This window comes from Salvia miltiorrhiza, chromosome 7, assembly GCF_028751815.1.
Source record: "Salvia miltiorrhiza cultivar Shanhuang (shh) chromosome 7, IMPLAD_Smil_shh, whole genome shotgun sequence".
Lineage (NCBI taxonomy): Eukaryota > Viridiplantae > Streptophyta > Magnoliopsida > Lamiales > Lamiaceae > Salvia > Salvia miltiorrhiza.
Window position 1 is genome coordinate 44,241,182 of NC_080393.1, and position 72,089 is coordinate 44,313,270.

Consider the following 72,089-nt stretch of genomic DNA (forward strand, 5'->3'; position numbering starts at 1 on the left):
CTCAGAAAACGTGTTTGTAAGTCTTCAAATGAATGAACAGAGTTTGGGCCAAGCGTCCCAAACCACAACTGGGCAGGTCCAGTTAGCGTCGTGGAGAATATCCGACACTTGATGCCCTCAGTGTACATGTGGAGTGTGACTAATCCCTCAAACCGGTTGAGGTGTACCTCTGGGTCGGTGGTACCATCATAATCCAGAGAAATAGGCTTGTAGCTTCGTGGTAGAGTATTGGCCAGAATATCAGCCGAGAAAGGACTTCGGCTGTTAGTAGGGTGGACCCTTGACGTCCTGGCCCTTTTATCTTCCTTGTGCTCTTGCCTTCTTTCTTTCGGTGCATCATGGGTATGATGATGTTTGTGGGCCCTGTACTCTTGCCTCCCCGAGGAGTACTCCTGGTCCCGTCCCTCTGACCCTCGAGTCTGACGCGACTTCTCTGACCAGTGCGATTTCTCTGCCCGGTATGACTACTCTGACCTCTGTACCCTATCATCCCTCTGAGATTTCTCCTTCAGACTGTCCTCCAGATCCCTAAGTTGATGTTTCAGCTGTGATACCTGATTCTTCAGTTTTGCGGTCTCCCTTGGTCTTTCCTCCTCAAACATAGGAGTGATAGAGTGGCTATCGAGTTCATCCACCCCCTCCCTTCTGACAATGCTTCCTAGACGGGCGCGGCTCCCTTCTGGGCGTCTCTCCAGTTCCCTCTCAGCGGGGAATCTCTGTGTTTCCTTAGGTGGCAGGGCTTGCTTAGCAGCGAGTTGATTGTTCGTTTCCAGAGCAGCGGTAGGCGAGGCTTTAGTGCCCTGTGGGTTGAGCCCTCCCAGTAGGGGACTAGTGGCGGGGACGGTGGACAACAGAGGAGTTCCCATCGCCTGTCGCACAGCGGCGTAGTTGAGCAGAGCCATCATCTGCTCTGTTAGCATAAAATTCAGCGGTACACCACCAGATGTGGGAACCAAGCTCGGCATGTCGGAGCCCGGGGTCACCAGAGCAGATCTCTGGGTGTTAGTGTTCAGACCCGTCAGCGGGGTGGCAGAGATGGTGTGAAAGCCCGGTGGTGCAGTGAAGACGGTGCTGGCTGGCAGACCGTTAATCAGTGAAGCGGGAACCTCAGTGGTGTGGGCAGCAGAGCTGAGCCCTGCGTTGTCAAACTCCTTCTCAAGAGTACGGCGAGCATCGGAAGAGTCCATAGTACCTACACAAGGAAAATGTGAGAAAATATTTCGAGTAAAGAACAGATCAGACCGTCCGCTATCAGAGAACTACGAAATGTAGAACATCCCGCACAATGGCACGACAGCTATTAAGAGAACCCAAGAGAAAACACCCCCGTGCACTGGGAATAAACCCAGGACACGGTTTAAAATGTGAGCAAAGAGAACGATGGATATTTCCCATAGATTCAGAGTTAAACTCGTGAGAGAGAACGTATTATCCGGCAAAATAACCGTGAAAATTCAAAAAACACCAAAACAGAACACCAATCAATAGATTGTTAGCGTAATACGTTAGATTCGTAAGAAAAATGTAAATTATGCGAGAAAACATTACAACAACACACAATTATCATGATTACGTAAAAATAAACACAGATTAACACCCGATTCTCCGCGCCTATCACCTTCCCAACATGCACATGCAGGGAAAAACGTAAAAAGTCACAGATCTCAAAGGCTCATAGCTAGATTAGCAGAAACAACATGAGTTTTGGTCCAGATTCGCTTGGGTAATTAGATCATCGGTTCAATCAGTGCCTGCGCACGCAGATCCGACCGTAATTACGGATCTGCATATGCCGGCGATCAAAACTCACGTCCTAGCCCAGAGTTCCCACAGACGGCGCCAGCTGGTGAATTATAATTGAACGTATATAGATTTAGTCGGTGGTTTGTTATCGGATTATGACTTATACCCAGTGTTATTTGGAAAAGCGAGAGAGAAAAGTATAGTTGAGAGCACGAGAATTCGATTGCTGTAGTATTGCAAGTGAAGTAAACATCCCAATACAAGGTACAAACTCATGGCTATTTATAGATTATACGTTAAGGGTAAAATGGTAATTTCATTGCTGGAGCATGCGTCTTGCATGGTCGGGGGCAGAATAGTAAATTTGCCCTCAAGCGGGAGACTTTCCCGCTCTTTTGGTGATTCCTCTGGCGAAGACCATTTCTCTGGCGAGAACGGCTTCTCTGGTGCAGACCGTTTCTCTGACAAGGCTCATCCCTCTGACTTCTCTGCGAAAGCCCGTTTCTCTGATGAAGCCCGCTCCTCTGGCTTATACCACTTCTCTGCTCTGCACATATTACTCCTCATCAGTTGCCTTGCTGCAAAGTATTGAATTGTACAAAAATATTGCGAGCGAAATCAATAGAAAGGAAATTCTCACGCAATCTTGCCTTCATCTTCTTCCAAGAAGTGATCTTGGGTTTTCCTTTTCGTAATCTCATATCCTGCATTTTATCCCACCAAAGTGATGCGTAACCCCAAAGCCGAGTGGCAACGAGTTTAACTTTGTGGTCCTCCGAGGTGTCTTGTTACTTAAAGAATTTTTTGACAGCACTAAGCCAATCAAAAAATTCATCCGGTCGAAGACGACCATGAAACTCCGATATGTCCATCTTCACAAAATTTGCAGATCGGTTGAACTTTGTAAAGAAATTATCAGTTTCTTTGTTGGCAAAAGGATTCTCATACTCCGAGTCATCACTAGAATAGCCATGGCCTGAACCACGTTCTCTTTTGGCTTCTTGACGCTCAAGACGTATGGTAAGCTCCTCAACTTGTCTCCGAAGTGCCTGAATTTCAGCATCTCATTCATCGCCGGCAAACTCCATGTTTCCTCTACCACGTCCACCTCTTCATCTTCTCGCTGCCATGAGAGATAGATGGAAAATACCAAGAGCGTAGCCTGGCTATGATACCAAATGATGAGGATGGAAATACAAGAAAAGGGACGAAAATATATCAATGCCTAATTCTACTTCTAAGTTGAAAAGAACAAGAAATTGAGAATTCTATTCTCAAACTTTAAATCATCAAATTATCATAAACTCAAGTCTACATTTCTCTCCGTAAGATAGGTTATTTATAGGCCATAATTCAAAGAAATCTTAATGCAAGACATAAATAAAGAATTCTCTTGAAATCACCAACATTAAAGAAAAGACTTTTCAGTTTTTGGTGCTTATTGAAACATCCATAACTCTTCGGATACTTGGAATCTGAAGCTCCAGAATATCTTGATGGAAAGATATTTGAACTGCCTTTCCAATGAAATTGGCCGTTCATTATTTGGACTTAAATTGAAGAAGCTATGATCGAAACACTGAAGGGTGGTCAAGCTGACAGTTTCCACACATCACAAGCATGTCACAAAGATCATGAACTGTAACACTGCAAAGGAGACGTGGGATATTCTCAAAAGGCTATGCATCGGATTAGAGAAAATCAAGGAGAACAAGCTATCCATAGCTTGTCAAAAATTTGATAATTTCCTGATGCTCAATAACGAATTAGTCGAAGAAATGGAGTCCAGATTCAATCTAATACTGGGCGAAGTTCAGTCCATCTCGAAGAACAAATATACACAACAAGAAATTAACTTAAAGATTCTTTTAGCACTTCCACGAGGCGATTGGAAAATTTATGCAGTCGCTCATCGGACTAAGCTCGGATTCAACATGCTTCCCACTGATAAGCTATTCTCAAACTTAAAGGCAAAAGAATTCGACATCTGTAGAAATAGAGAGACCAAGAAGGCTAGTGGATCAGATGAAGACGCTCCATCAGGATCGAAAGGAGCTGCACTGAAGGTTTCATCAAAGGAAAGTGTCACACCCCAATTCTTGAAAGAATAAACTATAATCGAGGTGTGACTAAAATCATAGAAATGAACAAGGAAAGAGCCTTCTGAAATTCAAATAATAGGATAAAGTCTGGCAACGCCCTTTGAGTGAAGAAAGATAGAAATCAAGTGATACTAATCAATCAACAACATTCTAAGTCTTAGGATCACAAGTTTTGTTTCATGCTTCTGATAACCAACGTTAAATAACATAGAGCTAGAAGTTGAGAGTCTAAGCTCGATAAGAAACATAATTCAGAATTTAACATAAAAGTCTTAAGTTGGAGAAACAAAAGACAAATAAGAGCTAGTGCAACAGCGGAAGACAAAATACGGAGTTGAACCCTAGCCTCAGCTCTGCCCCGTCAGCACCGACCAATCAACCTGAAAACATTTGAAAGTAATTTTGGGCTAAGTACTAATGTACTTAGTGGGCTAGCATTTTTATAAACATTTCATAATCATAAGAGCAGTTTATCCAATTATACTTGACATGACTTAGAAGGTTTTAAATTGAAATAACTTCTAAGCATGTTAAAACATTTTATTATATTGCGCGCAATTGTCACACTCCCTTTCCGTTACTCGCTATGATCCCGAACCTTTTAGCCACCGACGGATCCATTACTCCTACTTTACTTTAACTGAGGGCGTAACCCAGCCAAGTTCCCATTTGGGACCCAATGCTCCGGAACACATCCCGTCGAGCACCCTTATAACGCCTCATACATGATTAGTGCCCGAATGGAGATCAACCCACCGAGTCAGCTAATAGGTGTACACAATTCTCAAATAACGTGTTAGGTCAAGAGAGAACCTCGATCGATTAACTTATGCGAGCCTTAAACAGAGCAGAGTGCACAAAATATTTTATCGGATAAACAGTTTTCATTTCATTGAAACATTTAAGCTCAATAGCTAAACCATACATTTGGAAAATAAGCCCACCTGTATAGGCAATGCATGTCGTTTATTCTTAACTCTGAATCGGTATAGCAGTGCTAGTCCTCACGATCCACAAAGCCTACAAGAAATCTATAATCTTAATAGGTCTCCTGAATCTAATCTTAAGTCATGGTGTAGTGCTTATCATCCTATGATTCACTTAGCCGGGTTTTCAAAATTTAAATAAATAAATAATTGAAAACTAAAATTTTGAGCTAAGAACACCAACAATATCCTTGCTCGATTTTCTTAAATAATTGAACTTATAAGTAAAACTAATTTAATCAAAATGATTTTATTTGCAAAATGGTTGATGCAAAATTAATTCATGCTTTAACTCACATAATTAAATAATTACACTTAATACATATACACATAATAATAATATTATGAAACTCAATCTTTAAAAATAATCAAAATAAATCAGTTTTGTCTAATTAAATCATCAATCAAATATGTAAGGCAATTCAATTAATAAAATTGTAGCCCATTTCGAAAATTTAAAAGGCCCAGCTTCTTTAAAAACAATCAGCCCAAACCAAGCCCCAAATAAGTAAACCCCTATTCTTCATTAACACAACTCACGCACACACACCTCACACACACGCACACACTCGGAACACACCTCATCGCCCTCTCCCTTCTCTTCCAGCGGCAGTAGCCGCCGCCGGCCACGCCGCCGCCTCCCTCATCTCTCTCGACTACCCTCTGTTTCCCATTCCAGTCGCCTCCTGGACTCCCCCTAGCTTCATCTCTCCCCCTCTCCACTCGGCCCTAAATCCCCAAATACCAGATGTCACCCCCTCAATTCCGGTGACTGCACAGCCATAGGCTGCCGCCGCCGAGCTTCAGATCCACGTCTCTGTCTCACTCTCTCCTCTACTCACTCCAGCCGGCGACAACAGTGGCGCCGAGCCACCGCCGACCGCCGCCTGCTCTCTCTCATTTTTGCCTCCCTTCTCCTCCCTCTTAACGGATCGACGACCGAGCCGTCGCTTCCGAGCCCTAATCCTCCAAATCCAGGCGCCACCCTTTCGATTCCGGCGAGCAGCAAGAGCCGCCGTCGCCTTCCCAGCACCCCCCTATTCTCCCTCTCGCCCTTCATTCTCTCTCCACCACCTCCTTCTTTCCCCATTCAGACTCGACAGACGGCAACCATCCAACAAAACCACCGACTCAAGCTAGATTCAGTTCAAGACTCGACTCTCACAGCAAACATACACTCAACATTCAACAGCCGAAACCAAGATTCAAGTCCAGTTCATATAAATTCTTCACTTATGTTTCGTTTAACCTTTTCATCTATGTTACCAAATGTAGGAACAATATTCAGTATCTCTTTGTTTTATCTATAGTTGGTTTTATTCGTACTATGATGTTGAGCATGAATGAATAAGTAGAGGGATTGAAAGGTGAAACCTTTTTGTATGAATTCTGTTCGGTGGTTTCTGTAAAAATGGCAGATATTTGATGGTTTTCTCTGCATATGAAAGAAATCTGCTGATATTAGAAAATGAATGAGAAGATTGAGACTTGAATAAACAAGAAGAATTCTTTACCGTAGAAGTTGTGTTGTTGTGGTAAAGAAAAGAAGATGAATGAGGAGGATATTTTATAGGAGCAATGATGAATAATAGAAAGTACATGGTGCATAGTTGAAGGTATGGAGTGAAAAGATTGGATGAGACATGGCAGTCGAAGCATGGGTGAAGGAGTGAATGAGGGTGAGACGTGAAAGGAGCAGTTGAGGCATGGCCATGAGGTGAGCTGCGTATCTGTAGCTGCTGTACTTGCGTTGGGAGGGAGAATTGTCATAAAGAGAAATGGAGTTGGGTTTGGGCTACCAATTAACCTTAACTAAAAGGCCCAAATAAAAATTATCAAGCCCAACACAATTAAATAATTAAAGTCTAATATAAACTTAAACTAAATCATGTACAAATAAATACTTAATCATAGAGATAAATCACATATGATCACTTTAAATAATATGAAATGCATAATGATTTAAATGGATGAATTTTTCAAAAGATTTTGTAAATCATTTTGTTGGCATTAAAAATAAATCTATTTTATTTCTCCGGCGTAAATCGTTTAATCTAAGCTTAAAATAAATTCTAAACTTAATATAAATGGGCGGGGTGTTACATCCCTCCCTCCTTATAAAAATTTCGTCCTCGAAATTGTATTGGATACTAGACATTCATTCCATTCAACTCTTATGCGGCATATAATCATACGTCGCCTTAACTTTCTAATAACGCAACATCGTTCCTCGAACTAGAAAATTTTCCTCAAAATCTGGTACGTCGTTATGTCGTGGAAACTTGTCTCGTCCTTTCCTGAAGATTGAAGAGGGACCTTTCTCTTGTTAAAAAAAAGTATCGTGGCGCTGACTTGAGTAAGTCAACCAATTCGAGGATTGCGTCAAATTCTATCATAAGAATATCATGTAAGTATGTCTAAATGTTTCGGCGCCTATATCGAGCTCTGAGTTCACAGTGACGTCCTTAGTAGCAGTCTTTCATCATCAGTTGTACTAACTTCTAACGTTGTTACGGACGATTATAGCGTAAATTCTAATATCTTACAAGCAGCGTATGAAAAAAAGAATAGGATACTCCAGTATTGAACAAAACTATAAACGACACGTCGAAAACATAATGGTACCTGCCAGGTTTCCATGGTCTCTTGCTGCTTGATGTTGGTTAAGGGCATAGGCCCTAGCATATCGTGGTTGCCCCTGATTTTCTCTGGGACCTTGGTTCTGTCGCTGTTGGTTCCCGGGATTTTGTTGTTGGGGTGCTCCTCCTCCCTTCTTTGGGCAAGTCGAGACATAATGCCCGGTCTCTCCGCAGTTATAGCAGACGTTCATTCCTTTCAGACATTCTCCCGGATGGAGTTTTTGACATTTTGGGCAAGGAGTTTGAACCATTGCTTGAGGTTGTGGATTCTGATGTTGGTTCTGATTTTGATTTGCCACCCATGGTTTCTTCCCATTTCCAATGTTTCCACCAGTTCCTTCATTCCATTTTCGCTTTCCCTTACTACCATCTTGAGATGGTACAAATCCAGATTGTTCGGGGGATTTTCCTTTTTCCCTTGGCAACAATGACTCAATAGTGAGGGCTCTGCTCAATGTTTGCGCGTAGGTGAGACCTCCTTGACTTGCTAGGGAAATCACTATCTCGTGACACAGTCCGTTTCTGAACTTCTCTGCACGTTTCTGAACTTCTCGGAGCATATCTTGATAGCTGATTGAAGGCCCTGTCGTACTCAGTCACAGTTCCCGTTTTCTGTCTCAGATTCCAAAACTCGTTCTGTTTCTTTTGTCGGTAACATCCCGGTATATACTTCTCATACAATTCAGCCTTAAATTCTTCCCATGTGAAATTCTCCCACTGTTCGTCAGTCATTGTCCGCCTAACTGACTCCCACCAAAAGTCAGCTTCGTCCACCAACTGATAAGTTGCGCATGCCACTTTATCCTCATCATCGCAATGGATGTAGTTGAAGATCCGCTCTATTGCTCTAACCCATTTCTCAGCATCTGTGGGTTCGCCCAATCCATCAAACGTTGGGGGTTTTTCCTTACGAAACTTTTCCTCAGCTGTGCGATTTGGTGCTACTTGTGGAACAGGTTCTTCGGGGATGAATCCCCTACCGCGCCCACGGCCACGTCCGCGACCTCCACCGCGTCCTCTTGGTGCACCTTCCATTCTGATTGACGGACGAGAATCAGCAGACGAAGGGACTCATTCGGCATACATACATACATATATAGATACAAACGAGATATATCGCTTCTATGGTATAACCATGTGAAAGACTAGTTCTATGTGGAAACTAATCTTAACTTAAGTGGAATAACTTAAGTGAAACCTTAATCTCATGACATTTGTTCTACGTTGTAACATATCTATGTTAAACGTTGCTATTTTATCATTCCTAACTTAAATCGATCAAGCGGAGCTTTCACGACTAACATTTCTAAAGTATCCTTGGGTAGTACTCAAATGGTTTGTAAGAGGACTCATCATTCATATCGTACAGGCAGTGGACCTAACACGATAACATAAAACTTTTCATTCATTCAATCATTTGTTTCTTTTGAAACCTTAAAACATATGGACAATAAATGCCCCTTTCATGAAAACTTTTCTTTAGCCGAAAAGATTAATGGGATCTAACTCGACCATAAATTCATTGATTCGTTAAGGGCTCGGGTAGTCCCAAACACGACATACATACATACATTGGTTATATGAGTCAAATGCTCAAATAACAATATGAAAGCGATAAGCAATTCATATACCATCATTAATTGAAAGCGCGCACTTCTTAAAAACTTTGAAAGCATTTAAAATCATTGAAACTTTTAAGTCGTACCTTTTTGTTGCGGCAGTGTGACGGCGAGCTGAGGGTCAACAAATTTCTTAGAAGCCTAGAGGTACTATTCTAGACTCGATACTAGAAGCTTACGGTTATCAGAGACATGAAAGAAAACTTATGCTCTGATACCACTCTGTCACACCCCAATTCTTGAAAGAATAAACTATAATCGAGGTGTGACTAAAATCATAGAAATGAACAAGGAAAGAGCCTTGTGAAATTCAAATAATAGGATAAAGTCTGCAACGCCCTTTGAGTGAAGAAAGATAGAAATCAAGTGATACTAATCAATCAACAACATTCTAAGTCTTAGGATCACAAGTTTTGTTTCATGCTTCTGATAACCAACGTTAAATAACATAGAGCTAGAAGTTGAGAGTCTAAGCTCGATAAGAAACATAATTCAGAATTTAACATAAAAGTCTTAAGTTGGAGAAACAAAAGACAAATAAGAGCTAGTGCAACAGCGGAAGACAAAATACGGAGTTGAACCCTAGCCTCAGCTCTGCCCCGTCAGCACCGACCAATCAACCTGAAAACATTTGAAAGTAATTTTGGGCTAAGTACTAATGTACTTAGTGGGCTAGCATTTTTATAAACATTTCATAATCATAAGAGCAGTTTATCCAATTATACTTGACATGACTTAGAAAGTTTTAAATTGAAATAACTTCTAAGCATGTTAAAACATTTTATTATATTGCGCGCAATTGTCACACTCCCTTTCCGTTACTCGCTATGATCCCGGACCTTTTAGCCACCGACGGATCCATTACTCCTGCTTTACTTGAACTGAGGGCGTAACCCAGCCAAGTTCCCATTTGGGACCCAATGCTCCGAAACACATCCCGTCGAGCATCCTTATAACGCCTCATACATGATTAGTGCCCGAATGGAGATCAACCCACTGAGTCAGCTAATAGGTGTACACAATTCTCAAATAACGTGTTAGGTCAAGAGAGAACCTCGATCGATTAACTTATGCGAGCCTTAAACAGAGCAGAGTGCACAAAATATTTTATCGGATAAACAATTTTCATTTCATTGAAACATTTAAGCTCAATAGCTAAACCATACATTTGGAAAATAAGCCCACCTGTATAGGCAATGCCTGTCGTTTATTCTTAACTCTGAATCGGTATAGCAGTGCTAGTCCTCACGATCCACAAAGCCTACAAGAAATCTATAATCTTAATAGGTCTCCTGAATCTAATCTTAAGTCATGGTGTAGTGCTTATCATCCTATGATTCACTTAGCCGGGTTTTCAAAATTTAAATAAATAAATAATTGAAAACTAAAATTTTGAGCTAAGAACACCAACAATATCCTTGCTCGATTTTCTTAAATAATTGAACTTATAAGTAAAACTAATTTAGTCAAAATGATTTTATTTGCAAAATGGTTGATGCAAAATTAATTCATGCTTTAACTCACATAATTAAATAATTACACTTAATACATATACACATAATAATAATATTTTGAAACTCAATCTTTAAAAATAATCAAAATAAATCAGTTTTGTCTAATTTAATCATCAATCAAATATGTAAGGCAATTCAATTAATAAAATTGTAGCCCATTTCGAAAATTTAAAAGGCCCAGCTTCTTTAAAAACAATCAGCCCAAACCAAGCCACAAATAAGTAAACCCCTCTTCTTCATTAACACAACTCACGCACACACACCTCACACACACGCACACACTCGGAACACACCTCATCGCCCTCTCCCTTCTCTTCCAGCGGCAGTAGCCGCCGCCGGCCACGCCGCCGCCTCCCTCATCTCTCTCGACTACCCTCTGTTTCCCATTCCAGTCGCCTCCTGGACTCCCCCTAGCTTCATCTCTCCCCCTCTCCACTCGGCCCTAAATCCCCAAATACCAGATGCCACCCCCTCGATTCCGGCGACTGCACAGCCCTAGGCTGCCGCCGCCGAGCTTCAGATCCACGTCTCTGTCTCACTCTCTCCTCTACTCACTCCAGCCGGCGACAACAGTGGCGCCGAGCCACCGCCGACCGCCGCCTACTCTCTCTCATTTGTGCCTCCCTTCTCCTCCCTCTTAACGGATCGACGACCGAGCCATCGCTTCCGAGCCCTAATCCTCCAAATCCAGGTGCCACCCTTTCGATTCCGGCGAGCAGCAAGAGCCGCCGTCGCCTTCCCAGCACCCCCCCTGTTCTCCCTCTCGCCCTTCATTCTCTCTCCACCACCTCCTTCTTCCCCCATTTAGACTCGACAGACGGCAACCATCCAACAAAACCACCGAATCAAGCAAGAATCAGTTCAAGACTCGACTCTCACAGCAAACACACACTCAACATTCAACAGCCGAAACCAAGATTCAAGTCCAGTTCATATAAATTCTTCACTTATGTTTCATTTAATCTTTTCATCTATGTTACCAAATGTAAGAACAATATTCAGTATCTCTTTGTTTTATCTACAGTTGGTTTTATTCGTACTATGATGTTGAGCATGAATGAATAAGTAGAGGGATTGAAAGGTGAAACCTTTTTGTATGAATTTTGTTCGGTGGTTTCTGTAAAAATGGCAGATATTTGATGGTTTTCTCTGCATATGAAAGAAATCTGCTGATATTAGAAAATGAATGAGAAGATTGAGACTTGAATAAACAAGAAGAATTCTTTACCGTAGAAGTTATGTTGTTGTGGTAAAGAAGAGAAGATGAATGAGGAGGATATTTTATAGGAGCAATGATGAATAATAGAAAGTACGTGGTGCATAGTTGAAGGTATGGAGTGAAAAGATTGGATGAGACATGGCAGTCGAAGCATGGGTGAAGGAGTGAATGAGGGTGAGACGTGAAATGAGCAGTTGAGGCATGGCCATGAGGTGAGCTGCGTAGCTGTAGCTGCTGTACTTGCGTTGGGAGGGAGAATTGTCATAAAGAGAAATGGAGTTGGGTTTGGGCTACCAATTAACCTTAACTAAAAGGCCCAAATAAAAATTATCAAGCCCAACACAATTAAATAATTAAAGTCTAATATAAACTTAAACTAAATCATGTACAAATAAATACTTAATCATAGAGATAAATCACATATGATCACTTTAAATAATATGAAATGCATAATGATTTAAATGGATGAATTTTTCAAAAGATTTTGTAAATCATTTTGTTGGCATTAAAAATAAATCTATTTTATTTCTCCGGCGTAAATCGTTTAATCTAAGCTTAAAATAAATTCTAAACTTAATATAAATGGGCGGGGTGTTACAGAAAGCAAGAAGCAGTCGAAGAAATCGACTGAACTGGAGCCAGATGACTTCTTCAGTCAATACGCTTTGTTGTCTGAAAGATTCAACAAGATGGAATTCAAGTTTCGCAGATACAAGAAGTTCCACAAGAGGAACTACAAAGGAAAGGAGAAAGAACACAAGTCCAGACACTCCACCGACAAAAGCAGAGAGAAGAAATCATCCACTACCGATCTAAAGGATGTGGAATGTTTTGAATACGGGAAGAAAGGGCACTACAGAACAGATTGCCTAGAACTATCACACGAAGTGTAACACCCCACATTTTCTTTATTACTGATATTTGAGATTCGCTATGGAGAACACTAATGGTGAAGCCTAACATTCAAACCTATCTAAACAAGCCGGAAAAGGAGATCGGAGTAACCTGTATCGCAGTATGAAAGGGAGCTTGCTTGAAAACTTGCAGATGAGAATTCTTAGAGTAAAATTGCGTGTTCTATATAATGAGTTACAAGGTATATTTATAGGATTACATTAGGGCGAAGGGTAAAAGGGTCTTTACACGTCATTCACGTACTCCACATGCGGCGTACGTGAACGATTCTCTTTCCTCTAACAAACTCTCTAACTACTTTGCAGCTTTTCGTTGAACACGTGCTCTTTCCAAGCTTTCACTATTGGTTGTTTCCATTCCTTTTCTGCGCTGAATCTTTCGGGCTTATTTCTTTCCCTGGGTCTTCTCCGGATGTTGCTTTAATGCTGCGCTGTCTTCTCTAGTCTGCGCAGACAATAGTCGGCGCCGCTATCTTTATTTTGTATGATATGACCTTGCTTCTTTCGAGCCAAGTGGGCCTGGAGTTTAAACCAGCTTCTTTCTTAGTCTGCGCCGACATTAGCCGGCGCCGCTATATTATTTCGACGATCGTGTGGTGTATCCATGCTTCTTAGGTCGCGTATGTTCAAGGCCCTAAGTCGGCGCCGCTGTCTTTGCTTAGGATAGGATGACTGATGGGATCTTCACTCCTCATCAGCTACTCCCCCCTAGTCTACGAAAAGAGAGTTTTGAATTTTCGTAGCTGTGTTTAGAATCAGGTTTCCTCTAGTCTAGTCTGCGCCGACTTGTATCGGTGCTGCTACTTTGCTTTGATCATTGTGTGACACGACTCTGCTCTTCCGAGTCAGGTGTGCTTAGAGTTTGGGCCAGTTTCTTTCTCAGCCTGTGATGCCTTAGATCTGCACCGCTTACTTGTCCGGTATGCTTTCTGAGCCGAGTGTGTTAAGGGCCCTGAGTCGGCGCCGCCGATCCATAAGATGGCTGATGGAATCCTAGTTCCTCATCAGCTACTCCCCCCTAGTCTACGAAAACAAAGTTTTTGAATTTTCGTGGCTGCACTAGCTCCTCAGATTTCCTCTAAACTGCGCAGGCGTTAGTCGGCGCAGCTTCCTTGGTATTTCTGGGGTGAGAAGTTTTGAATTTCTTTTTGTAATTGTACTGAGCATTTGGTTCTTTCTTGTCTTCGCAGGGTTTTTCCTCTGTCTATGACGTCTCGTCATTTAATGACTGACACCTTTGCTATTCCCCGTACGCGTCTTTTCGCAGCCCCAGATTCAATCTACACCCTCCCTTTTCAACCGCCATTTTGTGATTCAATCTGGACCCTTATTTTTTACTTAGGTTTTTAAGCCTAATGATTTCCCTCCTTCCCCGTCTTTTCGAATTCGCTCCCCTTATAAATGTCCATCCTCCCTTTCTTTCTTCTTTTCTTCCTTTACTTCCTTCACTCCTTTGCGTTCTATCTCTGTTTCAACTTCTCCTTCTTCCTTGCCGGTCGTTCCCCTTTCTTTTTCGCCCTCCCCGCCGCTAGGTTTAACCAGGTACCCTCTCTCTCCTTCCTCTGCTCTCTAATACTTTATTTTTCCTTTTGCCAGTTTCTTTGTCGTCCTTCCCTCCTCTTTCTCATTTCGTATTATCCTTCCGCTCGAAGCTTTGCACTGTCCATGGCTGCCATAGAATCTGAACTTCCCCAGTCCACTTTGCCGGCTCGGTCCCTAAAGGTGATAAGGGATGTTCTTCGTATCGAAACTGGTGATCCCGATTATAAAATCCGGATGCAGAATCCGGCCAACCCCGCTGCCGATATGCCTGATACTCGCCGGGGCATTAATCCCGATGTTATTCTGGTCTGGCTCGATCAAGTTGATGCGGGACTGCGGATCCCTCCTTCCCTTTTTTGATCGAACTATGTAATTTGTATGGTATTCCCTTTTTCCAACTTTCTCCTTCTTCTATTCGTCGAGCCCATGTGCTACATATAGTCTGCGCCGCCAATAATTATCCCTACAGCGCCGCCTTATTCCATAAGACCCATGTTCTGAAATGGACCGGGTCCCATTATAACTTTACCTCCAAGGCTGGGGGTTATATGGCCTTTATGAAAAAAATGACTTCTTTAGATAAAGATTTTCAAGATAAATACTTCTTTGTCCAAACCCGAAATGGCACTTGGCCAGACATTATCGGCGCCGACGCCCAACTTCAGTGGCATCGCACTAAGCATCTCTCCGCTTCCAGCTCTGAGCGTGTCACTGATCTTTGTTTACCTCATTTCTGAGTGTTCGTTTTGTATGTTTCAGCACTTTTTCGAGCATGCTCTGTGCCTTAAAGTATCTTCTTTTACTTGCTCGTTCATCTTTTGTGCTCTTGGGTGTTACTTGCAGGTTATCTGGTTCTCGGGCGAGTTTTAGAAGTTTTGGAGGCCGTTTTGAAGAGCATTGGAGCAGCCACCGCCGCCTCACGGCGGCCGCCGCCTCGGCGCCGCCCGCCGCCTGGCGGCGCCCGCCTGTTGCTGATTGGAGAAGAGCTGCGAAGGGGGTAGGCGGCGGCGCCGTAGGGCGGCGGCCGCCGCCTCCCAGGCGGCCGCCGCCCACGTTTTTCGGCAGTTACGTTTCAATGGGTTTAAAATCCATTTTTATGGTTTTTTTTGGCGAGTATTCTGATTCCAGCAGCCTCTAGGGCGATTTCCACACTTTCTCCTTGGTTTTTAGAGATTCAAACATTAACATATGCTTTTGGGGATTCATTGGATCACCGTTTATGTCAATCAACTTTCCATCAGATTAGTTTACTTGATCGCTACGTTTTGTAAGAACTCGCTTGATTCTCTTAAGTTTATTTTAATCTTTTGGTTGTCTCTTTATTCGCTTATGCTTTTGAAGAATGTGATGATCTTAGATTATTTTCATTGATGTGGTTGACTCTTGATAATTTATGAGCTTCGTTGGTTCGTTGTGTTTGCCTACAGATTTCTCTTAATTGTGAATGCTTAGAATCTCTCTTATGGTGATTAAAGCTATCTTTGAATTTGAATCTGATGCTTGCTTTAGTTTTCGTGCCTAGGAAGCAATTAATCGTTGTTATGAGTTTATGATCGTTTTGTTTAGAGTACTAGATTTAAACCCTAGTTGATAGGCTTAATGTTTAATCTCTATGTTCTTAGTTGTTACATGTCTACTGCATTAGTTAATTTTTGTTGCTTTCTTCCGTTTATGTCTTGGTGATAGAGTGTGAGATAGAGCCAGACCCAACTACCCGATTAGAGTGTTTAGGTTTCCTTTCCGTTTCTTGTGAGTAATACAATTAAAGCCCTGCTTAGCCTTCCTTGAGAGACGACTTGGGTGAGCTTATTACACTAGGACGACCTCGTACGATTGCGAGTCAATCTCTTAGGTGTTTTGGGTTGAGTCAAATTTTGGCGCCGTTGCCGGGGAAGGCTTTAGGCATTTGATTGTGTTGCATTATTTTTCGTGTTATTTTGTTTCTTTCTTTTGACTTGGTTATTTTCTCCCTCCGGTGCGTTTGATTTGGTTTGCTAGTGTTGTGTATGCAAGGTCGTCGTAGCTTGAAGAGAAAGCTAGTGCCTTACTTTGACAACATTCACCGACCTCGTGAGGTCCTTTCAAGCCTGGAGGAGGAGTCCGAGTCCAGTTCGAGAAACCTTGTGGAATCACAGAGAACTGCTTCCAACCCCATCCTGGAGGCCGTTGAAGATACGCTGTCCTTGCACTCTGAAGGAGAAGAAGAAGCTCGGCCCAATCCTGACCGAGAAGTCATGGCGGAACAGAATGTCCAGTACATGGGAGATTTTTCCAGGCCAATTATTGGGACTACTAGCACTTCAGCTATAGTGCTTCCCACGGCGGTCCGGAATTATAATCTGAAGCCCAACGATTCAAACCTGCTGCCGCTCTTTTATGGGATGCCGAGCGAGGACGCCCTACAGTTCGTCCGTGATTTCTGCACTCAAGTGCAGACCTTCCCTCTGTTGGACCTCACCGAAGATCAGTTGAGACTCAAGTGCCTACCCTATGCACTCAAGGACCGGGCGAGAACGTGGTTATTGTCCTTGCCGCCGAACTCCATCACTACATGGGGAGAGGCGTGCGAGAAGTTCATGCTCAAGTACTACCCCAACCACAAGACTCAGGAGATTAGGAGTCAGATAATGAACTTCCTGCAAGGAGCTGACGAGCCCCTCCACGAGGCTTGGGAGAGATTCCAAGAGCTCCTCCGCCAGTGCCCACAGCACCAGTTAGCACCCGTCATGTTGATGCAGTTCTTCTATGACGGATTGATTCAGACGGCACAGTTCATGGTGGACAGCACAGCAGGGGGCAACATTGCCCGAAAGACAGCTGATGAGCTCAAGGAGATCTTCAACACTCTTGCCGCGAGTTCTCAACAAAAATCAGTCAGAGGAAGGAGGGTCGAAGCCCATGCTGTAGCCCCAAACAATGAACTGCAGAAGCAAGTAGCGGACTTGATGAGGCAAGTTCAACATCTAAGAATGAACCAGGTGGAGCCTCCACCCGTTCAATCACCGCCAGTTCAAGCACCGCCAGCTCAGGCACCGTCAGCAGAAGGATGTGGCATATGTGGCGATTTTAGCCACGGAACCAACGAGTGCCACCGAATGGGGGAGTTCACACCTGAAGGGGAAGCAGAGGTCTATGCTGCCCAGGGATACCAGGGGAGACCTCAATTTGAACAGAGGCCCATGTTTAATCAAGGGCAACAGAATCCCAACTCGGGGTGGAGAACTCAGCAGAATTCTGGATGGAGGAACCAAGCGCCTGGCCAAGGGTCGGGACCAAATCAAGGCAATCAATTCCGCCGCCCTCCTCAGCAATTTGGGTATCAGAATCAGCAGCAGTTTTACCCACCTCAGCAGCAGTTCCCTTTTCCTCAGCAGCAGAACTACCCTCAAGCTTACCAGCAGCAGCCCCCGCAGTATCAGCAGTACCAACAACTCCCTATGCAGCAGGGGAATTTTCAGCAGCAGCAGCAGCAATTTCAGACTGCTCCCCAACAGTTTCAGAAGCAAGCCCAACCGCAGAAGCCGACTCTCGAGGACACCATGCAATCTTTTATGGAGATGACCAAGCAGAGCATGGAGTCCCAGTCGGCTACAATCAAGCGTCTCGAGACAACCGTTGGGCAGCTCTCCGGGACATTGAACCAGATGCAGCAGCAGCAACAACCAGGGAAGCTCCATGGACAAGGATTGCAGCCTCACCAAGCTCAAGCAGTGACTGTTTTACGCAGTGGGAAAGTGGTGAACAACAAGGTGGAAGCCCCCGTGGAAGAACCACCCAAGGAAGCCCGCATGGAAAAACAAGTAAAGGAGCCGCTGCAGCCAAGAGAGGAGGACAAGGAGAAAGAGAAGGAGCCCGAAGTGAAGCTCCACAAGGCTGTCAAGCCATATAAGCCACCGGTCCCCTACCCAAGCCGGTTGAAGAATGAAAAGCTGGACCAACAGTTCACCGATTTCTACAACATGTTGGCAAAGGTCAACGTGAACTTGCCATTGCTAGACGTGATCAGGAATGTCCCAGCTTACTTGAAGTTCTTTAAAGAGTTGGCCTCCAAGAAGAGGAGGTTCGAGGACAACGAGAAGATTTTGGTGTCCGAGGTTGCAAACTCCATAATGCAACAGCCCTTACCGACCAAGCAACGAGATCCAGGTAGCTTTGTGATTAATATTACTTTGGGGAATGGTAAGGAGGCCTCGGGGATGCTAGATTTGGGGGCTGGAATAAATCTAATGCCTTACTCTATTTTCAAGCAATTAGAGTTAGGAAATTTGAAACCCACTCGTATGTGCTTGCAATTAGCCGATAGGTCGGTAAGGTATCCTCATGGGGTAGTGGAGGATATCCTTGTTCGAGTGGGTGGGTTGATTGTACCTGTGGATTTTGTTGTCTTGGAAATAGGAGAGGTACACGAAAATGGCAAAGAACATACCCTTTTGCTAGGAAGACCATTCATGGCAACTACTAACACACTGATAGATGTTAAAAATGGCACAATTAAAATGACTGTGTTAGGAGAGTCAGTGTCTTTCTCTGTGCATCATAATCGTGCTATGCCATCTTCCTCGCTCACTAATGAATGTTCTTACATTGATGCTATTGATGGCTTGGCCGAGATGTTCTTTGTGCAGGAGCAAGAGGTTGTTGAGGTTTTTGCAGGGTCTGCGGACATGGAGGAGTTTGCCCGTGAGGATGAAGAAAGAGAGCGGGCCCGCAGAGCTAAGCTCCCCATTGATGAGGCCGTGGTGATGGACTATGCCACGAAGATGAAGTCAACCTTGGAGCTCAAGGAGCTCCCCAAGAATCTCAAGTATGTATACTTGGAAGGAGAGGCGGAGAAGCCCGTAATCATATCTGCCGAGCTTACGCATGAGCAAGAGTTGGCATTGATGGAGGTTTTGCGGAAGAACAAAGCAGCTTTCGGATGGGGCCTTGCTGATATCAAAGGCATTAGCCCTGCTACTTGCATGCACAGGATCCACCTTGAGGAAGGGGCGAGGCCCAAGAGAGATGGCCAAAGGAGATTGAATCCAGTCCTCATGGAGGTGGTTCGCAAGGAAATCCTTAAACTATTGGCGGAAGGGATCATCTACCCGATCGCCGATAGTGAGTGGGTTAGTCCGGTGCACGTGGTGCCGAAGAAAGGAGGGATCACTGTCATCCTTAACGACGATCAAGAGTTGGTGCCAACCCGCCCCGTGACGGGATGGCGCATGTGCATCGACTACAGGAAATTGAATGCAGCCACCAAAAAGGACCACTTTCCCCTCCCCTTTATTGATCAAATGCTTGATCATTTAGCGGGTCATAATTTTTATTGTTTTCTTGATGGACTTTCAGGGTATTACCAAATAGCCATTGCACCAGAGGACCAAGACAAGACGGCGTTTACCACTCCCTTCGGCACCTTTGCGTGGAAGAGGATGCCGTTCGGCTTGTGCAATGCACCGGGAACTTTCCAACGGTGCATGATGTCGATCTTCGCGGAAATGATAGGTGATTTTGTTGAGATCTTTATGGATGATTTTTCCGTGTTTGGTTGCTCTTTTAATGATTGCTTGGCGAAAATCGATTTGGTGTTGCAAAGGTGCATAATGAGTGGGTTGACTTTAAGTTGGGAGAAGAGTCACTTCATGGTGACTAGTGGCATTGTTCTTGGCCACGTCGTGTCTAAAAATGGCATAGAGGTTGATAAAGCCAAGGTAGAGGTCATTCAAAAGTTGCCTCCACCTATTGATGTAAAAGGGATTAGAAGTTTCCTAGGTCATGCCGGGTTTTACCGGCGTTTCATTAAGGATTTTTCTAAGATTAGTCAGCCTTTATGCCGTTTACTTGCCCAAGATGTGCCTTTTGATTTCAATGATTCTTGTATGCATGCTTTTGAGTTGCTAAAGTCCAAGTTGAGCACGGCTCCAGTCGTGGTTGCACCCGATTGGGCAATGCCTTTTGAAATCATGTGTGATGCTTCTAATTCCGCCGTGGGTGCGGTTCTTGGTCAACGTGTTGATAAGATGTTGCGTGTGATTTACTATGCTAGTTTGACTCTCAATAGTGCACAAGTGAATTACACCACCACTGAAAAAGAGTTGCTTGCTGTGGTTTTTGCTTTAGATAAGTTTCGTGCTTATATTATCGGGTCTAAAGTAATTGTACATAGTGATCATGCCGCTCTTAGATATTTGTTGACTAAATCCCAAGCTAAGCCACGTCTTATCTTGTTGTTGTTGAGCAAATGGCCCCCCCTACTATGATTCTTTTACTTGCTTTTGAGCGCACCTTTGTTTCTGGCAAGAGTCCCTTGTGATCTTGGTTTTGTGTTTGTTGGGTTGTTGTCCTTGTCCACTTTGATTGATTTATTCATGCATAGTGTCTTGTTGGATTAACGTTTTGGGTGCAACACCTTGATGAGCAATTTTTGATGTGATTTGTCCGGTAGATGCTAGGAGGAGTGCTTTCATTGTAATTGCCTAATATCTTATCTCTTTTGAAATTTGGTGAATTCGGGTTTGTTATTGAGTTCTTGATAGCTCTTGGTCTCTGCTCCGCTGATGTTTAGTCATGAGCAAGGGGAACCACGCGAGAACACTTTGGATCACCTCCAAATGTTGTAATCTCGTGAATTATGGCTTATCTGTCAAGAGCAAAAATAACGAATTCCAAAAAAAAAAAAAAAAAAAAAAAAAAAAAAGAGAAGAGAATGAATGTGATTTGATTGTAAAGGTGATTACATTAGGAAGCTCACTCCTAGCGGAGAACTGGGTCTGATCGGATTAAATTGTATTATCTTGTTGTTGCATGTTTAAGCGTTAACCTTGGACACTTTGTGGGAATGTTGAAATCTTGAGGGACATGGATTGGTTTGAGATTTGTTGGTGAGTAAGATCACAAGTGATTCTCGTTTGATGATTTGGGTGTTGCTTGAGGACAAGCAAATGATTAAGTGTGGGGGGGTTGTTTACCTCATTTCTGAGTGTTCGTTTTGTATGTTTCAGCATTTTTTCGAGCATGCTCTGTGCCTTAAAGTATCTTCTTTTACTTGCTCGTTCATCTTTTGTGCTCTTGGGTGTTACTTGCAGGTTATCTGGTTCTCGGGCGAGTTTTAGAAGTTTTGGAGGCCGTTTTGAAGAGCATTGGAGCAGCCACCGCCGCCTCACGGCGGCCGCCGCCTCAGCGCCGCCCGCCGCCTGGCGGCGCCCGCCTGTTGCTGATTGGAGAAGAGCTGCGAAGGGGGTAGGCGGCGGCGCCGTAGGGCGGCGGCCGCCGCCTGCGGCGGCCGCCGCCTCCCAGGCGGCCGCCGCCCACGTTTTTCGGCAGTTACGTTTCAATGGGTTTAAAATCCATTTTTATGGTTTTTTTGGCGAGTATTCTGATTCCAGCAGCCTCTAGGGCGATTTCCACACTTTCTCCTTGGTTTTTAGAGATTCAAACATTAACATATGCTTTTGGGGATTCATTGGATCACCGTTTATGTCAATCAACTTTCCATCAGATTAGTTTACTTGATCGCTACGTTTTGTAAGAACTCGCTTGATTCTCTTAAGTTTATTTTAATCTTTTGGTTGTCTCTTTATTCGCTTATGCTTTTGAAGAATGTGATGATCTTAGATTATTTTCATTGATGTGGTTGACTCTTGATAATTTATGAGCTTCGTTGGTTCGTTGTGTTTGCCTACAGATTTCTCTTAATTGTGAATGCTTAGAATCTCTCTTATGGTGATTAAAGCTATCTTTGAATTTGAATCTGATGCTTGCTTTAGTTTTCGTGCCTAGGAAGCAATTAATCGTTGTTATGAGTTTATGATCGTTTTGTTTAGAGTACTAGATTTAAACCCTAGTTGATAGGCTTAATGTTTAATCTCTATGTTCTTAGTTGTTACATGTCTACTGCATTAGTTAATTTTTGTTGCTTTCTTCCGTTTATGTCTTGGTGATAGAGTGTGAGATAGAGCCAGACCCAACTACCCGATTAGAGTGTTTAGGTTTCCTTTCCGTTTCTTGTGAGTAATACAATTAAAGCCCTGCTTAGCCTTCCTTGAGAGACGACTTGGGTGAGCTTATTACACTAGGACGACCTCGTACGATTGCGAGTCAATCTCTTAGGTGTTTTGGGTTGAGTCAATCTTGAACATAACCTTCTGATGCAATTGGCCGAGTCCCGGGACTCGGAAGTTTTGAATGTGAAGGTATTGGTGACTAAACCCTCTGTCTTGGCCGGTGCGGGCTTATTCTCCCGCTATCCCATACTTCGCGAGGGTATTGAATGTGCTTATTTTGCTGTTTTAACATTAATACTTGTCCTATTCTGCTTTTGTGTCCGCTTCTCTTAACTTGCGAATGTTTGCTTTGTTCTTTGGGTTGTGTTTCTGCCGTGTTTTTCATTTTGTTTACTTTGTGTTAGGTATGGATACGTGGAAAACACTGACGCATGGTGTCGTTGCTAGTTTCAACTTTTCTCAGGGGGGTGCTATTGAACCATCTCTAGTTGCGCAGACTGTAGGCAGCGCTGCGCGAGCCATTGCCGCGGGGTCTTCCAGCTCTCGGCGCCCCCTAGTTGATCCCTTCCAGCTTCGCGATGAGGATACCGAAAATATGGAAAAGAGCGATCCCCTGGTTCTGAAGAAGCGAAAAGGTGTTTCGACTAAGAAGCAATCTCAGCAGAAGAAAAAGAAAACCCCAACGCCTGTGGTGCAGCCGGAGACCGTCATTCTGAACTCAGAGGATGCCACCTCCTCTGCTCGGATACTTGTTTCTCCTCACCGTCCTTGCGATGTTGGGGTGTCCTTTGGAATGGGCATCGCCCCTCGTGCCCTTGGAGATCTGACCGATGAAGAATGTCGGTCTCAAATGATCGCCCAGATTGCTCCGGCTGATCTCCAAGCTCGGGAGTCCTTGAGCCGCCAGCAAATGGCAGATGGCCTTCTGATGACAATTGAGACGATGAGCTTATTTTTGTTCATTCTGTTTGCAACGATGCGTGTTGTTGTTTTTGTTTGTTTGTTCCTTTGTCTTCTAGATGAGTGTTCCCTCAGTTCCTTTGTTATATTGTCTGCGCAGGCTAGGGTTGAAAGTCTGGCCCTTGCTCGAAGACTCCTCGGTGCAGAGGGCGAGGTTCAGGCCAAAGATAAGGAGTTCCTAGCGGTGCTGGCCCGGTGTACTACTACTGAAGAGGAAACTCGCCGTTTGCGAGAGGAGAACGAGAGGCTGAAGGTTGAGAGGTTATCCGTTGATACAGAGCTGGCTCGGGTTCAGGGAGAGTTAACGCGTGTGAATCATGAGAAGGAGAAAGAGCTTGCGGCAGCTGCTCAGGATTGTTCGGAGAAGTTGGCTGCCCTCAGGCAGGAGATCGTGGCGAAAGAGAACTTGGCTTTCCAGAATGGCATCAAGCAACATTGGCTGAGCTATTTTCTTTCTTCAGAGGGTCACGCGTTCTTGCGTATCATGTTGCAAGAGACCATCATCGCATTCACCCGTACCCCCGAGTTGCTGACTGCTGCAGCCCCGGCGTTGCAATGTCTTGTCAAGGAGTCTACCTAGATTACCCTTAACTTGACTCAAGCTTCTCTTGAGCAGAGGGCCCTGTGCGGAAATGAGGCGGTGCTGAACGCCATCGATTCCAATGCTCTTGGAAAAATTTTGGGTATCCGTGCTGATTCGCCACCAACTCCGGAGTGGTGGTTCCCTGTCATAGACAAGGCCATTAACTTGTTTGTGATGGGACGCGGTGCTGACCCTCCGCCTACTCTGCCTACCCAGCCCTTTGTTAGGACGCCTTATCTGGACGCGATCCGTTCTCGTATCCGATCAGTTCGGGGTAACTACCTGGGGGGTGGAGTGTTCTATGAGCCAGCTCCCGTGGTTACGGCGGCGCCGCTCTCTCCAGCACATGAATCTCCACAGCGTGAACCCTCCGGTAGGGACAGTGGCGGTGACATGGACGAGGAGATGCAGATGGAGAAGCCCCTGACTCCGACTCCCAATCCTTAGATTCTGAAACGTTTCTATTGTTTGGTTTGTAAAAACTTTGAATATTTGTCTCTGATACTCGGACCTTTTTCATAACAAATTGGCATAGCTCGTTTGCTATTTATGTCTAGATGGATCTTCCTTATCTCTTTTCCTTATGTCTTTGATACTTAAGGATGAATTCTCTTGTATGCCGTCTATTATCTCCACGTTGTTTGTTGGTTGCTATTTCGCATTTCTTTTTGTTTTCGCTGTGACTGCAGTCAAACATGTTGAAACTGAACCTGTTAGGAATATGGTCAAATCCTCGCCAGAGGAGTCAAAGAAATCCTTGCCAGAGGACTCGGCAAAGTCCTTGCCAGAGGAATCGAGGTGCCAGAGGAATCGCAAGTGACCTTTATTATTATTTGTGGACCCATGGCTCCTCCATGGGGATCTCTGTCGATTACTTATGCCTTGTGCTTATCTGTGCAGACTTATAATGTTGGTCTGCGCCGATTGGAGACTTAGATTATCGTGATTTTAGGGATTGCAGTTAATGCCTTAGACTTTGCTATATACGTCCTGGATCGTGCGGTCAAAACCTTCGTCGTGCAATTTATGCCTTGAATTTGTGCAGCTACTACCTTGAATTTGTGCAATTAATGCCCTCGTCGTGCCATTTATACTTTGAACTTATGCAATCTATGCCTTGAATTGTGCAATTGATGCCTTGAATTTGTTCAATTTATACCTTCAATTTGTACAATTTATGCCTTGAATTGTGCAATTTATGCCTTGAATTGTGCAATTTATGCCTTGAACTGTGCAATTAATGCCCTCGTCGTGCAATTTATGCCTTGAACTTTGCAGTTAATGCCTTGAATTGTGCAATTAATGCCCTCGTCGTGCAATTTATGCCTTGAACTTTGCAATTAATGCCTTGAATTGTGCAATTAATGCCCTCGTCGTGCAATTTATGCCTTGAATTTGTGCAATTGATGCCTTGAATTGTGCAATTAATGCCCTCGTCGTGCAATTTATGCCTTGAACTTTGCAATTAATGCCTTGAATTGTGCAATTAATGCCCTCGTCGTGCAATTTATGCCTTGAATTTGTGCAATTAATGCCTTGAATTGTGCAATTAATGCCCTCGTCGTGCAATTTATGCCTTGAATTTGTGCAATTCAATTAATGCCTTGAACTTTGCAATTAATGCCTTGAATTTTGCTTGCGCCGTCTTCTTAACCTGTGTTGTAAATTATGTTGAGGAAAATATAAGAGGTGAATTTCCCCTAAAACCATAGATCTTTATTGATGACGACCATGGCCCCAGACCTCATTAAAACCCCTGTGGGGAAAAAGAGTATCTGGTCTACATAATGATGGGACATGTGTGAGGTTCACACATAGAATTTCTTGAGGTGGTTGATGTTCCACGGCCTCACGAGAGCTCTCCCCTCCTGATCAGACAAATGATAAGCTCCGCCTCTTAAGACTTCAGTGATAATATATGGGCCTTCCCAATTAGCTTCGAACTTCCCGGTGGCTTTTAGGGCATCCGCGCGCTTAAGTACTAGATCTCCCTTCTGGAATCGGCGCTGCTTGACCTTCTTATCGTATCCCGCTTTGATAATACTTTTGTACTTGGCAGCCTTGACCTAGGCTTCTTCTCTCTTTAGATCTATGAGGTCCAGCTCGAGTCTGCGCAGTTCCTCGTTCTGCGCCGGATCATATGTACAAATTCGATGTGATTCTAACCTCACTTCTGCTGGAATGACTGCATTTGAACCATAAACCAAAGTGAACGGGGCTTCTCCTATGGCTGTTTTGGGACTGGTACGTAGCGCCCACAGGACCGTGTCCAATTCCTCTGCCCATCGTCCTCTGCTTCTTTCCAATCTTTTCTTGATTCCCTCACAGATAGTGCGGTTAGCCAGCTCGACTTGACCATTGGCTTGGGGATGGGCTACTGAGACAAATCTTTGCTCGATGCCCATCCTTGAACAAAAAACCTCGATTTTTTGACTAGTGAACTGTGCTCCATTATCCGATATTAGAACTCTGGGCACCCCGTATCTGCAACAGATGTTTTTCCAGATGAACTTTTCGATGGTGGCCTCATCCACCCTTGTTACAGCCTCTGCTTCCACCCATTTCGAAAAATAGTCTACTGCCACTATCAAGAAACATTTTCCTCCCGGTGTCGTTGGCAGTTTACCCACGATATCAATTCCCCATTTGTCGAAAGGATATGCCGAGTACATTACCCCCATTTCTTCCCCTGGGACGTTAATTCTTGGCGCATGTCTTTGGCAAGATTCACTTTTCTTTACATAAGCTTTGGTATCCCTGTCGATGCCAGGCCAGTAAAAACCTGCTCTGATGATTTTTCTGGTCAAGTCTTTGTATCCTACGTGGTTTCCACAGCACCCCTAATGGATTTCCTTTAGAGCGAACTCTGCCTCTTCCGATGATAAACATTTGAGGAACGGATGTGTGAAAGATCTCTTATAAAGCTGGTCGCTGATCAAGCAAAAATTCTCATATCTAGCATACTTTGTTGTGTCTCCCTCCATTCTTTCCCCTGTGCGTAAGAAATGAATAATTGGGGCTCGCCAATCATTCCCCACTTCGATTGCGCAGATTTGGACCTCTGGGCTCTTCTTTGGCTCAAGTAAGAGCGTGATTTCATCGTTCCACGATTGTTCGACGGCGCTGGCCATCCTTGCTAGTAAATCAGCCCTTCGATTTTCTTCTCGGGGTACTTGTATTATTTCCAGTTCTTCAAATTTTTTCTTGAGTTGTTGCATCTGATCATAATAAGCTCTCATTCTGTCGTCGCGAACCTCACATTCACCTCTCAGCTGCTGGGCTACTAGTTGTGAATCGGTCTTGATTATTGCTGTGTCTGCTCTAAGCTCCTTCAAGATGTGGGCGGCCCTTATCACTGCCTCATATTCTGTCTCATTATTCGACAGCTTGTCCTCGAACTTGATCGCAAACTGGTAGGCTCTATCCTCTGGTGATTTAATGTATATTCCGACTCCGCACCCCTCCTTGGTGACGGAGCCGTCGACCTGCGTCGTCCATAGTCCTCGCAACGGCCATCTCGTGGTCTCTTGGATGAAGTCAGCCAAGGCCTGTGCTTTAATGGTTGTACGAGGTTCGAACGTCACATCATACTCGCCCAACTCAATGGCCCATTTCACCATTCTTCCTGCGAGGTCTGGCCTCCCCAGAATTTGTTGAAAAGGTAGCGCTGTTCTGACGATAACTTTGTGTGATAAAAAGTATGGGCGCAACTTTCTTGCTGTGATCATGATAGCGTAAGCTGTTTTCTCCGCTGCGGTGTATCTGATCTCCGCTCCTTGGATGATTTTTCTCACAAAGTAAACTGGCTTCTGCATACCCCCTTCCTCCCACACTAGCACAGCGCTCAAAGATTCTACCCCCACCGAAGTGTATAGATATAATGGTTCCCCCGGTATTGGCTTGGTCAGGACGGGTAGTCCTTTGAGATATTCCTTGAGGTCCTCAAAGGCTTGCTGGCACTCGTTACTCCACTCGAATCGACTTCTCTTTCTCACAATTTTGAAGAAAGGCAGACTTCTTTCTGCCGACCTTGATATGAACCGACTTAGTGCAGTTATTCGTCCGTTCAGTGTTTGTATTTCTTTGATGTTCCACGGCGCTGTCATGTCAATAATAGCTCGAACCTTGTCTGCATTCACTTCTATCCCCTCAGGTGTAACCTTGTATCCCAGGAATTTTCCCGACTGAACCCCGAAAGTACATTTGGCTGGATTGAGCATGAGCTTGTGTCTTCGTATAACCGAGAAGATTTCCTCCAAGTCGTCTGCATGTGTGCGTGCTTCAGCGCTGCGTACTAACATGTCATCTACATAGACCGACACATTCTCTTTCAATTGATCTTTGAAGATTCTGTCCATCATCCTCTGGTACGTAGCCCCCGCATTTTTTAGTCCAAACGGCATACTCACATATGCGAAGATCCCTGCGCAGACTGCGAATGCTGTTTTAATAACATCGTTCCTGTACATCTTAACTTGATGGTACCCTTGGTAAGCATCCATCATCGACAAAAGTTCACACCCTGATGTAGCATCTACTAACTGATCAATCCGTGGCAATGGATAACAATCCTTTGGGCAGGCTGCATTGAGGTCCCGGTAGTCCACACACATCCTCCAAGTCTTAGCTTTCTTTTCCACCATAACAGCGTTTGACACCCACTCCGGGTATTGCACTTCTACGATATGCCCAGCCTCTAACAACGCCTGTACCTGCTCTCGAATAGCAGCGTCTTTTTCAGCACCGAAGTGTCTTGTCTTTTGTTTTACTGGCTTGATCGTGGGGTCCACGTTCAGTCGATGCTCGGCTAGCTCTCTGTCAATTCCCTTTAGGTCCGCCGTAGTGAACGCGAATACGTCAGCGTTTCTGCACAGGCAAGCTATTACCTTTCTTTGCAGCTCTGGTTCCATATGTGCCCCGATTCTGGTAGTAAATCCCTCCTTATCCGTGAAAAGCTCAATAACCATGCACGTATCATTGGTGGTGACGAGGGGTATCTTATCATTTCCCCCTTGGAGCTCTGCGATCTCTCTCCGCTCGGGCTTTGAAGCTGTGATCGCTCCGGTTTTTCCCTTCTTGCTTGTCTCTATTTGGTGTACTGACCTTTCCCGTTTTTGTCCCGAGTATTGAGTTAATACTTGTACGTGACATTTCTTCGACACAGCCTGATCTTCCCACACTTCTCCAATTTTGCCTCCCTCCAAGGGGAACTTCATCTTCAAGTAGAGAGTAGAAATGATTGCTTTAAAAGAGTTCAGCGCCGGTCTCCCAAAGATCATGCTGTAAGAGGGTTTCTGTGCATCGATGACCAAGAATTTGACCATCCGAGTCTTTTTTTCCTTGGTTGCCCTATCGTCATTGGCAGTTCAATTGTTCCCACCGGTAGGACTGATTCCCCTGAAAACCCATAAAGATGAGCCACGACAGGCTCTAGCTTAGCCTCTAAACCCATTGCCTGCCAGCATTCCAGGTATAAGATGTTGACGGCGCTGCCTGAATCGACAAAGATGCGATGTATCAACACGTTAGCTACGTTGGCGGAAAATACCAAGGCGTCGTCATGAGGATAGAATAGAGGCCTAGCATCCTTTGGGCCAAAAGATATTGTCGGTTCATCAGACGCAGTGTTGACTGTCATGACAGATTGGTCGTAGTATCCAGATTTGACTGTGCGGGCTAATTGCTTTTTGGCCCTGTTAGAGGTTGGTATATCATTTTCTCCTGTGATCATGTGCACTTCTCTGTCATATTGAATATGATTTGCGGGGTTGTGTCTATCCTGACTGTCTGGTCTATGATCTCTTTTTTCTCTTCTCTCCTCATGTCTGTGTCCTCTCTCCATGTCCTCATGGCCGCGGCGGGTGTCGTCCCGCCGGCGCCGCTCATCATCCCTGTCTTGTCTATGCTCATTGTAGCGGTGTTCTCTGTATGCACCTCGTGGTCTTTCTATGTATCGGTCCAGGAACCCCTTCCTTACCAAGATTTCTAGCTGATTGACTCATCCTGAAACACCTAGCGGATGGACTCGAATTTATACGAGGTCGTCTTAGGGTGGTAAGGTGACTCAAGTCGTCTCACAAGGAAGACTTAGCAGGGCTCTAATCGTGTTGCTCACAAGAAACTGAAATGAAACCTAAACACTCTAATCGGGTAATTGGGTCTGTCACTATCTCGCTATCTAATCACCAAAGCATAAACAGACGGAGCAATAAACATTAACTATGCAGTAGAAAAGAACAACTTAAGAACACAAGGATTAAACAAGAAAACTATCAACTAGGGTTTCATTCTCGAACTCTAAACCAAACGATCGTAAACTCATAAACATCAATGAGTAAACACTAACTAGGCAAGAACTAAATCAAGCATAAGATTCGAATTCAAAGAAAGCTTTAATCTCCATAAAAGAAATCCCTAACATTCTCCAATGAAAGAAAACCGAGAGCAACAATAACGATCTAACGATTCTCATAAATTATAAAGATTCAACGATCATAATCTCAAATCATCACATTCATCAAAAGCAATAAACAAGAATTTAAATAAACCAAGGGATTCAAATTACTAAGGTAAATAAATGGGTTCTTACACAACGTAGCAATCCAAGGAAAACTAATCCGATGAGATGAGAGTTGGCATCACAAGCGATCCAACGAATCCAAAAGCGAAAGTAGAAGTTTAGAAACTCCAAAAACCATAGAAAATAGTCTAGAAATCGCCCTAGAGGCTGCTGAGTTCGAAAGTGTGAAATAAAACCCTAAAAAACGGTTTTTATATACTGAAACGTAACTGCCGGATTTGAACAGGGACGGCGGCCGCCGTGAGGGCCCTTCGCAGATTTCCTCCAAGTATTGCACAGCCCGCGCCGCAAGGCCGCGGCTGCCGTCTCGACGGCGGCCGCCGTGGCACGGCGGCGGCCGTGCGCCTGCCTTCAAAACTGCTCCAAACTAGCCAAAAAACGCTTGACAACTCACGAATCCTGCACACGACAATAGCACACCCAAAAAGATCATCGAGCACGTGAAAAATAGGGCAAAAAGTTATGGAACATGCTCGAATGCACAGCGGAAACATACGCAAAAACTACCCAAATACGAGGTAAACAACCCCCCCACACTTAAATCCTTGCTTGTCCTCAAGCAACAAACACAAAATCGAAAGAAAATCCACAAGCGATTCTTCTCACCAAGCAAACACAACCCAATCCAAGTCCTTCAAGAAATCAATGTCCTACAATCAAGTGTTCAAAGCTAAGATTTAAAAGTGCAACAACAAGGTGATACAACTCAATCCGATCAGACCCAATTCTCCGCTAAGGGTGAATTTCCTAATGCAATTTCCTTGACAATCATGTCTCATTCCTTTTTCATATTCTTTCACTTTTCACATCACACTTCTCTCTTTTTGGGGTCAAGTTATTTTCGCTCTTAATAGATGGGCCATAATTCACGAGATTGCACTTTTGGAGGTGATCCAAAATGTTCTCGTGTGGTTTCCCATGCTCATAATGAAATCATTAGAGGAGCAGAGACCCAGGCTATCAGAAACTCAACAACCAACCAAACAATTCAACACAGAGACAGATATTAGGAACTTGCACTGAAAACACTCCCCTTAGCATCTATCGGACAAATCACGTCAAGAGTTGCTCATCAGGGTGTTGCACCAAAACCTTAAACTAATTACACTTCTTTGGGGACAAATCAACCAAGATTAACAAGGACAACAAACCACACAGACACAATCCAGAATCGCCAGTGAATCACCATCAATCATGTGATGTACTTAAAAAAAAAAACAGGCAAGAAAACAAGCGGAGGGGACCATTCGCCCCAAGACAAGCAAACCGGGCACCACAACCAAGCATGCAACGTAGTGACAAAGCATCATAAATTCCGCATGCGGCACAATCAACAACACAACCAAGACAGGACCATAAGACCCCCACAACAAATAAATAACGCCCCTCCCCCACAGAGAAAGACTTGCACTGTCCTTAGGGCACAAAAAGAGAAAGTTTAAGAACATCCCTGAATAGGAGTGCAGCCAAAACGGCGACGGCGGTAGAGAGGGCGGCGACCACAACCTGTAAAACGAGCAACCACAAAAACCCACAAAAGAAAACAGCAAAAAAACAAGAAAGAAAAGAAAGCAAAGAAAATATGTACAAAAGTGGGTAAAAGGGACGCTCAGTTGGGGCCCCGAGGGGGGCCCGGGGGAGGGTGCCGGAATTGGACCTGGTTCTGCAAGGAGAAGGCGGCCCACTGCCTCTCGAGGTCGGCGATGTAGTAGTTGGTGTCGGTGAGGCCCTGGTTGGCGTCGGTGAGGCCCTGGTTGTAATGGGCAAACCGAGCATCATATGCCGACACTTGGTCATGCAAACGTGTGACGTCCTCACCGATGGTATTGACACGGCCATAGATGTCGCCCAACTGTTGCTGCATGGGCGTCACTTGGCCACCAAGGTGGTCCAAATGACCATAGATGTCGTCGATCCTGTTGTAGATGCCGCCCACCGAGTCCTGCACTGTATCGAACGGGAGTAGACCTCCTGGCGGAACTGGCCAAATGACTCGTCAAAGTGGGCCTGAAACTGCTGAAAGGCATTGGAAGGGCCGGCCTCAGGATCATAAACGAAAGCAGGTGGTGGCACGGGCTCCTCCTCCTCGGCATTATCGTCCTCATCATCGTCATCTAAAACATGGCGCGCCGAGGATGACGTACCCTCGCCCCGGTTAAATTGCTGCAAGATTGCACGAACCTTGGGGCGTTTGGCCTGTGGAATGATGGTGAAATCAGAGGCCACAAATGTTTTTAGCTCAGAGCGATCAATCGTCCTTATCTCAGAGGCGCGCAGGTGGGCGGGGACCTGGGTCGGCGGGAAGAGACGGAAATGGAGGGCCAGGGCGGTAGAGATTGGGGTCAGGGAGGACTTGAAACCCCCGTACCGGGCCATGTTGTGAAGCTGGTTCCAAATGATGGTGGTGGCGTCAATCGTCTTCTCGCGCTTTGCACACCATAGCATATAGAGTTCGGTCGCATTCACTTTGTTCGCCTGTTCCTTGCCCACAATGCAGAAGGACAAGAACTTGTGTAGCACGCCGATGTCGGCGTCTATGAGTTGATTGCCCGGGGCACCCTGGCCGGTCCAAGTGGGCAAACCCGTCAATTCTTTCCAAGCTTTAGCGGGCACCCACGTATCCGGGATTCCCTTCAAACGCTTCGGGTGAAGCCCAAAGACTTCATTCATGATCCGGTAGGTGACGACGCATGGCGTATTGAGCATGCGACAATAAAGCTCGGACTTGTCGGCGGTCATGTTGAGGGTGCAAAGGAATTCCAGATGTAAAGGGAGCAAACTCGGTGGCGTCGTTTGTGAGAACTTGAAGAGTCCCATATTCTTCAAATGTGTCTCGATGGCTTGGTCAAGCTTCAACCTTCGGAGCAATGGCCAATCGAGACAGCGAGGTTGGGTGACTTGCTTCCCTTTGAGTGCCTTCCACCGAGTGCCCTCCCAATCTTCAAAGATGGCGAACGGGGAATTGTAGACATGGCGGATGTCCTTTGGTGGCGTGGGAGGACGGGGGGGCGGATAGGCGAGGCCGGCGGGCGACTAGAAGAGGCCGGGGGGCTAGGTGGGGCCTCATCCTTGTCCTCGTCGACTATGAGGTGATGGTGGGTATGGGCTGGCGGTGGTGGCTAAGCGGCGGTGGGGATGGTGGCTGAGGAGTTTGGGAGGGAAAGGAGAGAGGCGTGGGAGAGAGAGGCGGGGGGTGGGTGTGAGGCAGCTAGGGTTTGGGTCTTTAAAAAGGGAGTGGGCCGGGCCGGGCTGGGCTGGGTTGGGTTAGGACTGGGTTGGGCTTGGGGGGCGACGGCGGCCGCTATGGCACGGCGCCGCCGTGACCCCCCTTCGGGGTTTGTGGGATATGGCAGCTTTAAAAGTGGCGGCGCCCGCCGTGAGGCGGCGGCGCCGTGGGCGGCGTCCGCCGTGAGACGGCGCCGCCGTCCCCCCCCCCCCTCCCCCCCTTCGGCGTTTTGTGAAGTGTTTGAAGGTTTTGGTGGTGCACAAGTGGCGGCGCCCGCCGTGAGGCGGCGGCGCCGTGGACGGCGCCCGCCGTCCCCCCCCCCCTTCGGCCTTTTGCTGATTTTTGCTATCCAGCAGCCAAAATCACATCCTTCAAGCTTGGGGACAGTCCGGTAAGCCTATTTCCTGTAACACCACTATAGAACACCAATGAGAACCCAACTAAAACCAGCAACAACAGGATACAACACCTCAAGGACTCACTCCACACAAAACAAAAAGGAAAAGAGAAGAGAAGAAACGTGGGTTGCCTCCCACGAAGCGCTCTAGTTAAGGTCGAGAGCTCGACGGTATTAAGCTTGTCAAAACGTTGGGTCGTGGAGTGCTTGGGACTCAACTACAACGGCAACCACTTCATGCTCCAAGTAGGGCTTCACCCTATGCCCGTTGACGGTAAACGTCTCTTCATTGTTCTCCTTGCTTAATATCACAGCGTCATGAGGGAGAATCTCCTTAAGAATGAAAGGGCCACTCCAACGAGACTTGAGCTTACCCAGGAAGAGTTTCAACCTTGAGTTGAACAAAAGAACCTTCATTCTGGGTTGGAGATTCTTTGGCACAATACGGCTATCATGCAACCTCTTGACTTTATCTTTGTAGATCCTTGCATTCTCGTACGCCTCGTTGCGTAATTCTTCGAGCTCTTCCATTTGCAATGCTCTGTGCTTCCCCGCAGTTGTAAGGTCGCAATTTGTGGCCTTGATTGCCCAATATGCTCGGTGCTCAACCTCCACCGGTAAGTGGCATACTTTACCGTAGACAAGGCGGTAGGGGCTCATTCCCAGGATTCCTTTGAAGGCTGTGCGATACGCCCACAAGGCATCATTGAGCTTAAGAGACCAATCCTTACGGGAGGGTTGGACCGTCTTTTCCAGTATGCCCTTGATTTGCCGATTATTTGTTTTGGCTTGCGCCGAGGTCTGGGGATGGTAGGGTGTGGCCACCTTGTGAGTGATGCCGTTTTTCCTCATAAGCTTCTCAAAAAGCTTGTTGCAGAAGTGTTTGCCTCCATCACTGATTATGGCCTTGGGGAATCCAAACCTACATAATATGTTCTCCTGCACAAACTTCAAGACGACATTAGCATCACATGTCCCTGTGGGGATGGCTTCAACCCACTTGGACACATAATCGACGGCAAGCAAGATATACTCAAAACCGTAAGACATAGGAAAGGGGCCCATGAAATCTATGCCCCACACATCAAAAATCTCCACAACAAGAATGCTCGTGAGGGGCATTTCATTCTTGCGCCCAATGTTCCCAACTCTTTGGCACCGATCACAAGCAAGATAAAAAGAATGAGCATCTTTGAAAAGAGTGGGCCAAAACAAACCGGATTGGAGGACCTTATGAGCCATCTTTTGTCCACCAAAATGCCCACCACAATGGGCTTCGTGGCAAAGCCTCAACACTTGTTGTTGTTCCACATCTGGGATGCATCTCCGAATCACCTCGTCCTTTTCTTCTCTTGGGATGTTAGATCGGGTCTTAATTCCCCACAAGCAAGGTAATTGACGATATCAGGAAACCAAGGCACAGAGGCAATTTCATAAGTATGTTCAAACGGGAAGGACTCATGTATGACATCTTGACTCGATTCAACCACATTATGCTCAAGTCTAGATAAGTGATCGGCAACCGAGTTTTCACTCCCCTTCCTATCCTTAATCTCAAGATCAAACTCTTGCAATAATAAAATCCAACGGATAAGGCGTGGCTTAGCTTGGGACTTGGTCAACAAATACCTTAGTGCCGCATGATCACTATGGACAATTACTTTAGAACCAATAATATAAGCACGAAACTTGTCTAAAGCAAAAACCACAGCAAGCAACTCTTTTTCAGTGGTGGTGTAATTCACTTGTGCACTATTCAAAGTCAAGCTAGCATAGTAAATTACACGCAACATTTTATCAACACGTTGACCAAGAACGGCTCCCACAGCGGAGTTTGATGCATCACACATAATCTCAAAAGGCAATGACCAATTAGGTGCAACAACAACAGGTGCAGTGCTCAACTTAAGCTTCAGCAATTCAAAAGCATGCATGCAAGTTTCATCAAAATCAAAATCCACATCTTAAGCAAGCAGACGACATAAAGGTTGGGTAATCTTGGAGAAATCCTTAATGAAACGCCGGTAAAACCCGGCATGACCTAGGAAACTCCTTATGCCTTTTACATCAATTGGTGGGGGTAATTTTTCAATCACCTCTACCTTAGCCCTATCAACCTCTATACCATCTTTTGACACAACGTGGCCAAGAACGATGCCACTAGTCACCATAAAGTGACTCTTTTCCCAGCTAAGAGTTAGCCCACTCTCTATACACCTTTTTAACACCAAATTAATTTTACCCAAGCAATCACTAAACGAATTACCGAACACGGAAAAATCATCCATGAAAATTTCAACAAAATCACCTATCATTTCCGCAAAGATCGACATCATGCACCGTTGGAAGGTCCCCGGTGCATTGCACAGCCCGAATGGCATCCTCTTCCACGCAAAGGTACCAAATGGGGTGGTGAACGCCGACTTGTCCTGGTCCTCCGACGCGATTGCTATTTGGTAATATCCTGACAAACCATCAAGGAAACAGTAAAAATCATGACCAGCTAAACGATCCAACATTTGATCAATGAAAGGAAGAGGAAAATGATCCTTCTTTGTGACGGCATTTAGCTTCCTGTAGTCAATACACATACGCCAACCCGTGACCGGGCGGGTCGGCACCAACTCCTTGTTGTCATTCAGGACAACTGTGATCCCTTCTTTCTTGGGCACCACGTGCACTGGGCTCACCCACTCACTATCGGCGATAGGGTAAATGATCCCTTCCGCCAATAGTTTGAGTATCTCCTTGCGTACTACCTCCATGAGGACGGGATTTAGTCTTCGTTGGCCATCCCTCTTAGGTGTTGCTCCATCATCGAGGTGAATCCGATGCATGCACGTGGCTGGGCTAATGCCACTAATGTCGGCAAGGCCCCACCCAAATGCCAACTTGTTGCTCCTTAGCACTTCCATCAACGCCATTTCTTGCTCATGCGTGAGCTCGGCGGATATTATCACGGGCTTCTCCTCTCCTTCTTCCAAGTATACGTATTTGAGGTGTTTGGGGAGATCCTTGAGTTCCAACTTGGGCTTTTTGCACTTCGTGGCATCTTCAAGCACCACAGGCTCATCAATGGGGAGTTTGTCTCTTCATTCTCTCTCTCTTTCCTCGGCTTCCCGAGCAAACTCCTCCATATCCGCCGATCCTGCAAAGACCTCCACTATCTCTTGTTCCTGCACATAAACCATCTCGGTGAGGCCATCAATAGCATCTATATAAGAGCATTCATTAGTAAATGAAGATGATGGCAAAGCGCGAGTATGATGCACAGAAAAAGACACGGACTCTCCTAACATGGTCATTTTTATTGTTCCATTTTTCACATCAATCAACGTGTTAGTGGTGGCCATGAATGGTCTTCCTAGCAGTAAAGTATGCTCCTTGCCATTCTCATGAACTTCTCCTATCTCAAGCACAACAAAATCGACAGGCACGATCAAACCTCCCACTCTAACTAGAACATCCTCAATGACCCCGCGAGGATACCTAACAGATCTATCTGCCAATTGCAGGCACATTCGAGTGGGTTTTAAATCGCCTAACTCTAGTTGTTTAAAAATAGAGTACGACATCAAATTAATCCCTGCCCCCAAATCAAGCATACCCGAGGCCTCCTTACCATTCCCCAAAGCAATATTGATAACAAAACTACCTGGATCTCGTTGCTTGGGTGGCAAGGGTTGTTGCATGATGGAATTGGCAACCTCGGACACAAGAATCTTCTCATTGTCAATAAACTTCCTCTTCTTGGATGCTAGCTCCTTAAAGAACTTCACATAGGCCGGTACATTTCTGATCACGTCCAGAAGTGGTAAGTTGACATTCACCTTTGCCAACATGTTGTAGAAGTCGGTGAATTGTTGATCTTGCTTCTCGTTCCTCAACCGACCTGGGTACGGAATCGGTGGTCTGTAGGGCTTGGTGGCCTTGTGAAGCGTCACTGAGGGCTCTCCTTGCTGCTCTTCTTCTCTCGGTGGGGGTAATTCTTTCACCATCTCCTCCTCACGAGTTTCTTTAGGGAGCTCGTCAGTGGGGGTCTCCACTTTGTTGTCCACTTTCTTCCCACTCTGTAAGACTGTAACAGCTTGAGCTTGATGAGGTTGCAATCCTTGTCCATGGAGTTTCACTGGCTGTTGCTGCTGTTGCATCTGGTTCAAGGTCCCTGAGAGTTGTCCAACGGTTGTCTCAAGACGCTTGATTGTAGCAGACTGTGATTCCATGTTCTGTTTGGTCATCTCCATAAAGGATTACATGGTGTCCTCGAGAGACGGCTTCTGCGGTTGAGCTGGCTTCTGAAACTGCTGGGGTGCATTCTGGTATTGCTGCTGCTGCTGAAAATTCCCTTGCTGCATAGGGAACTGTTGATACTGCTGATACTGCAGGGGCTGCTGCTGCTGCTGATAAGCTTGCGGGTAGTTCTGCTGCTGAGGAAAGGGGAACTGCTGTTGAGGTGGGTAAAACTGCTGCTAGTTCTGATACCCAAATTGCTGAGGAGGGCGGCGGAATTGATATCCCTGATTTGATCCCGACCCTTGGCCAGGAGCTTGGTTCCTCCATCCAGAATTCTGCTGAGCTCTCCAACCAGAGTTGGAATTCTGTTGCCCTTGATTAAACATGGGCCTCTGCTCAAACTGAGGCCTCCCTGGGTATCCCTGAGCAGCATAGACCTCTGCCTCCCCTTCGGGTGTGAACTCCCCCATTCGATGGCACTCGTTGGTTCCGTGGCCAAAATCGCCACATATGCCACATCCTTCTGCTGACGGTGCCTGAGCCGGAGGTGCTTGAGCTGGCGGTGCTTGAACGGGTTGAGGCTCCACCTGGTTCATTCTTAAATGCTGAACTTGCCTCATCAGGTCCGCTACTTGCTTCTGCAGCTCATTGTTTGGGGCTACAGCACTGGCTTCGACCCTCCTTCCTCTGACTGATTTTTGTTGAGAACTCGCGGCCAGTGTGTTGAAGATCTCTTGGAGCTCATCAGCTGTCTTCCGGGCAATGTTACCCCCTGCTGTACTGTCCACCATAAATTGTGCCGTCTGAATCAATCCGTCATAAAAGAACTGCATCAACATGACGAGAGCCAACTGGTGTTGCGGGCACTGGCGGAGGAGCTCTTGGAATCTCTCCCAAGCTTCGTGGAGGGGCTCGTCAGCTCCTTGCATGAAGTTCATTATCTGGCTCCTAATCTCCTGTGTCTTGTGATTAGGGTAGTATTTGAGCATGAACTTCTCACACGCCTCTCCCCATGTAGTGATGGAGTTCGGCGGCAAGGACAGTAACCACGTTCTCGCCCGGTCCTTGAGTGCATAAGGTAGGCATTTGAGTCTCAACTGATCTTCGGTGAGGTCCAACAGTGGGAAGGTCTGCACTTGAGTGCAGAAGTCACGGATGAACTGTAAGGCGTCCTCGCTGGGCATCCCATGAAAGAGCGGCAACATGTTTGAGTCGTTGGGCTTCAGATTGTAATTCCGGACTGCTGTGGGAAGCACTATCGCTGAGGTGCTAGTGTTCCCGATGACCGGCCTGGAGAAATCTCCCATGTACTGTACGTTCCGCTCCGCCATGGCTTCTTGGTGAGGATTGGGATGAACTTCTTCTTCTTCTTGCTCACGCCCTTCGCCGTTCTCCAACGGATCTTCTAAGTCAACTGAGCGTGAATCCTCAAAGTCTTCCAGAATGGGGTTGGAAGTGATTCTCTCTTCACAGTCTTCCTCTCGAAACTGTGATTCCACAAGGTTTCTCGAACTGGACTCGGACTCCTCCTCCAGGCTTGAAAGGATCTCACGGGGTCGATGTATGTTGTCGTAGTAAGGTGCAAGCTTCCTCTTCAAACTTCTACGTCCTTGCATACACAACACGAACAAACAAATCAAACGCACCGGAGGGAGAAAATAACCGAGTTAAAAGAAAGAAATAAAAATAAACACGGAAAACAATGCAACACAATCAAATGCCTAAAGCCTTCCCCGGCAACGGCGCCAAAATGTGACTCATCCTGAAACACCTAGCGGATGGACTCGAATTTATACGAGGTCGTCTTAGGGTGGTAAGGTGACTCAAGTCGTCTCACAAGGAAGACTTAGCAGGGCTCTAATCGTGTTGCTCACAAGAAACTGAAAGGAAACCTAAACACTCTAATCGGGTAATTGGGTCTGTCACTATCTCGCTCTCTAATCACCAAAGCATAAACAGACGGAGCAATAAACATTAACTATGCAGTAGAAAAGAACAACTTAAGAACACAAGGATTAAACAAGAAAACTATCAACTAGGGTTTCAATCTCGAACTCTAAACCAAACGATCGTAAACTCATAAACATCAATGAGTAAACACTAACTAGGCAAGAACTAAATCAAGCATAAGATTCGAATTCAAAGAAAGCTTTAATCTCCATAAAAGAAATCCCTAACATTCTCCAATGAAAGAAAACCGAGAGCAACAATAACGATCTAACGATTCTCGTAAATTATAAAGATTCAACGATCATAATCTCAAATCATCACATTCATCAAAAGCAATAAACAAGAATTTAAATAAACCAAGGGATTCAAATTACTAAGGTAAATAAATGGGTTCTTACACAACGTAGCAATCCAAGGAAAACTAATCCGATGAGATGAGAGTTGGCATCACAAGCGATCCAACGAATCCAAAAGCGAAAGTAGAAGTTTAGAAACTCCAAAAACCATAGAAAATAGTCTAGAAATCGCCCTAGAGGCTGCTGAGTTCGAAAGTGTGAAATAAAACCCTAAAAAATGGTTTTTATATGCTGAAATGTAACTGCTGGATTTGAACAGGGACGGCGGCCGCCGTGAGACGGCGGCGCCGTGGGATGGCGCCGCCGTAAGGGCCCTTTGCAGATTTCCTCTAAGTATTGCACGGCCCACGCCGCGAGGCCGCGGCCGCTGTCTCGACGGCGGCCGCCGTGGCACGGCGGCGGCCGTGCGCTTGCCTTCAAAACTGCTCCAAACTAGCCGAAAAACGCTTGACAACTCACGAATCCTGCACACGACAATAGCACACCCAAAAAGATCATCGAGCACGTGAAAAATAGGGCAAAAAGCTATGGAACATGCTCGAATGCACAGCGGAAACATACGCAAAAACTACCCAAATACGAGGTAAACACTGATGCTTCAAATGTCCACATTCGCGGGTGAGATGGCCATAACGATTGTGATATTCACATAACAGATTGTTCCTGCCTGGGGCTGGGGCTCCGGGTTGGTAATCTTTTGGGGCTCTGAAATAATTCTCTTCCTTGATCTGATGGAAAATCTCGTCTATGTGACGATTCCATTGAGTCGGATTTTGCAAATCATCTCGGTAACCACCACGCTCTTCCCTCTTCTCTGCCTGCACCGTGATTAATGAACCTGTTCCGGCCTCGATGGCCATTGTTGGGATTCTTGGAGGTAGACCTCGGTAGGGATTCCTCGAGATGTATTTTTCTCCAACGTCTGCGCTGTCCTGCTTCTTAGATTTGAGTTTATCGGCCTCTGCTTTCCTTGCCGTTTTAGCGTCTTCCAACTGAAGATATCCCGGTATTATTGTCATGATGTCTTCGAAACTGGTGGGCGGCTTGATCTGGAGTGCCTCGAAGAGTAGGCCTTGTTTTAACCCTCTAGCAAAAGCGTACCACTTAATCTGAGATTCTGCGTCTGGTATGTCTAACGCGATTGTGTTGAATCGTGCCACATATTCGCGAAGCATTTCTTGTGATTCCTGCCTGATGTCCATCAAGGAAATGGGCGTTTTCCCAACCCGTTTTGCGCTGGGAAACTGTCTCATAAACATGAGGTGAAGATCATCGTATGATTGTATGGAATCATTTCTCAGGTTGTGGAACCATCGCTGAGCCATGCCCGCCAGAGTTGTGGCGAATATCCTGCATTTGATTCCCTCCCCATATTGATGTAGCGCGGCCAGCCCCTCGAAGCGGGCTATATGCACCTCCGGATCGGTGGTGCCGTCATAATCCAGTGAGATAGGACGATAGTTTGCTGGTAGGGGCTCCAACAATATTTCCTCTGAGAAAGGGCTCTTGTGGGCAGATGTCGATATAGGAATGTCGGAGTGGTGTCCCTCCCGGTCTCTTGTAAATATGGTATCATTTGGCCTGCGCCAACTTCTTTTAAGGAGCTCCCTCCAGGGTTCTTCAAGTCTCGGCCCATGCTGGTCGGGGGATTTGTTCACCTCCGTGTTATGATCGTGCTCCCTGAGTTCTGTCTCCAGACTTTTCAACTAGTCTCGGAGGAAATATACTTTTTCCTTCAGCCTATCATTGTCCTTGTGTGCTCCCAAGCTGCGCTGCTGAGTAGTCCCGCTGGTTGAGTCAGTCACATCTTCGATCTGGACACTGTTCGTAATAAACTTCCGCTTGTTCTTTCTCCCTTCTTCTCCCCTGTCTATTCCTGTCTGAGCGGCCATCGCTGTCTCTCCCCCAGCCTGCGCAGGCGCAGTTGCTGCTTTTTGAGCAGTTATGATTCCCTCTGGTGAGGCAGCTGGCTGAGTAATGCCCATTAAAGAGCGCATAGTCGCGTAATTGAGCATGGCCAAAACTTGGTCAGTGATAGGGACATTGGCTGGCCCTGGTGCTGTAGCGATAGTAGCCGCGGCGGGCACAACTGTTCCCATATTAGATTGTACAGAACCAGGGATCATGTTGTTGATCGTAGTGAAGCCCGGCGGAGTAAGCCCAGTCAAGTCGATTCCCTTAGTCGATGTGTTGTCAGTAGGTTTGGTAGATGTGTTCCCTGCAGCGGCCTCGAAATCCTTGTTTAGATCCTTGCAGTGTTCATGAGTTGCCATTGTGAAGTACCTGTTCACTGTATCGCAGTAAAATAAGAAATAATGAGTTAAGGTTGGAGAAGTATACCGGCGCAGGCGGGCTGCGCAGATGTCGCTGTGTTATATTGGCGATAGGTGGGCCTATAAGCATTCCAATAATAAAGATAAGCCCCAGAAAAACCCACGAACTTCGGCCCATGGAACGATTCTCGATTAAATGTACGGAAATCCGTAGATAGAAAGGAATTTATAGAAATCCTCTTTGAAGTTCTTCTGAGATGAACATCCTCCTTTTCTGGGAAATAAACCCAGAAAAAGGTGAAACGAAGCTCCCATCGTTCATAATTAGGTAAAGGACATTTCCGTAACGGAAGGTCCTCTCCGGTGGAATATGCTCTCGGAAAAGCACAAAAGTTAGCCAAGATAAACAGCGAAATATCAAAAACACGGAAAGAAAAATACCTCTTTCGACCCGCAACGGGCACACGTCAAAATCAATCGAGTAAAATTAATGAACGGCATGGATAGAAAAAGTTCAAAAATTCAAAAATAGCACAGTTCCCAAAGAAAAATTCAAAAATGGCACAGTTCCCAAAAAACATTTGAATAAACCGTCTCCTTCCCCTGTTATTTTCCCTTTGTTCATGCAAGGTGGCAGAGGCCAACAAGATCCCGAAAATCCCAGTGGATTGCCGGTACAAACAGCAAATATGCATCTCATCAATTATAAACGTAAAATGAACCATGTTAAACATTTATGCACAAATCACTTGATTATTCCGTCCCCTTCCGCGTATAATCCTCAGATATGGTTACGAATAAAAACACAAACGCAGACTTGATAACGAGACCCCCCTTCTTCCCTTTGATTTATGCCAGAATGAACAGATCTAAACCAAGCACGGATAAAAACACCCAGACACCCTCCCAAAACTCACGCCTTAGCCCAGAGTTCCCACAGACGGTGCCAGTTGGTGAAGCTTAACATTCAAACCTATCTAAACAAGCCGAAAAAGGAGATCAGAGTAACCTGTATCGCAGTATGAAAAGGAGCTTGCTTGAAAACTTGCAGATGAGAATTCTTAGAGTAAAATTGCGTGTTCTATATAATGAGTTACAAGGTATATTTATAGGATTACATTAGGGCGAAGGGTAAAAGGGTCTTTATGTTGGATTTATATACTGAAAGCAAGAACTTTTATGCTTGTATATAATGATTCCTGTGTTCACTGTTTTCAATCTCCTATCTGATTGTGTTCATGATTGCATATGTATGTTCTTTATCTCTATATAAGTAGATTATACGGTTATACGGTGTATCACAGAAGATCGTATAATTGGAATAACCTTAAGAGATATAATATGATCACAGCCGAAATAACTCTAGGACAAGTTATTGGTTTAGGCTGCAGTATAGATTGAAGTAGTTTGTCTTGACTACTTGTCTGTACTGGTACGTCATTACGTATTGATAGGACCAACGGTGAGATGTATTCTTCTATCTGACTTAAGTGAAGAACAAAGATCTCGGTGACTTAACAGAATCTTAATACTAATAAGTATTCAGGTATATATATTAATTCGTATATCACTTTGACTTACTATGGGTGAAAGTTATATACTAACTCGAGTACTCTGTATCTTGGGTGATAGCGGTTAATATATGATATTTATTTATCTGTATTAGTATCCGTATCCAGTATAGGACAATGACATCCCCTTAAGGAGCTCAATAAGGTTTATTGCGTTAAACCCTGCAGGTTGATTAAGTTCAGGCGCAATAATAAGGTTTGAGTGGTACTGCTTAAGGATTATAAAGAGATTAATTAATTTAAGCTGTCAGAGCTCTAATTAATTAGTGGGCGCAATAATTAATACAAGCCCCCCGACTCATCACCGGCAATAAAGGGGTAAGTCAGTATCGGTTCTCTAGTGGAATGAACTGATATTTATAAATTAATTATGGTCTGGGCTGACCATAGATAAATTAATTTATTTGAGGCCCATCTTTATTCCTTGTATCTGGTCCCTGGACTGGCCCAAAGTCTCCTAGCCCTAGAAGGAGCAGAAGTCGTTCCCTACTTCTAATCTGGCGCCCCATACACGTATTTAATTATTTAAATACAGCTGTAAGCTCTCAGGAAAATACACTGATAAAAATTAGGGTTTTTGATAGAGCAGAGGGGCGCAAGAAACGTGTAGGAGCAATTCTGCCTTGGGAACTTCCATAGTTCATTGTCCATCCAACGTTGGGAGTTGAGCGGGATACAGTCGAGAAGATCAGAGCTGGGGTCTTTCGACACGATCATCAACGACCTGTGCATCCGCTTTACAAGTAAGTAATTCCTAACATCTATAAAATCCGTGGTTCGTTGATTCGTGGGATACGTCGTTCGACGTTGTAATCGTTTTTCACCACGAGAAAATCCGTGGTTAGATTAGGTTTTCAAATTGTATTTGTTATTCCGTTGTAAATCTATAAAATTGAGAACGAGACGAGGACGACGACGAATCAAGAACAATGAACGGAGTAAGCAGGAGACGCACGGGACCGGGCACGAGGGGCTGCGGGTGCAAGCACGCCGTGCGCAGCGCGCCCAGGCAGGCGCCGCGCGGCCGCTGCTGCTCTCGGTCCTGGATGTGCGCTGCAGGCGAGGCGAGGCGAGGCGAGCTGCTGCTGTGCGGGTCGGGCGAGGAAGAAGGCTGCAGCCGGCAGGGGCTGTGCGCGCCCGGGGCCGCGCCTGCGCGCTTTGCGCGCTGCGCGCCCAGCAGGCGGCGCACTGCCGCTGCTGCTGTCCATGCCGAGGGGCCTGCTGCCGCTGCTGTCGCCGTGCACCGAGGGCTGCTGCTGCTGCTGGTGGCGCCGAGCGCTGCCGACCAGGCGGCTGCTCACGCTGGAGGCCGGTGCCGGGCTGCTGCCGAGCGTGGGGGCGGCTGCTTTGGGAGGAGGCGGCGGCAGCTAGGGTTCCCCTAGCTGCGATTGTTTCTCAATCCTAGGGGGCCCAAACCTTATTTTCCAAAGACGGGCCTGTTTTGAAGTTTTGGGCCAAGTTTTCGTTTTTGGGCTTTCTTTTCTGTTTTAAATGTAATAGAATAGATGTTGGGATTCCACGAATGGGTCACGAAGAATTTTAATTTTTTTTATTATTGTTCTTTGCATGCCGTGGTGTTAATCTCTTATGCTCTTTATCTGCTTTTGTTCGTCTCTGCTTGTTAATATGTTTTATTAACTGCGCTTAGACAAACATGATAGTAGGTTTATCATTTTCTTAAGCATGTTTTAGAATTCTGTGAGCATGTTTTACGTGTTGCGTTCTAGAAGAGCATGTTTAGGATTATGTGCTTGAGCATGATCAAACCTTTTGAAAGAAAAAGACTAAACTGTTTTAATAATTTTTATAGTATTTTAAAATTATTTTAGACCTCCACATGCGGTCTCAAGACAAAGTAATTGAAAGTATGAGTAAACGTCCACACGATCGTGGCTTACTTCATATTGGATTTCACAAGTTTGTTAAGTTGAGGTTTCTATCAAAAATATTTAAATCCATTTAAGTAGTGGGAGTTATGCGGTAAACGTCCACACGATCGTGGCTTACTCGTATAATTTTCACAAGTACTTTAGAGGATGGATTCTAAATAAGATAACCAAGAGGTTAAATTGAAAGCGGTATGGTCCTAGTGAGTATGCTAATTTCGAGAATTTAATTTTCAAGGTTAAATTGTGGTCACTGTTTAGATATCATTTCAAGTACAATGTACAACTCCCCATCGGAGTCCCTTCTTGAATATGATATGGTCTAGTTAAGATCCAACTATTAATTTCCTTTGTCAAAAGGTTAAGTTGACATGGATGGAAATTAAATGACTAGGTAAAATAGTCTGGTTGAGGGGTTCATGTGTAAACGTCCACACGATCGTGGCTTACTCGTGAGATTCCTTGGGCAGTTGGAGGTTTCATTAATATTGTTTTATCAAAAGGTTACAATATTATTGTTACGAATTATGTGCTTCTTGTTCTTACATGTTTATTTGTTTACTTTCAGATATGGCTATGTCTCCAATTATTAACATTCTAGCAAACAATCCTCTCATCAGTCCAAATTACACCGAATGGAAATGCCATATTATGTATATTCTTGACGCTGATGAGCACAGTTTTGTGCTTACTACTCCACGTCCCGCGCCCTTAACTGATGAGTCCACTGATGCGGAACGAGAAACGCATAAAAGGTGGCACAAGTCAAATAATATGGTCAATTGCTATATTATGATGACTATGTCACAAACTTTGCAACTCCAGCATCAGGTCATGAATGACGCGGCTGAAATCATGTTAAACATCAAGGAGGTTTATAGGGAGTCCGAGAGGCCTGCTCGTTTTAACTTGATGAGAGAAATCTTATCTTGTAAAATGAGCGAGGGCAGCTCGGTGCACGATCATGTCATGCATATGACAAATTTGTTTGACAGGCTTGATCTGCTAGGAGGGGGTATCGAAGGCGAAGCCAAGGTCGATATCATCCTCAACACTCTCCCCAAAACCTATGAGAACTTCCGACTCAATGTCGTTATGAGCAAGGTCAACTACACTCTTAATGAGTTGTTGAATGCTCTAGTTGCAGCGGAGGGAGTTATGGGTCGTGGGAAAGAGGTCCTTGTCGCTGCCAAGGGATCTACTTCTTCGTCGAAAGGCGGGAAAAAGAAATGGAAAGGTCCAAAGGGCAAGAATGACATAGAGGCTAGTGGGAGTGGCAAGGCCAAAGTGGACGGCCCTACCGGCGGCGTGAAGAAGCCAACGGGAAAGGGAAAGTGCTTCAAGTGCGGCAAGATTGGGCATTGGAAGAAAGATTGTCCGATGCTCAAGGCAAAGGGACAAGGTACGTCACAAGTTTTAGTAACTGAAACATGTTTAGCTTCGTTTTCTACTCATTCTTGGGTAGTGGATACGGGGGCAACTGACCATGTTTGTTACACCTTGCAGGGCTTCATGCCGACAAGGGAACTGGCAAGTGATGAGATCACCATCTCCATGGGCAACGCGTCGAAGGTCGCAGCTGTTGCAATTGGAGATTTATCTTTATGTTTTGGTGATGACATTTTAGTTTTGAGGGATATTTTGTATGTGCCGGAGTTTCGGCGGAACATAATTTCTGTTTCAAAATTGTTTTTGAATGGATATTCTGTTACTTTTGATAGGGGTGTCTCTATCATGAGAGATAACAAGACTATTTGTTCTGGAATTTTGAACAACTCTCTCTATACTATTACATGTCCAATTAACAACTCTGTCCAAGTTGCATCTACATCACAAATCCTTCCAAATCCGAATAAGAGGAAGTATTATTCTCATGAACAATATACTCATGCGTGGCACCTAAGGTTAGGCCACATCAATCTAAATAGGATCCAAAGGCTCGTTTCAAATGGAATCTTGAAAGACTTTCAAGCGGTTCCATTTAGAACCTGTGAATCCTGTATAGAGGGAAAGATGACGGCAAGGTCTTTTAAGGCAAAGGGGAATAGGGCCTCGCATGTGTTAGAATTGATTCACTCTGACTTGTGTGGACCGATGTCCACTAGAGCTCGTGGAGGGTATGAGTATTTCGTCACTTTCATTGACGATTACTCAAGATATGGGTATATTTACCTACTTCAACGCAAGTCTGAATGTTTTGAGAAATTCAAAGAATTCAAGGCGGAAGTGGAGAAGAGAACGGGTAAATCTATCAAGTCATTGCGGTCTGATCGCGGTGGCGAATACCTCGGGAACGAGTTTTTGCAATACTTGTCAGATTCTGGGATTACATCCCAATTGACTGCACCAGGTACTCCCCAACAGAATGGTGTAGCAGAGAGAAGAAACATGACTCTTTTGGAAATGGTACGATCAATGATGAGTTATGCATCGTTGCCTATTTCGTTTTGGGGATATGCCTTACAAACAGCGGCTTACTTGCTGAATCTAGTGCCATCCAAGTCTGTGCCTAAGACTCCCACTGAATTATGGTCAGGGCGTAAGCCCAGGTTGAATCATATAAAGATATGGGGTTGTCCTGCATATGTTCTTGACAAAGAGGCAAGGAAATTGGACCCTAGATGCGAAGTAATGTTGTTCATAGGATATCCAAGAGAAACGAAAGGTGGATATTTCTATAATCCTAAGGATCAGAAAGTGGTTGTTAGCACCAACGCACCATTCTTGGAAGAGGATTATATGAATAACCACAAGTCTAAGTCCGAGATTGCCCTTCAAGAAATTGAAGGCAATGGACAGGCGATTCCATCACCCCAGCCAAGTGTGCAAGTGAATGCACCGCAGGATACTGCACAAACCATTGTCACAGCCGTACCACCACCGCTTCGTCGTAGTGGGAGGGTTATAGTCCAACCCGATCGATTTATGTTCTTGGGAGAATCTTCGGATCTTCTCCCTATTGATGAACAAAAGGATATCGACCCTGATAACTTCAGACAAGCGATGAAAGATCAAGATGCAGATTCTTGGTACGAAGCCATGGTTTCTGAAATAGAATCCATGAGTGCTATGGATGTATACGAGAAAACCGAATTACCAGACGGCTTTTTAGCTATAGGTAGTAGGTGGGTATACAAGAGAAAGAGAGATTCGGATGGCGAAGTCGCAGCTTTTAAAGCTAGACTGGTGGCGAAAGGTTATACCCAGGAACAGGGTATAGATTATGATGAGACCTTTTCGCCGGTTGCCATGCTCAAGTCTATCCGAATACTCCTTGCCATAGCAGCCCACATGAACCTTGAGGTTTGGCAAATGGATGTCAAAACCGCTTTTCTAAACGGTTTCCTTGAAGAAGGAAGGGACATTTATATGCAGCAACCCGAAGGTTTTGTGAAAAAGGGCGAAGAGCATCTTGTGTGGAAGCTGAAGAAGTCCATTTATGGACTTAAGAAAGCTTCGAGGTCATGGAACAAGCGTTTCGACGAGGTCATTAAATCCTATGGATTTACTCGTTGTGAAAACAAAAGTTGCGTGTACCGTTTAGATGCCAATGGCGATGTGGTTTTCCGTGCACTTTATGTAGATGATATCCTCCTCATCGGCAACAATGTTGAGCTATTATCGGACATTAAGAAGTGGTTATCCGAACAGTTTCAAAAGAAAGACTTAGGAGATGCAGCGTACATCCTGGGGATCAAGGTTGTTCGTGATCGCCAGAAAAGGATGTTGAGCTTATCTCAAGCGTCTTACATTGACACTGTGATTGCTCGTTTTAGCATGCAAAATGCCAAGAAAGGCTTGCTACCTTTTAGACATGGCATTCCTCTGTCTAAGGACATGTGTCCCAAGGCGCCTAGTGAGGTTGAGGAGATGAGGAAGATACCCTATGCTTCCGCCGTAGGTAGCCTCATGTATGCAATGCTTTGCACGAGACCTGATATTTGCTATGTCGTTGGCATGGTTGCAAGATATCAGTCGAACCCTGGACCAGGACACTGGACTGCGGTAAAGCATATTCTCAAGTACCTGAAACGGACTCGAGATTATAGGCTAGTTTACCAGTCAGACAGTCTATCTCCTTTGGGTTACACCGATTCGGATTTCCAGGCTGACCGGGATGAGAAGAGATCTACCTCTGGTTATGTGTTTACCTTGGGAGGTGGAGCCGTATCATGGCGGAGTGCAAAGCAGAAGTGCATTGCGGACTCCACCATGGAAGCCGAGTATGTAGCTGCTTCGGAAGCTGCTAAGGAGGCTGTATGGTTCTGGAACTACCTCTTGGATCTAGGAGCGGTCCCTAATTTGCCTAAGAGTATCATAATTTATTGTGATAACTCGGGTGCAGTGGCAAATTCTAAGGAACCCAGGAGCCACAAGGCGTCCAAACACATAGAGAGAGAGTACCATATCATACGAGAAATCGTAAGTAGAGGAGATGTGCTAGTTGAAAAGATTGATACATTGGAGAACCTAGCTGACCCGTTCACGAAGAGCTTACCGCAAAAGGCCTATGAGATACATGCTCGAGGGATGGGATTGCGGTTGATGCCACCCACTTAGAGAAAAACTTCCAGTAGAAGTGGGAGAGATGAAGTGAAGTGTGTTTGTTGTAATAGCTAGTATTTAGACACATTGTATACTAAAAGTTTTGCTTTAGTATAAGTGGGAGATTGTTGGATTTATATACTGAAAGCAAGAACTTTTATGCTTGTATATAATGATTCATGTGTTCACTGTTTTCAATCTCCTATCTGATTGTGTTCATGATTGCATATGTATGTTCTTTATCTCTATATAAGTAGATTATACGGTTATACGGTGTATCACAGAAGATCGTATAATTGGAATAACCTTAAGAGATATAATATGATCACAGCCGAAATAACTCTAGGACAAGTTATTGGTTTAGGCTGCAGTATAGATGGAAGTAGTTTGTCTTGACTACTCGTCTGTACTGGTACGTCATTACGTATTGATAGGACCAACGGTGAGATGTATTCTTCTATCTGACTTAAGTGAAGAATAAAGATCTCGGTGACTTAACAGAATCTTAATACTAATAAGTATTCAGGTATATATATTAATTCGTATATCACTTTGACTTACTATGGGTGAAAGTTATATACTAACTCGAGTACTCTGTATCTTGGGTGATAGCGGTTAATATATGATATTTATTTATCTGTATTAGTACCCAAATCCAGCATAGGATAATGACATCCCCTTAAGGAGCTCAATAAAGTTTATTGCGTTAAACCCTGCAGGTTGATTAAGTTCAGGCGCAATAATAAGGTTTGAGTGGTACTGCTTAAGGATTATAAAGAGATTAATTAATTTAAGCTGTCAGAGCTCTAATTAATTAGTGGATGTCGGATATTTTAAATACGGAGATTTAATAAGTCTAAATACAAGCCCCCGACTCATCACCGGCAATAAAGGGGTAAGTCAGTATCGGTTCTCTAGTGGAATGAACTGATATTTATAAATTAATTATGGTCTGGGCTGACCATAGATAAATTAATTTATTTGAGGCCCATCTTTATTCCTTGTATCTGGTCCCTGGACTGGCCCAAAGTCTCCTAGCCCTAGAAGGAGCAGAAGTCGTTCCCTACTTCTAATCTGGCGCCCCATACACGTATTTAATTATTTAAATACAGCTGTAAGCTCTCAGGAAAATACACTGATAAAAATTAGGGTTTTTGAGAGAGCAGAGGGGCGCAGGAAACGTGTAGGAGCAATTCTGCCTTGGGAACTTCCATAGTTCGTTGTCCATCCAACGTTGGGAGTTGAGCGGGATACAGTCGAGAAGATCAGAGCTGGGGTCTTTCGACACGATCATCAACGACCTGTGCATCCGCTTTACAAGTAAGTAATTCCTAACATCTATGTGCAGCTGTTAAATTCATAGGAGCATGTTAAGATTAATCGTTCTATGATAAATTAATAATGACCAAGAAACGATCATCGGGCAAACGGAACGTTAATTCAATTTAATATTCCTTCACTTTACACGTCGTTCACGTAGTCCACATGCGGCGTACATGAACGATTCTCTTTCCTCTAACAAACTCTCTAACTACTTTGCAGCTTTTCGTTGAACACGTGCTCTTTCCAAGCTTTCACTGTTGGTTGTTTCCATTCCTTTTCTGCGCTGAATCTTCCGGGCTTGTTTCTTTCCCTGGGTCTTCTCCGGATGTTGCTTTAATGCTGCGCTGTCTTCTCTAGTCTGCGCAGACATTAGTCGGCGCCGCTATCTTTATTTTGTATGATATGACCTTGCTTCTTTCGAGCCAAGTGGGCCTGGAGTTTAAACCAGCTTCTTTCTTAGTCTGCGCCGACATTAGCCAGCGCCGCTATATTATTTCGACGATCGTGTGGTGTATCCATACTTCTTAAGTCGCGTATGTTCAAGGCCCTAAGTCGGCGCCGCTGTCTTTGCTTAGGATAGGATGACTGATGGGATCTTCACTCCTCATCAACTAAGATATTAACATTAGCATAAGATGAGATGAAGTATCTCAATAGATTGAGATATAGACATTTTAGAATGAGATTAGATAGAGATGCTGATTGATTTGAGAAGAAGATATAATTTCTGTTTTCGATTGAGGAAGCGTGATTATTTTTTAGATGATTTATAGTATTAAGAATTATGATGATACCTGACTAGAAATAGAGTCGAGATGAGTGAGTGATAATCACCATAGATGGAGTCGGATTTGAGAAACGAGTAAATTGACGTTAGATTTTGATTGATTTCGATGATGCGTTTTGATTGAGATTAATTGATTGATTATTATGTGACCTACTTGATACATGTGTGACTATGATTGAGTGTTTATGATTTTCTTGAGTATTATAGCACCCAATAACTTGTCCTAGAGTTATTTCGGCTGTGATTATATTATATCTCTTAAGATTATTCCAATTATATGATCTTCTGTGATCTACAACACACCATATAATCTACTTATAAAGAGATAAGGGACATACATGTGCAATCATGAACACAATCAGATAGGAGATTAGATAGTGGTAACAGGAAACATTGTATACAAGCATAAAACGTTCTTGCTTTCAGTATACAAATCCAACATCAAGCGCACCGGCGCAAATAGAGTAACAAGAACAGGAAAGAGGAAAACAAAGCAAGTAAAAATGGAAAGAAAAGTGACACAACTAAAAAGCCTAAAACCTTCCCCGGCAACGGCGCCAAAATTTGACTCAACCTAAACACTACTCTAGATTGACTTGCAATAGAACAAGGACATCCTAGCAGTGATAAGCTAACCAAAGTCGATCTCACAAGGAAAGTCTTAAAGGGCTTCTAGTAGTATCGTAGGAAAAACAATAAAAAGAAGATTTAAACTAAAACTTGAATTTAAACTTAAACTTAAATCAAACTTAACTTGAACTTAAACTTAAACTTAACCTAGGCAAGAATTTAAATAACTTAAATTAAACCTACTTATGAAATTAAATTCTTGTAAATTTAAAGACTTCTAATCTAGGCGTAAACTAAAGTGCATAATTAAAAAGAAAGCATAAACATGATTAAATAAAATAAATTGAATTGAATTACGAAATACCGTAAATGTCTTGAACGTGTAATCGTGTCACTCAATCACAAGCCAAGAATAAAAACTAAACAAAGCTAAATCGAAAACTATCTAAAAACAATGAAATTCGAAAGCTATGAAAGAAAGCAAGTAAATCCTAAGTTTCGGAGCAGTGCAGCGCTGGATGCTTCTTCACGGCAGAACTCCAAAATTTAGGGCAAAAGACGTTAGTTTTTCAATGCAAAACAAAGCCCTATTTATAGACTTCTCCTCAAAGTTTCCATCCAAAGCTGGACTCCTAAGGGTAATAGAATTATGCAAGATAAGGTAATTCCAGCTGGCGTGTTCTTCAAGAAATGCCATCCTGGCGAGAATCATCAATTCTGCACGTTCAGCTCTGAAAAGGGCAGTGCAGAGCTGAAAGTCAGCTCTGGCAGTCAAGGCAGAGCTGGAAGTCAGCTCTGGAAATTAGCTCTGGCGAGAGTAACTCAACTCTGGAAATTTAGCTCTAGCGAAAGTAACTCTGCACTGGAAGGCGAACTCTACTGTTTATGCTCGGTAAAGGTAGTCACCTCTGGCGAGATGGGCAGAGCTGGAAAGTTAGCTCTGGCGAGAAGGGCAGAGCTGAAAAGTCAGCTCTGGCGAGTTGACTCTGCTCTTCCGGGTTTACTCTGGTCAGGATCGTGAACTCTGGTGCGTCATCTCTGGGAAGGTAGTCAGAGCTGGAAATCAGCTCTGGAACGGCATGACATAGCTGGAATTCAGCTCTGGCAAAATCAGCTCTGCTCTGCAGATTTTAGCTATGCACAGGGAAGTTCAGCTCTAGAAATTTCGGCTCTACTTTGTAAGTCAGCTCAGCTCTGGCGACAGGGCTATGCTCGCAGCTCAGCTCTGGCGACAGGGCTACGCTCGCAGCTCAGCTCTGGCGACAGGGCTACGCTCGCAGCTCAGCTCTGGCGACAGAGCTATCCTAAAAACGCCATTCTTAGCCAAAAAATCTCCAAAATTGCACTCTTCCATCTATAAAACCTAAATCTCCTGCAAAGCATAAAACAACACATAAAACGCACCAAATTCCAGATGATTTACTTAAAATATGCACATGCAAACCCTTAAAAATAGAACAATTAAGCATAAATCACTCAGCTTTCACCGTTGGATGGACAACGAGCTGTGAAAGTCCCAAGAGAGAATTTTCCTACACGTTTATGGCGCCTCTCTGCTATCTCAAAACCCTAATTAATTAGTGTGTATTTTTCCTGAGAGCAGATAGCTGTATTTAAATAAAATAAATACGTGTGGGGCGCCAGTTTCTTAGTGTTAGGCGTTTTCTCCCTCTGCTAGGGCAAGCAGACTTTGGGCCAGTTCAGGGACCATATACAAGGAATAAAGATGGGCCTCAAATAAATTAATTCTCCATGGTCAGCCCAGACCATAATTAATTTAAAAATATTAGTTCATTCCACTAGAGAACCAATACTGAGTTACCCTTTTATTGTCGGTGATGAGTCGGGGCTTGTATTTAGACTTATTAAATCTCCGTATTTAAAATATCCGACATCCATTAATTAATTACAGCTCTGACAGCTTAAATTAATTAATTTCTTTGTAATCCTTAAGCAGTACCACTCAAACCTTATTATTGCGCCTGAACTTAATCAACCTGCAGGGTTTGACGCAATAAACCTTATTGAGCTCCTTAAGGGGATGTCATTATCCTATACCGGATACGGGTACTAATACAGATAATCAAATATCATATATTGACCACTATCACCCAAGATACAGAGTACTCAAGTTACTATATAACTTTCACCCATAGTAAGTCAAAGTGATATACGAGCCAACATATATATTTGAAATCTTATTAGTATTAAGATTATATTAAGTCACCGAGATCTTTGATTCTTCACTTAAGTCAGATAGAAGAATACATCTCACTGTGGTCCTATCAATACGTTATGACATACCAGTATAGACAAGTAGTTAAGAAAACTACTTCCATCTATACCGCAGCCTAAACCGATGACTCGTCCTAAAGTTATCTCGGCTGTGATCATTTTTATATATCTTAAGGTTAGTCCAATTATATGATCTTCTGTGATCTACAACACACCATATAATCTACTTATAAAGAGATAAGGGACATACATGTGCAATCATGAACACAATCAGATAGGAGATTAAAATAGTGAACTTAGGAAGCATTGTATACAAGCTTAAAACGTTCTTGCTTTCAGTATACAAATCCAACAATCTCCCACTTATACTAAAGCAAACTTTTAGTATACAATGCGTCTATTTACCAATCACCTAACACTTCTCCCACTTATACTTAAAGTTTCCCTAGTGGGTGGCATCAATCGCATTCTCAGCCTTTTGTGAAAAGATTAGTAGGTTTCTCCAATATGTGAGAATTTATTCTATGAGCACAAAACCTCGATTTACAAAAAAACGTTTAACTTGGTACTTACTCTCCCTGTGTTTGACCCCTTGTGGTTCTTGGATTCCTTAGAGTTTGCAACTGCACTTGAGGTATCACGAAGGTGATGCTCTCACGCAAACTAGGAATCACCCTTAGATCCTGGAGGTAGTGGTCAAACCAAAAGGTTTTACCTTCCAAGGAAACACATAGCTCGAGGTAATTATTCTTTGTTCCGGTCAGCCTGGAAATCCGAAATCGTATAATCCAAAAAGGAACTAAATTGTCTAACTGGTAAACTATCCTTATTCTCTAGTCATGGACTTGAGAATATAGTTTACCACAGTTCAGTGTCCTTAACTAGGACTATACAGATATCTTACAACCATGCTAACTGCATAGCAAATATAAGATCTCGTACATAGCAATCCATACATGAAGCTATCTACTGCGGAAACGTAGAATACTGCCTTCATTTCCTCAACCTTAATAGGCATCTTAAGACATATGTCTTTAGATAAAGGAACGTCATAGCTCAAAGGTTGCAATCCTTTCTTGGCAGTATGCATACTAAAACGAGTATTCTCAGTATCAATGTAAGACACTCGAGATAAGCCCAACATCCTTTTCTAGTGATCCCTTATAACCTTGATCACAAAGATGTATACTGTACCTCCTTAGTCTTTCATCTGAGACTGTTCGGATAACCATTACTTTATGTCTGGACAATAGCTCCATATTGTCGCCAATTAGGAGGATATTATCTACATAAAATGCAAGATAAACCACATCACCGATGACACGAGAGCGATTGACACGAGGTGCTTCTCTCCCTCCCTCATGTAACCTTCAGGTTGTTGCACATGGATGTCCTTACCTTTTCCAAGGTAATAAAAATGACATCCATTTGCCAGACCTTGATGGTTTAAGTGAGCTGCTATGGGTAAAATGATCCGAATGTTTTGAGCATGGCACTGGCGAAAATATCATCATAACCTATACCCTTACACTGGGCATAACCTTTCGCCACCAGTCTAGCTTCGAAAGCTACGACCTTGCTCATTCGGGCCTGTCATTATCTTGTATACTCACTTACAACCTAAGGCTTTACTGCATCCTAGTAGCAAAATTTTCTAGTATACACCCATATACTTAATGAATTGCTCCATTGAGGCGTGCCAGGAATCTACATTCTCGTCTTCCACTAATTCCAAGTAGATATCTGGGTCGATTCTCTTATATTCACTACCAGGGACTAAATCCAAAGATCTTCCCAAGAACATAAATCGATCGGATTGTCCCACAACCCTCCCACTACAATGGATCTGTGGTGGCACATGTGTGTCAACAGTGCGTGTAGTGTCTTGTGGTACAAAACTCTTGCACACTTGGCTTGGGTGATGGAATCGCCTGTCTAATGTCTTCAATTTCTTGAAGCACACTATCTGACTTGGATTAGTGATTATTCCCATAGTCCACTTCTAAGAATCGTGTGTCATTGCTAATAACCACCTTCTGATTCTTTAGGACTAATTGCAAATATGCATAACTCATCATCGGACATATTTTTTTAAGAGTGACCTATTTCTTCTCTCCACCACACCATCTTATGTAGGGATTACACGGTGTAGTAAACTGGGTTAGAATCCCAAACACTGACAATGAATCAGAAAAGATCATTCCTAACACATTATTGGCCCTTTATTCCCTTTGCCATGAATGACCCGGTCTCCATCTTTTCCTCTATACAGGATTCGCAGGTTCCAAATGGTACAATCTGGATTTAACCCAATGTACTATTTAGACACGAGCCTTTGGATACTGTTAAAATAGATGTGACCTAATCTAGGGTATCAATATATGTCTAAGATCCTCATGAGAGATTAGCCTTAACTTTTCTCTTTCTTTTGTTCGATGATGTAAATGCAATATAAAGGTATTTTGTAGACAAGTTATAGTATGAAGAGGGATGTTCAAAAATACCAGAATAGACAACTTTGTCATTTCTTATGATAGAAACACCACTATCAAAAATGACATGTGATCCATCTATTCAAAATTTTGAAACATGATAAGGAACTCTCAAAAACTAAACTATGTCTTTAGAACTTAAAGACAAGTCTCCAATTGCAACAACTGCGACTCTAGTCACGTTGCCTATGAAGACAATCATCTCATCACTTCTCAGCTTCCTTGTCAGCCTAAAAGCTATGCAAGGTGCAACAATCATTATCAGTTTCTCTCGTTATCCACTACTCACAACTGAGTAGAAAATGAGCTGACATGTATCAGTTACTATAGCAAGTGAAGTACCTTAACCCTTTGGCTTGAGTATTGAAAGAAGAAATCTCCAATACTCAATCTTATCACACCACTACTCCCACTATTTCCCTTGTCTTTCTTGCCCCTTGGATCCTTCTTCTTCCCGTCTTTTGACGAAGATGATGGCCATCCTTTGACAATAACAAGTGTTTGCACATCTTTTTCCCACAACTTCCTTAGCTGTAACTAGAGCATTCAACAACTCAAAAAGAGTATTATCTTTCTTGCTCATAACAGCGTTGAGGCGGAAGTTCTTAATTAAAAGACTTGGGAAGAAAGTTCAGGATAATATCGACTTTTGCCTCACCGTCGATACTCCCACTGAGCAAGTCAAGTCCGTCAAAATTGCATGACATGCTCGTGCACTGAGCTATGCTCACTCATAAAAATAACAAGATTACTCTCGTCAAATTCAAATGAGCAGCTCAGTCCGACTCTCCTAACACTTTCTTGAGATTCAGCATGATGCTAATAGCATCGTCCATGCCCTGATGTTGGAGCTACAAGGTTTGTGACATTATACTCATAATATAGCATATAGCCACATTATTCGTCTTACGCCACCTTTTATGTAATTCATTTTTCTCATCAGTTGACTATTGTTCGGACCATAAGAACGTGGAGTAGAAAGCAACAAAAAAATTGTGTTAGTTTGTGATAAAGATAAAAATCCAAAACTGCTTTTCCATTTTATACGTGGACCGGTTAAAAGACTTTGTGCAAGAATAAATAAACAGTAGGAGACATAGACATATCTGAAAGTAACGAACATAAAGCACATAATTCATAACAATAATATTGTAACCTTTTGATAAAACAATATTAATGAAACCTCCAACTGCCCAAGGAATCTCACGAGTAAGCCACGATCGTGTGGACGTTTACACATGAACCCCTCAACCAGACTATTTACCTAGTCGTTTAATTTCCATCCATGTCAACTTAACATTTTGACAAAGGAAATTAATAGTTGGACCTTAACTAGACCATATCATATTCAAGAAGGGACTCCGATGGGGAGTTGTACATTGTACTTGAAATGATATCTAAGCAGCGACCACAATTTAACCTCGGTGGTTAAATTCTCAAAATTAGCATACTCACGAGGACCATACCGCTTTCAATTTAACCTCTTGGTTATCTTATTTAAAATCCATCCTCTAAAGTACTTATGAAAATCATGCGAGTAAGCCACGATCGTGTGGACGTTTACCGCATAACTCCCACTACTTAAATGGATTTAAATATTTTTAATAGAAACCTCAACTTAACAACCTTGTGAAATCGAACATGAAGTAAGCCACGATCGTGTGGACGTTTACTCACATCCTCAATCACTTTGTCTTGAGACCGCATGTGGAGGTCTATATAATTTTAAGAATAAAAATTATTAAACAATAACCACAATCTAACTTTGAAATTAAATTCTCGAATTTGGCATACACACTAGAACCATGCCACATTCAATTTAATTTCTTAGTTATCTTATTTAATTCCATCCTCTAAAGTATTCGTGAAAAATTATACGAGTAAGTCACGATCGTGTGGACGTTTACCGCATAACTCCCACTACTTAAATGGATTTAAACATTTTTAATAGAAATCTCAACTTAACAAACTTGTGAAATCAAATATGAAGTAAGCCACGATCGTGTGGACGTTTACTCATATTGTCAATTACTTTGTCTTGAGACCGTTTGTGGAGAGTTTAAATAATTTTTAATCATCTATAAAATTATTAATAGCTTAGTCTTTTTCTTTCAAAAGGTTTGATCATGCTCAACACATAATTCTAAACATGCTCATCTAGAACGCAACATGTAAAACAAGCATAAGAAAACGATAAACCTAGCATGCTTGTCTAAGCGCAGTTAATAAACACATATTAACAAGCAAAGACAAAAACAGCATGCATAGAGCATAAAGGATTAACACTACGACATGCAAAGAACAGAATTTAAAAATAAAGTTCTTCGTGACCCATTCGTAGAATCCCAAAACTAATCTATTACATTTTATTAACAAATGTAAAACTCGGCCCGAACAACTCCATCAGGCCCGTATAGGGAATTAGGGTTTGGGCCCCCTAGGGTTTGGGAAACATGCGCCACCTAGGGCAGCAGCAGCCCCGGCGCGGAGCAGCAGCAGCCCGGCGCGCACAGCAACAGCCCGGCGCGCAGCGGCAGCCCGGCGTACAGCCCAGCGTGCATAGCAACAGCCTGGCGCGCAGCGGCAGCCCGGTGTACAGCCCAGCGCGCACAGCAACAGCCCGGCGCGCAGCGACAACCCGGCTTACAGCCCAGCGCGCAAAGAAACAGCCCGGCGCGCAGCGGCAACCCGGCGTACAGCCCAGCGCGCACAGCAACAGCCCGGCGTACAGCCGCCCTACCTCCGGCTCTCCAACCTCCGTCCATTCGATGTTGATTCGTCGTCGTCTTCGTCTCGATTTTCAATTTTACAAATTACAACGGAAAAACAAATACAATTTGAAATCCTAATCTAACCACGGATTTTCTCATGGTGAAAAACGATTACAACGTCAAAACGATGTACCCCACGAATCAACAGACCACGAAGAACAGCAGCAGTAAAAACAACGCATATTATTAATCGTACATAAATTAATAATAGAGCCAAGAAATTAATCCTGGGCTCTGATACCAATTGAAGGAATATTAAACTGAATTAATACTCGATTTGCCCGAAGATCGTTTTTTGGATTATTATTAATTTATCATACAACGATTAATCCCTAACATGCCCCTATGAATTTAAGTGCTGCAAGTTGGAGTTCAGAATTACCTGAAGAATTCAGAAGAATTCGTCAAAAACGCAGCTGAACAGACCAGCCAGCTTCAAGCCTTCGTTTGAAGCTTCAAACGTCCTCAAATCGTATTTTGTCCAGAAATACGACTTCTTTGTCTTCGAGAGAGCTTTCCGTGGCCGCATGTTTCGCTTGAATCGGAGTTATGTGGAGGAAGTTATGGCTGTTCTCCCGAAATTGCCAGAACTTGATTTCCTACGAAAATCTGACTCCAGCTCAGATCTTCTGAACTGTATCCCGCTCAGCTTTCACCGTTGGATGGACAACGAGCTGTGAAAGTCCCAAGAGAGAATTTTCCTACACGTTTCTGGCGCCTCTTGCTCTCTCAAAATCCTAATTAATTAGTGTGTATTTTTCCTGAGAGCAGACAGCTGTATTTAAATAAAATAAATACGTGTGGGGCGCCAGTTTCTTAGTGTTAGGCATTTTCTCCCTCTGCTAGGGCAAGGAGACTTTGGGCCAGTCCAGGGACCAGATACAAGGAATAAAGATGGGCCTCAAATAAATTAATTCTCCATGGTCAGCCCAGACCATAATTAATTTATAAATATTAGTTCATTCCACTAGAGAACCAATACTGACTTACCCCTTTATTGTCGGTGATGAGTCGGGGCTTGTATTTAGACTTATTAAATCTCCGTATTTAAAATATCCGACATCCATTAATTAATTACAGCTCTGACAACTTAAATTACTTAATTTCTTTGTAATCCTTAAGCAGTACCACTCAAACCTTATTATTGCACCTGAACTTAATCAACCTGCAGGGTTTGACGCAATAAACCTTATTGAGCTCCTTAAGGGGATGTCATTATCCTATACCGGATACGGGTACTAATACAGATAACCAAATATCATATATTGACTGCTATCACCCAAGATACAGAGTACTCAAGTTACTATATAACTCTCACCCATAGTAAGTCAAAGTGATATACGAGCCAACATATATATTTGAAATCTTATTAGTATTAAGATTATATTAAGTCACCGAGATCTTTGATTCTTCACTGAAGTCAGATAGAATAATACATCTCACTGTGGTCCTATCAATACGTTATGACATACCAATATAGACAAGTAGTCAAGACAAACTACTTCCATCTATACCGCAGCCTAAACCGATGACTCGTCCTAAAGTCATCTCGGCTGTGATCATTTTTATATCTCTTAAGGTTATTCCAATTATATGATCTTCTGTGATCTACAACACACCATATAATCTACTTATAAAGAGATAAGGGACATACATGTGCAATCATGAACACAATCAGATAGGAGATTAAAATAGTGAACTTAGGAAGCATTGTATACAAGCATAAAACGTTCTTGCTTTCAGTATACAAATCCAACATCACCATAGATTCTAAACCCAAGCTTCTAAGATCCTTTCTACACCACTAAACTCCATTAAATCAAGCTTTAAACATATTTGATCCTTGAATCAAGAACAAGTTTGGAGGTATTTTTAAGATTGAGGCAAAAGAGAAGATTTCTACCTATCCTTAAATCATTGAGTAAGTATTGGATTTACTTAGATCTAAGTTTGATTATGCTATATATGTATGTATATGGATGATTAAAGCAACAAAACATCACCTATGAATTTTTCTAAATTTTCAAAATATTAGGGTTCTACCCTTCAAAAAAAAATCTCTTTCTTTTGTTGAATTGAGATTATATATATACTATTGGGATCCTATTTAGTCTTTTTCTATATGCAAAGCATGGATTTTATTCGATGTGTGAATTTTTGGATGAATTAGTTTATAGTAAATTTAGAACTTTTGATTGCGGATTGTTTGATGAATTGAGTATGGATATGAGTTTTTAAGATTGTTAAGATGATATTTGATGGATTAGAATGATGATTGTTAAGATGAAAATTGAAGTGAGTTAGTTTGATTGGAATTTAGGTATAATTGCTTCTATGCCTTAATTTGTAAGTTGATGAGTTAATTTGAGAAACTTTAAAAAGCTACTGACCTACTGACTCTCGACAGGGATTTTGATACCCAAAAATCTTGAAAATTTTATGATGTGTATAAAAGAGTGTCATGAACGTCCATGTAAAATTTCATGTCATTTGGGCATCATTTACTACCCTTTTAAAATATAAAACTCCAACTGCAACTTTCTACCGAGAGTTTCGAAAGAACAGACACTAGAGTCACCCTTTACAGTAGCTTCCCCTAAGATTTTACCTTTCAACTTTTTATGGTAAAGATATTAATGTGTTAGCTAGCTACACATAAAATTTTAAGTCATTTGAACTTTTTATGGTAAAGAGATTTCGAAAGGTTTACTATTTTTCAAAAATCAAAACTTCCGGTTGCACAAAACTGTCAAATATGGTAGACTGTGGGAGAATGGCCATATCTCTTAAACCACTTGGATTTTTTCAACCTACTTTTTTTTAAATGAAACTAGACTCAAAGAGGTTTCCAGTGGTATGAGTCTCTGGCCCAAGAGAGTTCCGAAGAGAAGCAGTTTATTCTTTGAAGTTGAAACAGAGTAGAAGTAATAAACTATAGGTATTCAAAAATTCCTACTTTTGTTTTTATATTAATTTTAAAAGTTAATGGTGATGATTATACACCATATTAATTCATGAAAATGCTACTGGAATATATATATATATATATATATATATATATATATATATATATGGTGAGGGGTCCGTTCACCAACATCCTAAACTAAAGGATTAATAAAAGATTGAGACCTGAAGAGTAAAACCCGATGAGTGCTTCAACGTTCTCCAATGGAATAGTTCTTCAAGAATACAAGATATGTGTTGGTAAGAACTGAAAAAAAATCTGCCTCTATTCTATTACAAATGTGTTATTTATAGAGAACAAAGATGAGAGGGCAGGGTTGTCTTTTCTCTTCATGGTACGTGCTCATCGCGTCCTTGATGTCGTTGTCATCGATAACTGTCCTTGCTCCAACGGCCTTGCAGCTTTTGCCTCCTTCAGAAAGTAGTCGGGAAGCTCTTGTCCGTGCTAGCATTTTCGGGTATTCGCCTTGAGATAAGCCTGCGCTGTCTTCTTGGCTACGCTTGTGTCTGCGGTGCTTTTTAGGCTGGGCTGGTGTTTGATGCTTTCTAGGTTATGTTGTCTGCGCAGCCTTCTCGGCTACTTGGCGTCTGCGCAGCCTCCTCGGCTACTTGGCGTCTGTGCAGCCTTCTCGACTATGTGGCGTCTGCGCAGCCTTCTCGGCTACTTGGCGTCCGGGCAACCTTCTCGGCTACTTGGCGCCGGTACAGCCTTCTCGGCTATGTGGCGTCTGCGCAGCCTTTAAGTCGGCGCTAGGGTCTTCACTCTTTGTCATGTATTGTTAGTTTTCCAATTTGTACCATAATCGTTATAATAGTTAATCATTAATGCTATCAGAATACGGGGTATAGATCAAGTACTGCGCTGATGGGGGCCTTATCCCTCATCAATATAAAGAGATATAATTTTTTTCCCGAGTTTAGTTTGAGTGTTTAATGAAATTTTGATTATGAGAAGTGGCTGAATATATGCCAAGGGAACGGGGGTCGATTTTGATTTTTCTTGAGTCGTATGATTATGTATTCATGCTCTTGGGTAGTATGTGTGTTTAAATTGAATTTACAAGAATTTTCTGACGAAGAAATCTACAAGTTAGTTTATTAAAAATGAGATAAAATGGCATAACTTGTTTATGTGAATTAATTTTGAATAATTGGTTTAGATAGTTTTATAAAATATTTTTGGCTTTCTAAAATAAATTTTTGAGAATTTTTCCCCGACAAAAATTATTTTACTGATTTTTCTAAAAGGAGTTTCTGTATATGTTTGCTAAGTGCTATTGCTTATCTATGAGTTTGTTCCTTGGTAGAAATTAGACCTAAATTAGGTGATAAGTCGTACTTAGAAAGATTCTGATATGAGATCGAGATAGACGTGAAGGAATATTAAATTGAATTAATACTCGATTGCCCGATGATCGTTTCTTGGATTATTATTAATTCATCATACAACGATTAATTCCTAACATGCTCCTATGAATTTAACAGCTGCACACAGGTGTTAGGAAAACTTACTTGAAAAACGGATGCACAGATGGTTGATGATCGTGTCGAATGATTCAGACTCCAGCTCTGATCTTCTCGACTGTATCCCGCTCAATTCCCAACGTTGGATGGACAACGAACTATGAGAACTCCCAAGACAGAAAGCCTCACACACGATCTGCGCCTCCCTCTGCTCTCAAACCCTAATTTTTATCAGTGTATTTTCCTGAGAGCTGACAGCTGTATTTTATAATAATAAAATACGTAGGGGGCGCTACTTTCTTTGTGATAGGCGACTTCTGCCCTACTTGGGCTAGGAGACATTGGGCCAGCCCAGGGACCAGATACAAGGAATAAAGATGGGCCTCAAATAAATTAATTTATCTATGGTCAGCCCAGACCATAATTAATTTATAAATATCAGTTCATTCCACTAGAGAACCGATACTGACTTACCCCTTTATTGCCGGTGATGAGTCGGGGGCTTGTATTTAGACTTATTAAATCTCCGTATTTAAAATATCCGACATCCATTAATTAATTAGAGCTCTGACAGCTTAAATTAATTAATCTCTTAATAATTCCTTAAGCAGTACCACTCAATCTTTATTATTACGCCTGAACTTAATCAACCTGCAGGGTTTAGCGTAATAAACCTTATTGAGCTCCTTAAGGGGATGTCATTATCCTATACCGGATACGGGTACTAATACAGATAATCAAATATCATATATTAACCGCTATCACCCAAGATACAGAGTACTCGAGTTAGTATTTAACTCTCGCCCATAGTAAGTCAAAGTGATATACGAATTAACATATATATCTGAATACTTATTAGTATTAAGATTTATGAGTCACCGAGATCTTGATTCTTCACTTAAGTCAGATAGAAGAATACATCTCAACTGTTGGTCCTATCAATACGTAATGACGTACCAGTATAGACAAGTAGCCAAGACAAACTACTTCCATCTATACTGCAGCCTAAACCAATAACTTGTCCTTGAGTTATTTCGGCTGTGATCATATTATATCTCTTAAGGTTATTCCAATTATATGGTCTTCTGTGATCTACAACACACCATATAATCTACTTATACAGAGATAAAGAACATACATATGCAATCATGAACACAATCAGATAGGAGATAAGAATAGTGAATAACAGGAATCATTGTATACAAGCATAAAGTTCTTGCTTTCAGTATACAAATCCAACAATCTCCCACTTATACTAAAGCAAAACTTTTAGTATACAATGTGTCTAAATACTAGCTATTACAAAACTTCACTTCATCTCTCCCACTTATACTGAAAGTTTTTCTCTAAGTGGGTGGCATCAACCGCAATCCCATCCCTCGAGCATGCTTCTCATAGGTCTTTTGCGGTAAGCTTTTCGTGAAAGGATCAGCTAGGTTCTCCAATGTATCAATCTTTTCTACTAGCACATCTCCTCTGTTTACGATTTCTCGTATGATGTGGTACTTTCTCTCTATGTGTTTTGACGCCTTGTGGCTCCTGGGTTCCTTAGAATTTGCCACTGCACCCGAGTTATCACAATAAATTATGATACTCTTAGGCAAATTAGGGACCACTCCTAGATCCAAGAGGTAGTTCCGGAACCATACAACCTCCTTAGCAGCTTCCGAAGCAGCTACATACTCGGCTTCCATGGTGGAGTCTGCAATGCACTTCTGCTTTGCACTCCGCCATGATACGGCTCCACCTCCCAAGGTAAACACATAACCAGAGGTAGATCTCTTCTCATCCCGGTCAGCCTGGAAATCCGAATCGGTGTAACCCAAAGGAAATAGACTGTCTGACTGGTAAACTAGCCTATAATCTCGAGTCCGTTTCAGGTACTTGAGAATATGCTTTACCGCAGTCCAGTGTCCTGGTCCAGGGTTCGACTGATATCTTGCAACCATGCCAACGACATAGCAAATATCAGGTCTCGTGCATAGCATCGCATACATGAGGCTACCTACAGCGGAAGCATAGGGTATCTTCCTCATCTCCTCAACCTCACTAGGCGTCTTAGGACACATGTCCATAGACAGAGGAATGCCATGTCTAAAAGGTAGCAAGCCTTTCTTGGCATTTTGCATGCTAAAACGAGCAATCACAGTATCAATGTAAGACGCTTGAGATAAGCTCAACATCCTTTTCTGGCGATCACGAACGACCTTGATCCCCAGGATGTACGCTGCATCTCCTAAGTCTTTCATTTGAAACTGTTCGGATAACCACTTCTTTATGTCCGATAATAGCTCAACATTGTTGCCAATGAGGAGGATATCATCTACATAAAGTGCAAGGAAAACCACGTCACCATTGGCATCTAAACGGTACACGCAACTTTCGTTCTCACAACGAGTAAATCCATAGGATGTAATGACCTCGTCAAAACGTTTGTTCCATGACCTCGAAGCTTGCTTAAGTCCATAAATGGACTTCTTAAGCTTCCACACAAGATGCTCTTCGCCCTTCTTCACAAACCCTTCAGGTTGCTGCATATAGATGTCCCTTCCTTCTTCAAGGAAACCGTTTAAAAAAGCGGTCTTGACATCCATTTGCCAAATCTCAAGGTTCATGTGGGCTGCTATGGCAAGGAGTATTCGGATAGACTTGAGCATGGCAACCGGCGAAAAGGTCTCATCATAATCTATACCCAGTTCCTGGGTATAACCTTTCGCCACCAGTCTAGCTTTAAAAGCAGCGACTTCGCCATCCGAATCTCTCTTTCTCTTGTATACCCACCTACTACCTATAGCTACAAAGCCATCTGGTAGTTCAATCTTCTCGTATACCTCCATAGCACCCATGGATTCTATCTCAGAAACCATGGCCTCGTACCAAGAATCTGCATCTTGATCTTTCATCGCTTGTCTATAGTTATCAGGGTCGACATCCTTTTGTTCATCAACAGGAAGTAGATCCGAAGATTCTCCCAAGAACATAAATCGATCGGGTTGAACTATAACCCTCCCACTACGACGAAGCGGTGGTGGTACAGTTGTGACAATGGTTTGTGCAGTGTCTTGTGGTGCATTCACTTGCACACTTGGCTGGGGTGATGGAATCGCCTGTCCATTGCCTTCGATTTCTTGAAGGACAATCTCGGACCTAGACTTGTGCTCATTTATATAATCATGCTCCAAGAATCGTGAGTTGGTGCTAACAACCACTTTCTGATCCTTAGGATTATAAAAATAAGCACCTTTCGTTTCCTTAGGATATCCTACAAACAACATTAATTCGCACCTGGGTTCCAACTTCTTCGCTTCCTTGTCTAGCACGTATGCAGGACAACCCCATACCTTTATATGGTTCAAGCTGGGCTGACGCCCTGACCATAACTCGATAGGAGTTTTAGGAACCGATTTGGACGGTACCCTATTCAGCAAATAAACCGCTGTTTCCAAGGCATATCCCCAAAACGAAATAGGCAAAGATGCATAACTCATCATTGATCGTACCATTTCCATAAGAGTTCTGTTTCTTCTCTCTGCTACACCATTCTGTTGGGGAGTACCTGGTGCAGTCAATTGGGATGTAATCCCACATTCCGACAAGTACTGTAAGAATTCGTTTCCGAGGTATTCGCCACCGCGATCAGACCGCAATGACTTGATAGATTTACCCCTCCTCTTCTCCACTTCTGCCTTGAATTCTTTGAATTTCTCAAAGCATTCAGACTTGCGTTGAAGTAGGTAAATATACCCATATCTTGAGTAATCGTCAATGAAAGTGACGAAGTACTCATACCCTCCACGAGCTCTAGTGGACATCGGTCCACACAAGTCAGAGTGAATCAATTCTAACACATGCGAGGCCCTATTCCCCTTGGCCTTGAAAGGCCTTGCCGTCATCTTTCCCTCTATACAGGATTCGCAGGTTCTAAATGGAACAGCTTGAAAGTCTTTCAAGACTCCATTTGAAACGAGCCTTTGGATCCTATTTAGATTGATGTGGCCTAACCTTAGGTGCCATGCATGTGTATATTGTTCATGAGAATAATACTTCCTCTTATTCGGATTTGGAAGGATTTGTGATGTAGATGCAACATGGACAGAGTTGTTAATTGGACATGTAATAGTATAGAGAGAATTGTTCAAAATTCCAGAACAAATAGTCTTGTTATCTCTCATGATAGAAACACCTCTATCAAAAACAACAGAATATCCATTCAAAAACAATTTTGAAACAGAAATTATGTTCCGCCGAAACTCCGGCACATATAAAATATCTCTCAAAACTAAAATGTCATCACCAAAACATAAAGATAAATCTCCAATAGCAACAGCTGCGACCTTCGACGCATTGCCCATGGAGATGGTGATCTCATCACTTGCTAGCTCCCTTGTTGGGTTGAACCCCTGCAAGGTGTAACAAACATGGTCAGTTGCCCCCGTATCCACTACCCACGAATGAGTAGAAAACGAAGCTAAACATGTTTCTGTTACTAAAACTTGTGACGTACCTTGTCCCTTTGCCTTGAGCACTGGACAATCTTTCTTCCAATGCCCAACCTTGCCGCACTTGAAGCACTTTCCCTTGGTTGTCGGCTTGTTCACGCCGCCGCTAGGGCCATCAACTTTGGCTTTACCGCTCCCACTAGCCTCATGGTCATGCTTGCCCTTTGGACCTTTCCACTTCTTTTTCCCGCCTTTCGACGAAGAAGTAGATCCCTTGGCAGCAACAAGGACCTCTTTCCCATTGCGCGTGCCCATGACCCCCTCTGCCGAAACTAGAGCATTCAATAACTCATTGAGAGTATAGTTGGCCTTGCTCATAACGACATTGAGACGGAAGTGCTCAAAAGTTTTGGGGAGAGTATTGAGGATGATATCGACCTTGGCTTCGCCTTCGATACCCCCTCCCAGCAGATCAAGCCTGTCAAACAGATTTGTCATATGCATGACATGATCGTGCACCGAGCTGCCCTCGCTCATTTTACAAGACAAGATTTCTCTCATCAAGTTAAAACGAGCAGACCTCTCGGACTCCCCATAAACCTCACTGAGGTTTAACATGATGGTCGCTGCGTCATCCATGACCTGATGCTGGAGTTGCAAATTTTGCGACATAGTCATCATAATATAGCACTTGGCCATATTATTCGACTTGTGCCACCTTTTATGCGCCTCACGTTCCGCATCAGTCGACTCATCAGTTAAGGCCGCGGGACGTGGAGTGGTAAGCACAAAACTGTGCTCATCAGCGTCAAGAATATACATAATATGGCGTTTCCATTCGGTGTAATTTGGACCGGTGAGAGGATTGTTTGCTAGAATGTTAATAATCAGAGACATAGACATATCTGAAAGTAAACAAATAAACATGTAAGAACATGAAAAGCATATAATTCGTAACAATAATATTGTAACCTTTTGATAAAACAATATTAATGAAACCTCCAACGGCTCAAAGAATTCCATGTGCAAGCCACGTGGGGTGGACAATTACACACGAACTCCTCAACCAGACTATTCACCTAGTCATTTAATTTCCATCCATGTCAACTTAACCTTTTGACAAAGGAAATTAATAGTTGGCACCTTAACTAGACCATATCATCATCAAGAAGGGACTTCGTGGGGAAGTTGTACATTGTACTTGATATGATATCTAAGCAATAACCACATTTTAACCTTGAAAATTAAATTCTCGAAATTAACATACTCACGCGGACCATGTCGCTTTCAATTTAATTTTCTTGGTTATCTTATTTAATACCATTCTCCAAAGTACTTATGAAAATTATACAAGTAAGCCACGTGGGGTGGACCGTTACTGCATAACTCCCACTACTTCAATGGTTTAAATATTTTTATAGAAACCTCATCTGACAAACTTATGAGAAACAGATATGAAGTAAGCCACGTGGGGTGGACCGTTACACATATTGCTAATCACTTTGTCTAGAGACCGCATGTGGAGGTCTAAAATAATTTTTAATTACTATAAAAATTATTAAACTGCTTAGTCTTTTTCTTTCAAAAGGTTTGTTTATGCTCAAGCACATAAACCTAAACATGCTTCTCTAGAACGCAACATGTAAATCATGCTCGCAGAATTCTAAAACATGCTTAAGAAAACGGCAAACCTACTATCATGCTCGTCTAAGCGCAATTAATAAATAAATATTAACAAACAAAGACGGGCAAAAGCAGGTAAAGAGCATAAGGGATAAACAACCACGACATGCAAAGAATAGTAATAAAGGAATTAAAATTCTTCGTGATCCATTCGTGGAAACCCAACATCTATTCTATTACAAAATAAAATAGAAAAAGAACAGGCCCAAAGACAGAATTAAAAACTCGGCCCGAACACAAGGGCCCGTCAAGCTAGGGTTTGGGCCCCCTAGGGTTTGAAACGCAGCCACCTAGGGTTTGGAACCCTAGGCGCCGCTGCCTCCTCACGCACAGCCGCCTTTGGCGCCTCACAGCCGGTCGGCGAGCCCCGCCCCAGCCGCCCGACGAGCGAGCAGACCGGCGGCAGCAGCCTCCGTATGGCTCCAGCGCGCCTCCAACGCGCGCACAGCAGCAGCAGACTCCGGTGCTCTCAGCGGCAGCAGCTCCAGCAGGCATCCCGGCGTGGACAGCAGCAGCGGCAGCAGCGGCAGTGCGC

The 72,089-nt window shown here is 43.5% G+C and overlaps 2 protein-coding genes and 2 non-coding genes across 4 annotated transcripts; 1 reads left to right on the forward strand and 3 right to left on the reverse strand.

Moving 5' to 3' along the window:
* Window positions 1-16,888: 16,888 nt before the first annotated feature.
* LOC130996348 (small nucleolar RNA R71) lies at window positions 16,889-16,994 on the reverse strand. The gene has a single exon (XR_009092531.1). It is a non-coding gene; the product is annotated as a small nucleolar RNA R71 (small nucleolar RNA).
* Window positions 16,995-26,649: 9,655 nt separating this feature from the next.
* On the reverse strand, window positions 26,650-29,088 carry LOC130994260 (uncharacterized). The gene has a single exon (XM_057919301.1). The coding sequence runs from the start codon at window positions 29,086-29,088 to the stop codon at window positions 26,650-26,652; it is 2,439 nt and encodes an 812-aa protein (XP_057775284.1).
* Window positions 29,089-37,104: 8,016 nt separating this feature from the next.
* LOC130994261 (uncharacterized) lies at window positions 37,105-38,250 on the reverse strand. The gene is made up of 2 exons (XM_057919302.1): window positions 37,668-38,250; window positions 37,105-37,514 (listed from the first exon to the last, which is right to left on the reverse strand). The coding sequence occupies exons 1-2, from the start codon at window positions 38,248-38,250 to the stop codon at window positions 37,105-37,107; spliced, it is 993 nt and encodes a 330-aa protein (XP_057775285.1).
* An 844-nt stretch (window positions 38,251-39,094) lies between these two features.
* On the forward strand, window positions 39,095-39,200 carry LOC130996345 (small nucleolar RNA R71). Its single transcript, XR_009092528.1, has one exon. It is a non-coding gene; the product is annotated as a small nucleolar RNA R71 (small nucleolar RNA).
* The last annotated feature ends 32,889 nt before the right edge of the window (window positions 39,201-72,089 follow it).

What these genes read in the sequence shown, in the direction of transcription:
- LOC130994260 (XM_057919301.1), bottom strand. Translation starts at nt 29,088, where the DNA reads ATGATCTTTGGGAGACCGGCGCTGAACTCTTTTAAAGCAATCATTTCT.
- LOC130994261 (XM_057919302.1), bottom strand. Translation starts at nt 38,250, where the DNA reads ATGACCAAACAGAACATGGAATCACAGTCTGCTACAATCAAGCGTCTT. An exon ending in ACCCAAGCAACGAGATCCAG is followed by an intron (nt 37,515 to 37,667) that starts GTAGTTTTGTTA and finishes TGCAATTGGCAG; the next exon opens with ATAGATCTGTTAGGTATCCT.